This window comes from Pelodiscus sinensis, chromosome 10 (assembly GCF_049634645.1).
Source record: "Pelodiscus sinensis isolate JC-2024 chromosome 10, ASM4963464v1, whole genome shotgun sequence".
In the NCBI taxonomy this organism is placed as follows: Eukaryota; Metazoa; Chordata; order Testudines; family Trionychidae; genus Pelodiscus; species Pelodiscus sinensis.
Window position 1 is genome coordinate 36,538,597 of NC_134720.1, and position 72,089 is coordinate 36,610,685.

A 72,089-nucleotide genomic window follows, 5' to 3' on the forward strand; every position below is an offset into this window, starting at 1 on the left:
TTCCTGTTTTGGGCCATTGGTACTTGGCTGGATCATAGATAAATGCAAGAGTTCTCTGGAGGTCCATGGGAATTCAGCTCAGTTATACTATTCAAGGGACTTATTGTCAAAATTATGTCTTTTCTGGAAAAAGAAAGTTATCCATAATCAAAAATGAGATATTCCATCTGATTTTTTCCCCCTAGTATAGAAGCATGTGTAATGTACTTTAAATCTACCTAGGGAGGCTACTGGTTTTAAAGAAGAATACATTCAAAATTTAACAGTAAGTTAGTCGACCTTCATACTGAAGCGTGATTTCAGATCTGTATCTCTAGTTTAATTTAAAATGGATATATTCAAAAATAAAGTTGGCCCAGAAAAAAGGTAGTTTATATTATCATATGTATTACTTCCTTCCACCTACATAGAAGGAATGGACTTTTCCCACAAGAAGGTTAGGTCTCTGCTTCTTTTTTATTCCTTATGAGGAAATATGTAAAGCACAATTATAAATTATAAGCAGCAAATGAGACATCAACATCTTGTGGGAGAAAACTGATGCCAAGCCATAGAATTTAGAGTGGCAGAAGTTCCTTTCCAGAGATTCGTGGTCTGGAAAATGAGTTAAAAGCTTACAAACACTGCCAGTCTTACGACAAGTATCAAGCTTCAGACTAGCAGATGTGGACAGATTTATCCTATTAAGCTTTTGCCATTGTGGAACTTAACGAGGACTACCAATTAAGGACATTCTTTCAGAAAGGGAAGGTTGCATCAGTGATCAAGAAGGAAACATCACAGCCCAACACATTAGTGATACACATCAAGGCTGAGACATTAGCAAGTTAGCAAAGGGATGTACCATGCAGGCAGGGGACTGAACTCTATGACCTCTCGAGGTCCCTTTCAGTCCTAGTATTCTATGAGTCTGATTTGGCATCCTTTCAGTATCCTCAGCTCCAATGCTACTATGTGTGCTTTGCCACCCGTGGAAAACACACATGGTGGAAGACAAAAGCAGACAAAATACCACTTCTGCTTTTTAAGCGTATCTGCTGCAATGGGAAGGTGACACTGCCTTATGCTACCTTGGCTGAAGCTGGCTCATTCCTATGCAGGGCCGAATCCTTAATTCCTTTCTCTCAATGACAAATTTTGAGTGACTTGAGGGAAATTTTGCCATAGCAGTCTGAGTAAAGATTGAGTTAACAAGTCATTCTGAATTCAGGAACACTCCATCTCAATCACCTGGGCCTTTACAACTTACAGAACCTGACATTTTCCCTAGATTTGTAAGCCAAGTCTCTCAGGGCACATCTACACTGCAGTAGGGAGCCAATCTTCCAGCCCAGATCTGCAGACTAATGCTGACACTTTTTTTTTTTTTTTAAAAGGAGCAGCATAGAGGATGTTTTGACACTGCAGATTCAGAACTCAAGCCATATCATCCACACTGCTATTTTTTTAGAACATCAAAATGATCTGGAAGGAAGACATCCCCAGATGCCCTATGAAGTTTTGGCTTGTTAATTTCTTTAAAAATATTAACAATTAAATAGAATATATTTCTCAAAGCAAAACAGATTCATCCCTCATGAACAGGTATACCAACTATCTCTATATTTCATAAAAACTGACCACATCTATGTCCTAAAACAGGAAGAATACCGGTTTGTCCTCAAACTTTACATCATAGGATAATTTCAAACTTCATTACCTTTCTTGGAAAAAAGGGCAGCATTTTGTATCGAAATGAACTCCGCTGGTATGTCTGGAGAGTTCTCCAGTGCATTCCCTTTGTTAGGCATCTAATGGAACAGCTGGTGTTACATCCATCTATTAAATCAACCCTGTGTTTAGAGAAGTGGTACAGTCCCGTGGGTAAGGCAGTGCACTTTGAGTCAGCAGCTTTGCTGATGGATTAGTATGAACTTTGGCAAGATGCTTAGGTCTAGGTCCTCAAAGGCAGAGAGGCAGACAGACTTCCCGGAGCATGCCACACCACCCCCCAGGCATCACAAAAACCTGAAACTTATTGCTCTGTGCGCTGGTGGCAATATAAAGGGTCCATAACGCCCAGCTGCTACCGCAGGAGTAGCGGCGACCTGAGTCTCTTTAAATTGCTGGGTTGCAGTGCAACTGCCACTTTTTCCTGACCCCCATTGATGGGCATGCTCAAAGGTATTTCAAATCTAATTTCCACTGATTTCAAATAGACCATAAGAGCCTGAATGGCTCCTAAGAGAATAACTTTAATCATGATGCCTCTGTTATCCTTTTCACTCTTCGTATGGTCTTGTGTATTTATACTGTAATCTCTTTGGGCCAGTGTTTGCCTCTTACAATATACAAATACAATGACTAGTGCAGTGGACCCAATCTTGGTGGTTGAATCTCTAACCGGAAATGTAATACCAATAAATTATACAGACATGGTCATGTCTAGAGACGGAGACTATAAGGCCTGGTCTACATTGGAGAAGGTTGACCTAAAATACACAACTCCAGCTACATTAATTGTGTAGCTGGAGTCAATGTACCTTAAATCCCCGTCCATTTTGTAGGAGGCTGATGAGAGCACATGCTTCCACCAAGTTCCCTTACTCCTTGCAAAAGGAGAGGTACTGGATGCCGGTGGAAGCTGCCCTCAGTGTTCAATTTAGGGGGCTACACTAGACCCACTAAATCAATTGTTAGGAGAGCAACCTCTGGAGGTTCCATCTTCTCTGTAGTGTAGACATGCCCTAAGTGTCTAAGAAAATAGAACTTAAAAGCTGATAGCAAAGTTAAAGCTATTGTTACTTCACCACCAGCAATTGATAACAAGTATCCAGTTCCTTCAAAATATCACAATGTACTTGTCACAGGCACTCCCAAGCTTTATGAAAATTGGCTTATGGATAGTTGTATTTATAACTTGAATAGACTTTAGACAAAATATCTCATGCAACCTATCAAATTTAATGTTACAGTCTACTGAATGTGTATATTCTATTTTTTTGTACGTGTCATTCTTTTATGTGAAGTTAGAAATATGATGTGTGGATTGGTTTATAATTCTAAATGTGACAATGAGAGCCAATATGATCCAGTACTCAAACCAATGATTTGTAAATGGATTTAAGGACAAACATGAAAATACTGTAGTAGATCCTACAAAAACACATGACCATGACACCTGATAGAGGAATCCATCTTGAACCTCGTATTTTTCCATGGGGATAGGCGTGTGTGTGCACCAAACATAGGATTCCTGACCTGGGAGAAAGTCTATTTAAACAATGGGAAGCAATCAGCTTTTGTTTTCAGCTGGTCTTTGAAACTACTGGCACACCCAAAGAGGACACAAAAAAATGTTGAAGTATGGACCCCAGTCTGAATGATCAACTCTGTTTGGAAACTCTTTACCCAAGATAAGAAAAACAGCTGTTTATAGTAAGAATTTGCATGTAACAAGTGTCTTACTGGATTAGAAGTAGTTAAGTATTTTTGTTCATTTTAATTTAGTATCTTACCTTGATCTGATTATTTTCAATTAAGCCACTTAAATCCTACTTTTTATACTTAATAAAAACACATTTATTTTCAAGTACGCTGTAAATAATTGTTACCTGTGGAGAGAGCTACTCTGTGCATCTCTCTTCTTCATTGATAAAGTAGGCAGACCTTAGAATCACAGAATACTAGAACTGGAAGGGACCTCAAGAGGTCATCAAGTCCAGTCCCCTGCCCTCATGGCAGGACCAAGCATCATCTAGACTATCCCTGATAGAGGTCTATCCAACCTGCTCTTAAATATCTCCAGGGACAGAGATTCCACAGCCTCCTTACACAATTTATTCCAGTGTTTCCCTGCCCTGACAGTTAGGAAGTTTTTCCTAATGTCCAACCTAAACCTCCCTTGCAGCAGTTTAAGCCCATTCCTTCTTGTCCTATCGTCAGAGGCCAAGTGGAACAATTTTTCTTCCTTCTCTTTTTAACACCCTTTTAGATAGAAGTATAATGCCCCTTTTTAGTCTCTTTTCTAAACTAAATAAGCACAATTATTTCAGTCTTTCCTCGCAAGTCTTGTTTTCTAGACCTTTAATCATTTGTGTTGCTCTTCTCTGGTCCTTCTCCAATTTCTCCCCATCTTTCTTGAAATGTGGTACCTAGAACTGGACACAATACTCCAAATGAGGTCTAATAAGAACATGAGAATGGCCATCCTGGGTCACACCAGCAGTCCATTTAGCCCAGTATCCTGTCTGCCAACAGTGGCCAATACCAGATGTCCTAGAGGGAGGGAACACAACACGTAACCCTCATGTCACTCACTTCCAGACAAAGAGGCTAGGGACACCATTCCTACCCATGCTGGCTAATAGCCATTGATGAACCTAACCTCCATCAATCTACTTAGCTCTTTTTTTAACCCTGTTAAGGTCCTAGCAAGAAGATCCACAGGTTGATGGTGCACAGAGTAAAGAAAAACATCCTTTTGTTTGTTTTAAACCTGCTGCCTATTAATTTCATTTGGTGACCCGTAGTTCTTATATTGTGGAAATAAGCAAATAACTTTTTTTCATTTTTTCCACACCAGTCATAATTTTATAGACCTGTCATATCCCCCCTTAGTCTCCTCTTTTCTAAGCTGAAAAGTCCAAGTACAGTCGAGTGAAAGAATCAGTGCAGAGTAGAGCAGAATGATTTCTTGTGTCTTGCTCAAAACACCCGATAATGCGTCCCAGAATCAAGTTTGCTTTTTTTGCCAGTGTCACACTTACCTTTAGCTTGTGGTTCACTATAACCCCTAGATCCCTTTCTGCAATACTCCTACCTTTAGCTTGTGGTTCACTATAACCCCTAGATCCCTTTCTGCAATACTCCTTCCTACACACTTGTTTCCCATTGTGTATGTCTGAAACTGATTGCTCCTTCCTAAGTGGACTGCTTTGCATTTGTCCTTATTAAACTTCATCCTATTTACCTCAGACCATTTCTCTAGTTTGTCCAGATCATTTTGAATTAGGACCCTATCCTCCAAAGCACTTGCAACCCCTCCCAGCTTGGTATCATCTGCAAACTTAATAAGCATACTCTCTACGTCATCATCAAAATCATTGAAGACGACACTGAACAGAACCAATCCCAAAACAGACCCCCGAGGAACCCCACTTGTTATGTCCTTCCAGCATGGCTGAACTGGAATAACTTTAATAGCTTTATCTGCAGAGCTGGCCTTACCATAAGGCGAATTGAGGCAACTGCCTCAGGTGCCAGACTGTGGGGTGGTGCCACTAGGACCTAGAGTGTAGAAATTTGTGTCTGCTGCTGGTGCATGTATTCTCTCTGCTCTAGATGCACAGAGATGGTGGACTGCTGTGCTGGTGGAAGGAGGGCAAAAGAGACATAACAGGCAGGAGAAATGGGGAATGGGGGCGTCATTTGAGCTCACCACTTCAGGTGCCAAAATATTGTGGGCTGGCCCTGTTTATCCAGCCAGTTATGCTCCTTATGAGCTTTCACTGTGTGCAGCTTTTACACAGTGTAAGAAGGATTTGTTTGTTTCCTTTTGCAGGTTGTTTTCCTGGTTGCTGAGCCATTAGAATTGAGTCCTCTCAAAGCTGAACTAGTTACCATCACTGGAGTGGAGATGGTAACCACACACTGCCCTATTAGGGAAAAGATAAGAGCTTCTGGTCCAGCAGCACAGGTTGGTGGGGCTCCCGAGAGAGCAGGAAGATCAGTGGCATGCTCTCAGGTGACTTCTGTGATTCACCCCATCGTATTCCAGTATACTGCTTAATATTTAGAGTGTCTGGATTGTTTAGTTCTGTCCACATGGTGATTTAAATCTTAAAGAAAGCAAAGAAAACTATAGAGAAGCTGGCTCAATGTAAATCATCTACAAGTTTTGTTTCTATAGCTAATTAACTAAATGTCAACGTAATGCTTATGTAGTCAGTAATGTAATACCTAGAAGATTGCTTTGGTCCTGGGCTTTGTGTATTATTCTTCACACTTCTCTAGTCCTTCACAGGGTTCACGTTTTGATCAGACAGTAATGTTTTAATAAAACACATCTGTATCTCATGGTCCTATTTATTCAATATATTATCAGTGAGGTTAAGCGGCTCTTTCAAAGTATTTTGCTCAATGCCAACTCATGTTCTAATCCCCAGACTCCACACTCAGGCTAAGCAACACTCTGGGCTCTGCGAATTCCAATAGACGGTGTCCACAAATGACCTTTACATGAGGGTAGCTCAGTAGATCCATTGCAGCTTAGAGAACTTTTCCTTCTACTAAACAGCTGAAATGTTTTTTTGCAAATACTTTATACTACCCTGCATTCTAAAGAGCCTTCCTGGAGCTGAGTTCTATGAAAGGAGCCCACATTCCTGTACAGCCTTCCCCTACCCAAATTCAGCAATCAGTTCTTTCACCAGAAGCAGGATTTGAGCCCTATCATCAAAATCAAATGATGGGGATTACCAAGTATGAAATCCTCATCTGAGCAAAGCCAAAACAGACTTGGTATGGCGAAGATTAGAATCAGTCCCCCACAGCCCATGAAGTTGCCACAAAGGTAGTGTAGTATTCATGGCCCATCAGACTCTCCTGCATTAATTTTTGACCAGTGGCTATGCCTAGTCATGCTTCAAGCAATTTCCTTCCTAGACTGTGACAGTGCAATAAATAGAGCAATGAAGGAGGGCAGAGCATCTACACAGATTGTCCACTTCTCACATAGAAGAATCACATCACGTTTCACTACATTTGGGGTCTTGCGTATCTAAACATGGGATAAAGATGGGTGGATTTGTCGGTTAAAGGTGCCTGTGTCAGTGGTATGTAGAATTTAAATCCAACATAAATCAACCCCTTCATAGCTTTGAAAAGGTTTCCCTTGGTCTTCTCTTTTCCTTTCATTTTCAGTTGCTGTGCTTCCTGGTGGCCAACAGCAGTGAAAGGAAAGGGTGCTGGAGGGGTGGGTGAGAAGCTGTACCACACAACCACACTCCTGTAAGAAAGTTTGAGATTATTTCCATTACTTTGCTTCTGGCCAAAAAATTTTACGGGAGCTTTTGTCTGAAATATCCAGCTCTGTGCTCAACCTTTTTGATCTAAGACAGACCAGATAATCCTCACAAAATTCTAAGCCTTTTGAAGTTCACCCATAGATAATTCTCCCTGGATGCAGGTTAATACTATGAGCTAATAGTATTTTACCTTTCAGAAAATATCTGCTCAAACTTACCTGTTTGTGTGAGGAGAGGGACTCGCAAAAGAGAAAGTCTCTTTATATATTTACTCAGTACTCCAATTTTTCTAGGACAAATTCAATACTCAGCAAATAATGGTGCTTGTTACACAATTGGATTGGCCCTCCATTCACATGCCTAGAACTTGCACATGCGTATGCAACACCAATGGTTTTAGTGGTTTAGTGACCCAGTGACAGAAGAGTCTCAGAATAGGTCTGTATCTACAGAGACAACTGGTTTGTGTGTCTTACCTTTCTTAATCTCTAAAGTAGCCATCTTTTTTAGAACCAGACAAAGAAACAGCAGAGCTGCCATTCTGTGATTTCCAGTCCATGCATCTGACAATGTGGTTTTTAGCCACAAAAGCTTATGCCCAAATAAATATTAGTATAAGAGACCTGCGACAGGGTGTACCAACCTGGCATTGGGCCTGAAGGGGTCAACCAGGGCCATCTAGCTGAAAGAGCCCCTTCCCTAAGCCCTTTTAAGCATGCTCCAGCTGGAGGACCAGAATAAAGGCCAGGGGAACAGCACAGTCAGTTGCTACTCCTGGAGCCCTGCAGGAGCAGCTGCTGGAGGACCGAACCATGGAGGTCAGTCAGCAGGGAACTTCCAAAGAAACCATCAGGCTGGATGCAGCAGGAGAAGAAGCTAATATCAGGGAGGCTTGTAGGAAGTAGCCCAGGACAGGGAGATAAAACACCTGAGAGCTCAGCATGTTGTGCGTCAAATGGTAGGACACACCCACCACTGACCCAGTGGACAAGGAGGGCCCCAGGTCCCTATATCCCCACCCAAATAACCCCCCCAAGCAGGTGCGACAATGACTGCTACTGACTTTGGCTGGTAGGCCTTATTGCTCTGTGAAAGGGGCGTGATTCCTACAGACTGACTGCTAGGCTTTATTGCCCTGCAAACAAGGTGGGATTGGTACTGACTTGGGCTGCTAGACTATCACTGCCCTGAGGGAAAGGAGTGGAAAAGACTGTGGCTGTGGTGCCCCACTACTCTCTGGGAAAGGCTGTTGACTGGCTGTCAGGCCAGAATTTTTTAAAGGAGAAGGTATGTAACGAGAGGACATTGGCCCCTCGAAACTGAGACACACAGGATGGGGCACCTGGTGAGAAGCCTGAAATGCTGAAGGCCCTGTCTTCAAGGGGGATAGGCATGCCTGCTCCAGTGACAGCGTCACAAGACTCCTCGTTTTTATAGAGAAAAAAAAGTTCTTGAACTACTGCTCATTCCAGCAATGATTTCTATACATAAAATGGAAAATAGTTAAAAAGGTCAGTAGTTAGAATCAGAACATGCTATTGAAGACCTCATTTCAGGTCGACATTTAAACATGCGCTTATTCTGCTCAACATCAATGGCACATTACTCATGTCTTCGTAGCTAGGTTTATGCCTAAATCAACTGCTGGTTCAGGGTCACTGTGCATAGGAATCAGGCTCAGTAGATGGGCCAGATGATTTATTTACACCCAGAAGGCTGCCACTCTACCACATCCTGGACATTCAGTATTGAGGGGACAGCTGGTCTGTTTATCTCCAAACAATTGTTTTGGGAGCCAACATAATTGGCCCTTTCTCCACAGCACTTCATTATCTTTTAAAACAAGTCATCCTTCCAGCCCTACCATTAAGCATTTTCAGCCCTGACAACTGCATTGTCACATTCAAGGATCCTATTTAGCTCATATTTTGAATGTCGTATTTCAAGATTGGAAAAAAATGTTCATCTGATCCCTTTATTTACATTAGATGGATTAAGATGACTGGAAGGCAGGGATGACTGAAATAAGAGGATTAGGGTGACTGGAAGGCAAAGGGAGTAAACTAAATATATTCACAACTTTCTTCCTGTCAATTATCCATGTGTAATCCTTCTCTCCTAGAAACCCTCACTGGATGATGATGATGATGATGATGATGTGATGTGTGTGTTTATAGAATCCCCAAGTAATGGAATGCCAGGTACTAAAGAGAGAACAGAAAGAAATACAAGATCATTAAAATGGAAAGACACCAAACAGAAGAACCAGGGGGGGGGGGGGGGGGGGGAGAAAAAGCTTAAGTTTGTAATCTTCTGTTTAGCTAGTTAGGAATTAAAGCTCATGGGGAATTTTTTGCCAGATGTGTCTCATTGGAAAATGCCTATTGGTCTAAATTTAAGTTGTTCATGTAATTCTGTGGGATGGCAAACCCACTGCCCTGTTCCCAGAACTCTACTAGGAGCAACAAGCCAACACACTTGTCATTAATGTAACCTTTCTGATAACTGCTCCCTGCATTTCTACTCTTTCCTGTTGCTTTTGGAGTTAGGGAATTCCCCTGAAAACCTTTGATGCATCTTGCAATATAATACTTAGTATCTTTCACCACTCTGGAAACTGATAATACATAATTCTGCCATCTCAAAAACATAAGAATTTATGTTAGGCATGTTATTAAAGCTCAGTATTTAGCATAAAGAGTAAGTCTGATTATGTTTTAAAATTTATATGGAAATCTTTACATTATTAATTACATTTTTTTAAATCAGATACTGTAACTGGTAAATTAAACAAATATAGAATTATTTGTTCAAGTCGCCAGTCTGAAATAGGAAATAGGACAGAGAATGTGTGGTAACATAAGCCATCATTTTCTATGTTAAAAATAGTATTGCAATGCCATCTACTTGTTAGTTTTGAATATTGCTAGCTGAGGAAACAAGAACTATCTAATATGCCTCAGCGAGGCTGCAGCCTTTAAGAGTGTGTGTGTGCGCGCTCTCTATCAGCTATGTCAAGACTTTAAATGAGAAATGAAGGATCAAATTAACATGCATCTGGCATATTCAAAGCATCATTTCTAAAATAACCTACCTCAGTTATCCCTCTTCTTGAGGTATTGCTTCCCAAAGGCAGGATTTCTGAAAATCATATCAGAGTGTCAGTTTATTGGCACCTTCTAACACTAGTGTCATTCTACATAATTGAAAACCTTTGCCAAGAGTCTGATCCTACCCCCACTGAAGTCATTGAATGTATCGCCACTTTTATGGGGGGGGAGGGGGAAGAGAGGAAGTTCAGGCTCCAAATTCAGAAGCAGATAATGTACAAAATTACCCTATAGATTATAGGATGCAAACTTGTGTAGGTTTTTTGGTTTTTGCATCTAAGTTTTCAAGGAGGACTAATAAACAGCTGTGTAGAGCGTCAAACAAGTGCAGATGAACCCGAGACTTTGTGATAAGAATCCTTCTTATCCCCCTTATGTGATTTTTTCCCCCATTACAAAACCCCATATCATAAAATACCTGCAGAAGGAATCTGTTTATCAGGAAACAAAAGGCAGAAGGGGAAAACAAAGGCTGATTTAGAATATTTCCTGCTCCGTTTTTCAGAGACCTAAGCCGATTCATTTGTTTATTTTCTAATTTTCCCCTGCATTTTGTTGTGGCTTCCATGTGGGTCTCTATCACTGGCTTGTAACACTTCTGTTTTGTTAAATAAGTCTGTTTCCTGGAGCTGCAAAAGACTGATGTAGCCAGTGAGTTTGAAATGTAGAGCAATTCTTGTTTCCTAGCAAAATAACGCATAGTGTGACGAAAAGCATTAGAAAGGAGACCTACGATTATCACCTGTACCAGTCAGATACCATATCACCAATTTTTTAACATTTCTCTGTCCAAAGCATTAACTCTCTTTTCAAAGATTTTAAAATTAAGTTGGATGTGTTTTCTAAAGACATTACTTTCAACAAGTTTTGTTGGTTTCTTAGGAATCTTTAAAAAAAAGCAAGTCCAAGGAGGATTCACTATTCTGTAGATTACTCTTTTTTTTTATTAAAGAAGCAGAAATTTACTATCAATAATACCAAGAAAGATTATTTGTTTTCAGTCCATCCCATAGCAATAGCCAACTACATGCTCAAGGAAATGCATAGCCTGTTCTATCACTCTCTGGGTGGGACTATGACTTTGTTTCACTGTGTGAACTACCTCCCTATGCCTCAGTTTATCAGTATTAATGTCAAACATTTAAAAAGAACCCAAGAGTTAAGCCTTCATCCAGGAAAAAAGTCTGGAGATTGGCTTAATAGGATATTTTGGGTTCTTTTTATTTGCCTTCTAATTTTTGAGAGTGTAGTGTACAAAGAGGGCACATTTTCCTAATTTACTTTGCAATCAAGAGGACTAACATCTTCCTTTATTAAATAAAAATGGAAGCAGATATTCTTAGTCACAGGTCCCCAAAAGCTAGGGCTTTAAGGAAACAGATTATCACAAGACTTGTCATAAGATCATGAAAGTTGGTACCACTAATTTATTCTTCTGAAATGTCCATACAAAATACTAAAGGATTAACCAATCACCAGTTGAAAAGGCACCATATGAGCTGCAGAGCTAGCCAGTGGGACTCAGGTAAGTCTACACATCCCGGGGAAGGCATATAAACCTTGCCCCTCCAGCAATAGCCTCTCACGCTCAAAACGGTGAGCGGATAACCTCCTTTGCTAGCTCCTTAATCCTCAGACAAGGGGAAGGTGTGAGAGGGTGTCCCAGCAAAGAGTTGGCCCAATAGCACCCCTCATGTAGGTAGAAACTAGGAAAGGTGACCTGTGCTGTATATGTTCTTGCTGGTTATTTTCCAGTTGAGTAAAGTTAACAACATTGTAACCTAGTTCATCCATATCCCTTGCAGCTTCTCTTTTCCTGCATGCCTGGATAAGAACCCATCTTAATCCTCAGACCTTCAAACTACAAGGCAAGTTATCCCATTGTCAGAAGTGTGACTGGAGTATCATCTAATTCATGTCCTGAGAGGGAGAAACCCTACAAGCACTTACTAGGCTCCATTTTCAGTAAACGTCATCGATTGTACATACAAAACTGCGCCTAGAATAGATCATTCTCTATGCTTTGTGTATGCAGAATGGATGCAGCTTCAAATTCTGCAGGTCCAGCTCAGGATAAACAAGTAGCAAAACTGAAAGAACATGCATGCATCTGAGAAAGTGGGTTTTTACCCCCGGAAGCTTATGCTCAAATAAATCTGTTATGCTATATCTAAACAGTGGTGCTATTTCAGGATACCAGAAGTATTCCAAAAGAGCGATTCTGCATCTTTAAATGCACCTGTTATTTCAAAATAATGGGCATACTATTCCAGCATCCCGTAATGCTCATTCCATGAGGGTTAATTGACATTTCAGAATAGAGCTTTATTTCGAAGTTGGCGCTGCAAAGACAGCACTGGATTTCGAAATAAGCAATTTTGAAATTAGATACACAATTTGAGCTATGCAAATTGTGTATCTTATTTTGACCTATGGGAGCAATGTAGATGCACCCTTAGACTTTAAGATGCCACAGAACCCTTCAGTGATTTTGCAGGTATGGACTAACACAGTTGCCCGTAAAACAGATATTTGTAAGAGGAATTTAATTTAAAAAATAAATCTGATTAAAATGCTTGATTGGAGCAAGGTGTTATTAAACTATAAACAAGTAGCAGGATGTTATCAGATTTTGGAGATGGGAGCTGTTGTGTAAAAATGCACAGCATACTGTGGGCACTACATAGATGGAAGAACACATTGTCCATGTCCCAGAGAGCTTACAGTCTGAACAGCTAACTTAAGAATGACTGTTGGGGAAATACTAACATTAAAGTATCATCTGGACACCCTCACTTCTGAATCAGTAGAATACCAGGCAATCTTGCATGAAAACTTTAACTTAGCTAACTTCTTTGATTCAAGATTTCTTACTGCTCTGTAATGGAATGGGCATGAAGGATGTGAAGTCAGACATTCTGATGTTCCATGTTCTGTGATCAATTGCATTCATGGTCATTCATGTGAGAAATGAAGACAGTTTTCTTTCAGTAGAAACTCATTCCCTGACATATTCTGATTACTATCTACTCAACTACTACACTATATCCAAAACCAGAACTGGGGTCTTTACATAGTTTCAGTTGCTATTTTGCATTTGGTATATCTATTTATTTTGTCTGGAGCTCTGAAAGAAACAACCTGCTGTGGTATAACATAGGATAATAGGAATATATAAAACAAAGCCATGCCAGTCTGGGGTAGATTTGAAATAGGAAAATTCCAAGAAAGTTTTTCAGAACAACTTATCCTTCTCTGTAACTGTTAGAAGGATTTTGTTGGTGTGTCACACTATCATTCCAATTAGGAAGGTTTAGAAAGAGATATTTATATCCGCTCCCCAAGTTGAGAACAGTCAAGTTACCACCATTCGCACTTATGACCAAAGCTCCCATGGAGCGGCCATAAAGGCGGTCCCCGAGTTACGAACGCGACCCGCGCTTATGAACAACGTGGTCGCATGTAACTCAATGGGGTCTGAGTTATGAACAGATCAAGTTACGGCCAAGTGTTTGGTCCTTATCTCATTCATAACTCAGGGAGAGGCTGCATAGGGGTTATCTTTCCAGGATGCTTTGTTTATTACTTTGTAGCAAAAACAGGGGCCTTCTCTCTTCCCTTTTCCATGTCCTTTTCTCGGATTTTTCTTGATGTATTCACCAACTAACAAGGGCTAGATCTCCCACTGTGACCAATGTTACCTCTTATCTTTTCCATTCATGTGCAGAATAAATTAGTGTCCATCAAGGCATGTGTGAGTGTACACTACCAGTAGAAACAAAATCGAGTTTTGGGCACTCTGCTAATCAGCAGAGCAGCATTTGAATCTCTCCTCGGTGGCCGCACAAGGGCATAGCTTACAGGGAAGACTGGGATATGTTAGTATAATTCATTGAGTCTCGGAGGTCAATGTGCTTAGGTCAGTGTGGGCCTGCTGCTCATCTGTTGTAAAATATTTGTTTTATCTTAATTAACATGCAGAGTGGTCTTACAAAGAAAGACACTTTGGCCATTTACAGGGGTTGCCACCAGGACTACAGCACCAGATGCATAAACCTCCAACCCCTCTAACTGCTAACAGGCTGCTACAACCACTATAGAATACACTTAACAAGAGGTGGACAAAAGTACCTCCACAAGTAGGTTGATCCAGCCCATGGAGGCCGTGCTGCTCCCCGCGCCCAGGCCAATCAGGGCCTAGGACCCAAGGAGCATGCAGCGCTTAGAGTCAACCTTAGTGGCTGACTAAGGGTGTGTCTAAACTACATGGCTCCGTTGATGGAGCCATGTAGTTTAGGCTGATCAGCAGAGGGAAATGAAGCTATGATTTAAATAATCGCGGCTTCATTTAAATTTAAATGGCTGCCGCGCTGAGCCAACAAACAGCTGATCAGCTGTTTGACGGCTCAGCGCGCTAGTCTGGATGCTCCCACGCCGACCTGAAAGTCCTTTATCGACCTCCCTGTTATGCCTCGTAGGATGAGGTTTACCGGGGAGGTCAATAAAGGGCTTGCATGTCAACAGGAGAGCGTCCAGACTGGCCCGATCTGCCGACAAACAGCTGATCGACAGAGTGGGGCAGCCATTTAAATTTAAATGAAGCCACGATTATTTAAATCGTGGCTTCATTTCTCTTTGCCGAACAAACAAATCTACATGGCTCTGTCGACGGAGTCATGTAGTCTAGACGTACCCTAAGTGCTGCATGCCCGAGGGCATAAAGCTTGAAACTTTGTGTGCTGCCCCCACCCCTAAGCCAAGCAGGACTTGGAGATGGGGAGGGAATACATGAAGTCTCCTCCACCCTGCTCCCATCCTGCTGCGTGCTCCTGTCGTGTACTCCAGCTGGTGGTTCTCTGGGGATGGGCAGGGGCAAAGACTTCATGCACTCCCCTACCTCCAGACCAATCAGAGTCTGTGGACAGGCAAGCATGGAAATATCCTGGCCCTGCCCCTTCCACCTGAGGCCCTCCCCTTCCAGGGTAGCCTAGGACCACTTCAAAAATTTCTGAAGTGGTCCCCAGTCAAAAATTATTGCTCATACCTTCACTAAAAGGAGGCATATTTCTTGGTCTATCTTAGGAAGAGCAGTCCCCTATCTGCATATGTCAAATGTTAGTGAATATGTATGAATTAAAATATATAGTTGAGCCCTATATTGATCACTGAGTGGCTCCTTTATTGTAGCTCTGGCTTTTACTAGAATATGAAATGGAGGTTAGGAAAAAATAGCTTTTTACTGAGCATCAGCAGGCCTTACTCATAGCATGTGTGTTTTGGCATTAAATACTAGAGAGATGACAACTGGCATAACACCATGGTGTAGGACAGTGGTCACCACTGATCTTGGAGCCTCTCACAGGTGATCTTGACTGGTTTGGCTAAGAAGCTATCAAGTGCGGCACTTCAGCTGCCCCTCCCACCATTGCTGTGCATCTCCTTCCCTTTGCCTTGGAGATGCCCGCCTCCCCTATCCCCTCCAGAGGGAGAGCAGGGAAGAGAGAGAGGAGGGGAACTGATGTCAGGGTGCCCCTTTTCCACTATGTATTCTATCTCCACAGAATGGGGAGTGGGGGAACAACAAGACTTGGGATGGAGTGTGCTGCTGCTTTTGAGAGTGATGCAGGGCCAGGGTGAGCCTGCCTTAGCTCCATTGCACCACCACCCAGGAGCCACCTGAGGTAAGCTGGAGCCAGCTACAAACCCCTGCCCTAGTCATGAACCTCCTCCTGGACCCCAAACCCTTGCCCCAGGTTCAGCTCAGAACCCTTATCACACTCCAAATCCCTTAGCCCAAGACCAGAGCCTGTACCCCAACCCTCTGCCCCTGCCTGGTGAAAGGGAGGGAGAATGGACAGAGTGAGCAGGGAAGGGCCTTGGAGAAAGGGCATGAAGGAGGCAGGGCATGGGTATTTGGGTTTGAGGTAGATCTTGGATTGCACTTAAATTCAAAAAGTAATCTTGTGCTTAAAAAGATTGGATCATGAGTTTTGGAAGAAGGTGATAAGTCACCAATCCCATATAAGAAGGTAACAAGGAAAATGACAACTAAAGAGGCCATAAAAACAGTTGCTATGAACTTGTTTCTGTAATGGTGTTTTCATGGGTTAGTATAAATCAGTATATAGGACTGCCTGAAGTTCTTGCCTATCCCTCCAGAGATCCATTTAAAGTATCAGTGCTATTTCGCTACTGGAAGCGCTTCAAGAAAAATAAGATCCTTATATAAAAGGAAATATTACAAACATTGCTGAATGTTGTTGGCATTGCCTTACAGTACTCCAAGTGCCAAATTTCCAGACGGCCTTTTGAAATTGCATTACTAGGTTTTGTGGTGCATTGTGATTATAGTTCATGTCATTTGATACAATGAAACTGTTTGAAAACTTGACTGTCTCTAATCCTTATGCTTAAAACTCAACATACATACTTCATACCTGGTTGTAGAGTGACAGATTCAGGTAAGATAAATTCCACCCACTTTCTGCCAAACTATGATCCATTTTTAGAGTCCCATATGGAAAGAAGGGTTTGGGTTTTTTTTTCTTTTTTGAGATTATGAAATGCCTGCATTCCACTTGATATCAGAATGAGAATTGCCAAAGTACCTCAGCGTGCATGGTAGGAAGCTCTTACGATATTTCCAGCTGAAACACAAAAGGAAGTGCTGGTTACCTTGTGAAAAAAAAAAACCACCATGTTTAATGAGATAAACAAACTCTGCACCTGGAGAGTTAGAACAAGTATCCAAAAATGCACAGGGACACAGAGTAAGGTTCTGTGCATTTTCTTCCTGAATTTATATAGGATCAGCCACAATCTAGAACCCTTTGCAGTTGAAATTGTGCAGTTTCCTTGAGACTGAAGCAGTAGACTATAGAGTGTTCTTCTTCCACTGCAAGGAGGCCTCCTCTACACAAGTCCCTTAGGGTACGTCTACACTGCATCCCTAGTTCGGACTAGAGATGCAAATGGAGATGGCCGAAGTAGTTAATGAAGCGGGGATTTATATATCCCGTGCTTCATTAACATGATCTCGCCGGCGCGCTAGTTCGAATCACAGCTGATTCGAACCAGGAAGTGCGTGCCAGGACACGTTAGTTTGGACTAAAACCCTTAGTCCGAACTAATGTTACTCCTCATTTTTTAGTCCGAACTAACACGTCCTGGCGCGCACTTCGTGGTTCAAATCAGCTGTGATTTGAACTAGCACGCCGGCGAGATCATGTTAACGAAGCACAGGATATGTAAATCCCCGCTTCATTAACTACTTTGGCCCTCTCCATTTGCATCCCTAGTCCGAACTAGGGATGCAGTGTAGACGTACCCTTACTTGGCAGTGTGCAGGATTTAGGAAGTGATATGCAGAGGTGAACCAAAGAGCCACAGTTCCTCCTCTGAGTATATACATTTCAGTCATTACTTAAGATTACTCTCTCCAGAGTAGTTCTGCTCCCTGGAGAGAGGGGGAGACAGATGAACAAAGCTCCCCTAGTCTCCCTCCCCTTGTCCCCTTGCCTTATGGGAGTATGAAACTGCACCCTTCTATAAGTTTGGAGGCAGAATTAGGTACACCAAGCTGTGGGGACTAGATACAAGTTACATTCCTTCTATGAGCAAGCTATTGTAGGCCATTGATCAAGTTTGGGTGCTAAATGCATCACTGTCTATAGCATGGAATGATACTAATTTTATTTATGTAGAATTGTGGCTGTATCCAGAGAACATAAGAATAGTCATACTGGGTCAGACCAAAGTTCCATCTAGACCAGTATCCGGTCTTCCAACAGTGGCAATGTCAGGCACAGAGGGAATGAACAAGATGTTTAATCATCAGGTGATCACTCCCCTATCACCCATTCCCAGCTTCTGATCAACAGAGGTCAGGGACACTATCCCTACCCATCCTGGCCAATAGCCATCAATGGACCTGTCCCCCATAAGTTTATCTAGGCATTTTTTTGAACCCTGTTAAAGTCCTGGCCTTCACAACCACCTCTGGGCAAGGGGTTCCACAGGCTGGTAGTGTGGTGTGTGAAGAATTACTCTTTTATTTGTTTTAAACCAGAGCCATAGCGAAAGGGACTGGGGAAGGCAGTTTCCCTCAAGTGCCATGCTGGGGGGTGCCAGGCTGGGGTGGGAGCAGAGCATACAGCCCCACACGTCACAGTGAGCCTGGTGCTGGCAGGTCACGTGCTCCCTGTGCAATCAAGCCTCCAAGGCTCTGGGGGAGGGGTGGGCATTGGTTTGGGGGGGCTGGAGCTGCCTGGCTCTCGGGGAGGGGTGGGACATTGGATTAGAGTGGAAGTAGGGGTTGGAGCTGCCTGGCTCTGGGGGAGGATGTGGGTGTATTGTGGGTGCTTTTTTTAAAATGAGGTACTTTATAAAAAAAGGTTGAGAAACACTGCTCTAAACCATTCCTTTTGGCCTCCCTGTTTCCTTTCTCCTCCTGAGAGTTGGACAGGTAGCAGTTTTGGTAAAAAATATATTATATATATATCAGACATGTGCACACAGTGCCCACCCTACCTCATAGAATACTAGGAGTGGAAGGGACCTCGAGAGGTCATCAAGTCCAGTCTCCTGCCCTCATGGCAGGACCAAATACTGTCTAGACCATCCCTGGTAGACATTTATCTAACCTACTCTTAATAGCTCCAAAGATGGAGATTCCACAACCTCCCTGGGCAATTAATTCCGGTGTTTGACTACCCTGACAGTTAGGAACTTTTTCCTCATGTCCAACCTAAACCTCCTTTGCTGCAGTTTAAGCCCATTACTTCTTGTTCTATCCCCAGAGGCCAAGATGAACAAGTTCTCCCTCTTCCTTATGATACCCTTTTAAATATCTGAAAACGGCTATCATGTCCCCCCTCAATCTTCTCTTTTCTAAACTAAACAAACCCAATTCCTTCAGCCTTCCCTCATAGGTCATGTTCTCTAGACCTTTAATCATTCTTGCTGCTCTTCTCTGGACCCTCTCCAATTCCTCCACATCTTTCTTGAAATGCGGTGCCCAGAACTGAACACAATACTCCAATAGAGGCCTAACCAGCTGCTGCTGGATAATCAAGGCTTCAATTCTAAAGTAGTTGGCATTACTGAGGTGATCAATCCCCCCATGTTTTGTTGCAGATTTTCCAAAGAAAATGCTGGTGTTTTCTATAGGTCACCCACCTCTCCCAGTCCTAGCAGAGACTTGGGATTAACATGGCTCTCACAACTAAAAGTCTTATACGTGTTTGGATGCTGTGATTGTGAACACCCAGCGAGGCACTCTGCCAAAGGCAAGGTTGGCCTTGTGTGAAATTTGGAAGAGCCGCTCAGAGAAACCTCTCCAGGTAAGTTAATCTCTTGTATTCATAACTATGGTGTAGTTTATCACTGTGCGATAGTATGAAAAACTACTAAGTAAGTAACTAGGCAGTTAGGAAGCATTACAGATTGCTTACAATAAATTTGATAAAAGATAAAAAGATTTTGAATGTATTTATTAAAGCAACAAATTACTTGTTTGCTATAATAATGGTTTCAAATACTTGATTGAAATATAGTGATGAAATTCATATTTAGGTTGTATAACATTGATTTCTCTTGTGTTTTATAAAACTTACAGATTTTAAGCATTTGACATTTTTTATGTAAAAGACATGAACCTAATGAGAACGGGATACAAAAATTAAAGAGAAAAAATGATTTAACAGAATGTAAACCACAAAAACTATAATTTATGTTGTAGTAGTTATGATCTACTAACTGATCCCAGTATCAATAAATATTAGCAGTATTTGTTCTTTTTTTTATTATTTACGTTCTTATTTTTTGAATTGTGGGTATTGCCCACGAAAGCTCATGATACCATCTACACGTTTTGTTAGGCTAGTAGCACCTTAAAGACTATGTTTTTTTTTTTTAAAGTTTTTCCTGTTACAGACTAACTTGGCTACCCCTATGAAGCTTTAGAAATAAACAACAAACATAGTAACAAATGATTGGGGGGAGGGGCGCAAATTTTGCCTTTGCCTCTGGGCACATAACACTCTCGCTACGCCTCTGTATTAAACCAGCTATTTATTAACTTCATTTGGTGACCCCTACTACTTGTGTTAGGGGAACAAGTAAGTAACTTTTCCTTATTTACTTTCTCTACACCAGTCATGATTTTATAGGCCCCTCTTTAAGATGAAAAGTCCCAGTTTTACATTCCCTTGATTTATAGATCCAAATTATAAACTGGATTTTGCCCTGACTTCTGCTATCAGCACTAGTGTGCCCTTTTAGACCTGCTTTGCTTGGTTAATAATACTCTCAGACTACAGAATTTGACTCCACCCATTCCCATAAAAATCTTTGGGAATAGCTATGTCTTCCAAAAGGAAGATTTCCATCCCATCACTTCTTTGGGCTTGCTTCTGAAGTTCACAAAGACATATTTGTACCTAATGCCAGTTCACATGAAGCCCAAGATACCATTCTAATCCTCCCTGCACTGGCCCAGTCATTTCATCTTAAAAATTTAAACTTTGCAGACAATATTTGTTTTTTCTAACAAACAAGGGTACATTCTAGTCAGGAAGTTACACATTTTGTTGCTGTAGTTCCTGCCAGAAGCATAAAAAGCAATGAGACTCGCAACTGCCAAATGTGACAACCATAAAAACAATAAAAGTTAGAGACAAAAAGACAATCCAGTGGTGAAAGCCCTAAAAGACTTAGTTTCAAGTATTCTAACAGACTTGCTGAAGTTCACACACAGTAAGTCATGTAGCCTCTATGAGGGTATGTCTACACTACCCTCCTAGTTCGAACTAGGAGGGTAATGTAGGCATACCACACTTGCAAATGAAGCCGTGGAATGAGGAGTAACGGTATTTCAGACTAGGAAGCCTAGTCCGAACTACCTAGTCCATGCCGCGTGTAGCCACGCGGCAGGGGTTCAAACGAGCCGGGATTTAAAAATGGCGGCGCCCGGCTTATGCAAATGAAGCCCGGGAAATTCAAATCCCGGGCTTCATTTGCAAGTGCGGTATTCCTACATTACCCTCCTAGTTCGAACTAGGAGGGTAGTGCAGACATACCCTGACTTATTTCCCCTACCATAGTATTTCCTCATCTTAAAGGAAGATCAGGAGGATAAGTCCATAAAAAACACAGAGTACTCATATGATGATAAAGGAGAACATCAGTATGTAGGATAGAAATCCTACCACCACTAAAACACTATAACATGCTCTAGTTCTATATATCTGTCAAAACTATTAAGTTACTTATGTTCAATGTAGCCTTGATTCTTTCAATTTAAAAACAGAGAAGACCCTTAAATTGTAAAATAAACTAATGGGATATGGAGAGGCTTATCTCTAAGACTGCAAGTTTAATCCAGAATAGGTTGGTGGGGCCAGAAAGTTATTTCTCTGAAATGTCTGTGACTAGCCTTCGCATAATGCAACTGCTTATCCACTCTGGTTTCTGCTGAACAGCTATCCCTAGCACAAGGAAATAATGACATCGTATGAAGTGTCTTTGATGGCCCTCTCAGTAGACTCCAAGAATTGGGTAGGCAATGATTTCTCAGGCCGAATGTTTCCATTTCTTCCAGCGCATCTTGTGAGACACTGAGTATGTATGGGGGCAGGGAGAGGGAAATTTTAGTATGCTAATCCCTGTTCTGCACAGTACCTTCTTGGCAAACGAAGGAATTCAGTCCCCTCCACAGCTGTCATCTGGAAATTTGTCCTGTGCAGGTACATTACTTTTCTTTGAAGAAGATCTTTATGGCTATTGTGTTTATCTTTATAATCCAGGATTACAAAACCCAAGCATTGGCTATGCTCTCATTTATGCAGTACATGTCACTCACCCAACACGTTCCACAGAAAGAAAACTCCAAGCTCTAAGAATTTCTGATTTCATCCCTACTCTGTAAATTAAACCATTGCCTAATTCATGAACATGTACAAAATCCTTTGAATGTATTAAGTTTCCTTCCAGAGAGTACTGTCAAACTAACTAATACTGCTTAATGTAATTAAACCTACTAGCTCCAGAAAATGATAAGTCTTGTACAACAAAAGCACGAATCAAAAGATAAAAATGATTAGGAAGTTTCTAACAAATTATATCTTCTGCAGCACATGACTAAAGTCTCTTCTTAGAAGTAAGGATGTGAGGGTTGTTACCCCAAAAATATTCTCTCTGGAGATCACCCAGGGTTACACTAGTATGGGTTTATTTCCACTGGGTAAAACTAAAGAGGGGGAGAACAGCCACCAAAGATTTAAACTAAAGAAAATAGAGCTCTCTCTCACTCAGAGACATGCACGCAAGCACACATCCGTCCATTCATTCATACCCATTCATTCCTGCCCTCAGGCACTCACACAGGCATATGGGTTGCAGAAGGAACCAAGGCATGTAGATCCTGGAGGGTCTGTCTGCTCATCATGGCTGGGGAAGCTGGTCAGGAGGAGAGACATTAGGGAGGAGCTTCTCAGGAGCAAGGGGAAGAAAAAAAAAGTCTCACATGTGCTCCCTTTCCTTATATAGTGTCTAACTGCCTCCTGTGACTCATTCACCTCATCATCAGGGAGCATGCCCAGACTTCCCTTTATCTAGCAGGGAGCATGCCCAGATTGTGATGACTCATTGTCATGTGCTCCATTGTCTTCTTCAAACACAAAACACACATTCACACTCTCTCCATTCAGAAGAGAATGCAGTTTAGAGAAAGTTACAAGCAAGGTGGCTGAGAGTTACACAGATTACAAAGTTTGACAAAGATCACAATGAGTTGCAGTTTAAAACCTTAGACCTTACAGTTTGGCGTAGCTTTGGAAAATCCATGTATAGAAATCAAGTAAACTCAGGCGGAGGCTTTTTTATGCAACAGGGATTTTTTTATCCTTGTCCGGTGATAAAAAGATTTAGTGAATAGCAGGGACAGGCAAAGACAAGTCAAAAGGTTCCAGTGAAACTGGATCCGTCAGGGGCCCGTAAGGCCAAGCCTCATTCTCCCACTCCTCGAAAATAAATTCACATAGCTCCTCTTCCATAATTGCCTATAAAGTCTCTCACTTTCCCTTATCTGCATTCTTGAGTTGTAACTTGTTAATTTCACTTGATATACCTCCGAGTTTCACAGAAATTATCTTTCACCTGCATTTTCCCCTCAGAATTGCAGAGATAGCTAGAACTTTCACTTGTTAGTACAGCCATTCCAAAACCAATTCATGCATGGAGAGTTTGATCAGTGAATTATTAGTCAACTGACTTCCACCACAAATAGCTAAAAAGCATTAGAGAAGTGCTCAGACACAAGCTTCAGCAGACCTATGAAATGCCAGAAGAATGAATTTCTTGAAACATGCAAAGTTCATCCATGTTCCTGGTGAACAATCTACTACTCACAATTCCAAGTTTTCCTTATCTCATGAGGACATTGATTCAGGTTCATCAGGCTTGGGTACTGGATTCTGGGACAGAAAGTCATCCACTGATTCTTAATGCAACTATTATTGATATGGTTACTGGAAGCTATTTGATATTGAATGCATGGGCAGGATTTTGACTTGGACAAGGCAAAACTAGCTATCTAGCCATAATTGATGGATTCCGCTCACCGCTTTTTAAATAGAAAGCACTCCAATTGTTAATTCAGAACAATACCTTTAATCTTAAATGCAAAGGAAAGCAAGTATTAAAAGAGTTTTGTCAAAATATTTAGCGGAGTGTTAAACCAGAAATCTTGATCAGCTAGACTTGAACAGTTAAACTTCCCTGCTCTGTTTCACTCTTCTAGCCAGATTCTAGTCTTTCTTTAACCTGTAAAGCTAGGTTTAAAAACTTTTTCCAATTTAACAAGAAAATATGCCAACATGAACTCTTGGCAAAGGAGAGGAAGAGGGGGAAACGTGGAGTCCGTTGCTTGCTGAATGGAACTTGAACAGTTGGAACAGGACTGTGTAATTGGCAAAAGATAAGCAAACATGCTATACGTGACACACTTTTGTATTGCCTTTTGGATATTTGTGTCAATAGGTGAAGTTCAGGTTTGAATGAGAGACTGGACAAACCCAGTAATGGTAAGTGAGTATGTTTGAGCTTCTTACAAAGGTAGGAAAGGGTGGTGTGAGATCAAATGCAAGATACAAAGACTTGCACTAAAGAGGTGATGTACTTATCAATCTGTATTCAGAATTCTCTATCATGCTTGGATTTATTCTAGAACCCTTCTGAAGAGAGTAAGTGTCTCAGGTGTTAAGGTATGTTGATTTTTTTAAGAGACTGAACAAATATTCTTGAAAATGTGGTACATTTAATTGGTATCCACATCAGAACAGGGCAAGACACTACAAAAGTTACTTTAGAGAAGCTAAAAATGATAGTTTAGGTAACACTGACTGCAGGGCACAAATTTATGACAAATAGGATTAGTATACATGTTTCACTGCAAACAATTCCGCTGTGTAGGAAAGATAGAAAATATGGCAAAAGACCAGCTGGGCTTAACAAGGAGATCTTGCACGATCTCAAAATAAAAAAGGAGTCTCATAAAAAATGGAAACTAGGACAACTAACAAAGGATGAATATAGGCAAGCAACACGGGAATGCAGGGGCAAGATTAGAAAGGCAAAGGCACAAAATGAGATCAAACTAGCTACAGGCATAAAGGGAAACAAGAAGACTTTTTATAAATACATTAAAAGCAAGAGGAAGACCAAGGACAGGGTAGGCCCACTGCTTAGTGAGGAGGGAGAAGCAGTAACAGGAAACTTGGAAATGGTGGAGATGCTCAATGACTTCTCTGTTTCGGTCTTCACCGAGAAGTCTGGAGGTGTGCCTAACGTAGTGAATACAAGCAGAGAGAGGGTAAGTTTAGAAGATAGGATACACAAAGAACAAGTTAAAAGTCACTTAGGAAAGTTAGATGTCAGCAAGTCACCAGGTCCTGATGAAATGCATCCCAGGATACTCAAGGAGCTGATAGAGGAGGTATCTGAGCCTTTAGCTATGATCTTTGAAAAATCATGGCAGACAGGGGAGATTCCAGAAGACTGGAAAAGGGCAAATATTGTGCCCATCTATAAAAAGGGGAATAAGAACAACCCAGGAAACTATAGACCGGTCAGTTTAATGTCTGTCCCAGGGAAGATAATGGAGCAGGTAATTAAGGAAATCATATGCAAACACTTGGAAGGTAATAAAGTGATAGGGAATAGCCAGCATGGGTTTGTGAAGAACAAGTCATGCCAAACTAATCTGATAGCTTTCTTTGACAAGATAACGAGCCTTGTGGATAAGGGAGAAGCGGTGGATGTCATATACCTAGACTTTAGTAAGGCATTTGATACGGTCTCGCATGATATTCTTATTGATAAACTAGGCAAATATAACCTAGATAGAGCCACGATAAGGTGGGTGCATAATTGGCTGGATAACCGTAGTCAGAGAGTTGTTGTTAACGGTTCTAAATCCTGCTGGAAAGGGATAACAAGTGGAGTTCCTCAAGGGTCTGTTCTGGGACCCGTACTGTTCAATATCTTCATCAATGATGTAGATATTGGGATAGAGAGTACGCTTATTAAGTTTGCAGATGATACCAAACTGGGTGGGATTGTGACTTCTTTGGAGGATAGGGACATAATTCAAAATGACCTTAGCAAGTTAGAGAAATGGTCAGAGGTAAACAGGATGAGGTTTAATAAAGAGAAATGCAAAGTGCTCCACTTAGGAAGGAACGATCAGTTCCATACATACAAGATGGGAAGCGACTGTCTAGGAAGGAGTATGGCAGAAAGGGATCTAGGGGTCATAGTGGACCACAAGTTGAATATGAGTCAACAGTGTGATGCTGTTGCCAAAAAAGCAAATATGATTCTAGGTTGTATCAACAGGTGTGTTGTAAGCAAAACTCGTGAAGTCATTCTGCTGCTCTACTCTGCACTAGTTAGGCCTCAGCTGGAGTACTGTGTCCAGTTCTGGGCGCCACATTTCAAGAAAGATGTGGAGAAATTGGAAAGGGTACAGAGAAGAGCGACAAGAATGATTAAAGGTCTAGAGAACATGACCTATGAAGCCAGGCTTCATGAACTGGGCTTGTTTAGTTTGGAAAAAAGAAGATTAAGGGGGGACATGATAGCGGTTTTCAAATATCTAAAAGGGTGTCACAAGGAGGAAGGAGAAAATTTGTTCCTCTTGGTTTCTGAGGACAGGACAAGGAGTAATAGGCTTAAAGTGCAGCAGGGGAGGTTTAGATTGGACATTAGGAAAAAATTCCTAACTGTCAGGGTGGTCAAATATTGGAATAAATTGCCAAGGGAGGTGGTGGAATCTCCCTCTCTGGAGATATTTAAGAACAGGTTAGATAGACATCTGTCAGGGATGGTGTAGGTGGAGCTTGGTCCTGCCTTGAGGGCGGGGGGCTGGACTCGATGACCTCTTGAGGTCCCTTCCAGTCCTATTATTCTATGATTCTATGATTCTATGCTGCCCACCCAGTGATTCTTGTTGGAGAAGCTGCTGCAATGATTGTTCTAAATTGTTCTAGATTATAGAATCCAGAATGATTAACATAAACTGCTTCCAGGTCTGCTAGTCATTGGGATCTGCTAAGGAAACAAGCATATTATCACAGCATTAAAATTCCAGAGCATGATGAAAAGGTCACCAAGGATAAATGTAATCCATCCTTATGGCATCAGGCCGAGGGTGATCTTGATACCTTAGACAAGGTTCACATTTAGAGTCAGAAGTGGATAACTTGCAAATGAACATTTCAGAGTGTGTTTCTTGGTTTGGCCAAGACATGGTATGTTCCCAATAAAAATAAATGTTGTGAGCAAAAAGTTGCCAAGTCCAATTTTTAACATTCAAGTGGCTTGCACTTTATTTAGTAGTGGTCAAAAATTGTCATCTAGACATAGCTTTAGAGTAGTCTGAAGGCTGCTTTATCTTATACCAGCTGTTGAAAACCCTCTAGATTATTCCTGCAGCCAGGGACTGCCAGAGCACAGGCTCCTTGACTGTCCCCCCTACCACAGAGGTTAGTAGCAAGGCAACATAGCAGCCATCTTTGTCTACTTCTGCCCTGGGAACTAGGGCCGAGAGTCCCATTTTGCACAGCACCTATAAGCAGTGACAAGTGGTAGCATGAGATAGCCACCAGGAGGACAAACATTTGATTCCTCAGTACATACTTAGGTTATGTAGCCAATACTGCAACTCACCACTCCTTATACTACTGAGGCAGCTCTGTTAACATCAGTGCACTAGCTCAATGAACGGAAATGTAAGTATGTCTATATGAGCTGGGAAAGACACTCTTGTCTCCAAAGGTAGATAAAGCCAATGTGTCTCCATAACACTCAAGGAACTTCCTATGCAGGGGTAAACCTGCAATGGCCAATTTCGTCATCAGTGATGCCATGCAAAGCAACTTTATCATACGAGCGAATTGGTTCCCCCACTATCTACAATGAGAGTGGCAGGCACCCTGCACCATTCAACCTCAACTCCTTAAACAAATATATTTGAAATAGAACTGAGTGATATTTGGAACTGTTAGAAACAGTCTGTATGATAGGACATAAGTACAATCAAGTGGAAGGAATGTTTCTTCTTTGAGTGCAAGAAAATGAAGTCTCAACCACCATGAACTAACGGGGCATGCTCAAAATTCACTGGAGGATTACACAGTTTCAAGAAGCAGATTGAGCTCTCTGCCAGCTTTTTCCAAGTGACTCTCTAATGACTTGGAAATAAAAGTGTCCATTGATTTCCTTAGCTACAGTCACTAAAGGTCTTTAGACATGAGTCTCCCTAAAACAAACAGCGCTACTTATTTTTTGCTGTAACCATGGCTACCAAGGAAAGGCTAAAAGCAATCAAGACTAATCTAAGAATTTCCTTGGGTCAGGAAAGGTTAAGCCACCTGGCAGTTACTTCCATAGAGAACTCATAAGCAAGGTGAATAGACTGGGATGTGCTAATTAGATTGCTTCAGAGAAAGTTAGGAAGCTTCCTTTGTAAGAGTGCGTGAAAGATCGGAGTGCTAGCCAGCACTCTTATGATTGAAGAGTTAAATTCATGTTGCTACGGGGTGTTTGCAGGGAGCCAGAAGAAACAACAAGATATTGTGCTGAAATTTGAATTGTAAAGATTACCTGCCTGCCGTTTCAATTTGAGGGAGTTTTAAATCATGAGTTGGGAGAAACCAGAGGATTTCAACCCAGACAGGACTACCATGCCCTCAAGAAATTGACCGGACCACGAAGGGCAAAAGTGTATATTTAGTCGTGATCAGATTATTTTCTTTGGTTAAGCTCCTCTGTGTGAAACCCAGGTGCCTTCCCTTCCCCGATGACTCTATCTAAGCTGCAGCCCAACAAGATTAGATTTCTGGGGATACAACTACACTGCACGCTTGTTTTGAAATAAACTATTCCGGAATAGTTATTCTGACATTCTATTTTGAAATAGCACAGCTACACTGCAGGGAAGTCTCAAAATTAGTCTGAGGTAGGCTTCCATAATGTAGACATGTTATCTCAATTGAGAGCCCCAGGAGAGGAATAACTAGAATGGCCCTGGTGAGGGGCTATTTCAAAATAGCAGCAGTGGAGCATTTATACATCCCATATTTTGAAATCGCTATTTTGGAATAGGCGTTATTTCCTGTAGAATGAGATTTATAGATTTTTGGATTAAGCTGTCCATTTTGAAATTATTTCAAAATAACGGAATGGCCATGTGCATATTCACATTAGTGTTATATCAAAATAACAGTTCTCGAAATAATGGTGCAGTGTAGAGGCACACTTTGTGTTTTAATCTGTTCTTTCCTCAGTTGCTCTGTAGCACCTAGTAACCAAGTATGCTTTATAAAATATATCTTTGTTTGGTTAATAAAAGTCACCTTTAAGGTGAGGATTTCATTCTTGTGTCGTGAAAAGTATCAGGAGATCTGCCTGTGCGCCCGCCTACACTGAGATTGCAGTTTGTTTTCTATAGGGATTCCTCCCCCCACCCCCCATGTTTCTCCACCCGTGGTGGTGGACTTGGGGCTCGAAACACCCATCATTGCCCACCCGGAGCTCACTGAGGAGAAGGAAGCAAACAAGAGCAGCAGAGGCAGGATGAGAACATGGCCAGTATTGTGATGCTGACCCTGGAGCTGGTACTCCCGGGTCTGGATGTGTCTCAAGCATCCTCTTACTGTGGGGAGGGATCTTCAGGTGAGTGCTCTCAGTTTTAAACACACACACACACACACACACACACACACACACACACACACACACACACACACGGGATGGGGTACGATCATCGCTCAGCCTCCTTGGCCAGAACATTGTGCTGCAGTCAGGGCACGTTAGAGCACTTTCAGCTCCAGTGTGCACCACATGGCTTCAGGAAGCAGTCCTGGAGCATCCCCAGAATCCTACTCACAGGCTCAGTGGGGGGAGGGAGGCACACAGCACTGTCTGGCCTCCCACCACCAGCCACCTCTAGAAGCAGGCCGGGCACAAGGGTGCATGCACGATTCCATACACGCTAAGGACTGCTGCACATGGGCATGCTTGCCTACGCAAGGCACCACCTGCTCCCACAGACCGCGCTGACAGGTGCAGGTATGTGTGTAGGCCCCACTCTCATCCATGGCATCCCACTGTGGCCGGACACTTCCTTTGCCTGCTTGTATATGGGGGAATGGGAGAGAGGAGGAAGCTGCCATCATGGTCCGCTGGGCACTTCAGTCATTCATGTAGACATTGTCCCTGAGGCCATACCTTCCTCTGTAAGCAGCAAGCAACAATTCTGATCACCTCTCCTATGGAAACACTGGGATTGGGAGAGGGGAGAGAAACCTACTTCTTTCTAGATCAGTCCAACTGCCAACAGAACTTTATTGTAGAAAGAATTTTTTTTAAAAAAATCTCCTACAGGTATTTCTGCATAATCCTTTTTTCTAGCCTGCATTAGACCTTATAGCTTGTAGAAGAGACAGATTCAAGGCCACTGAGGCAATCAGCAAATATTCAACATGTTCTTTTCTCTGTTTGTGGGTCCCATTTGGCTCCTTGAAAAATAAGTGAAAATGAACAATAAAAGAGTTACACGCAAGTTACAAGGGAATTCCTTTTTCTTTGGGGAAGGGGGGGCATTTCAGAAGGAAAAAAAATGAGGCTGCTTGACTCCAGACATGATGCCTTTGGCCTCAAGATTTAAAGAAAGTGCATGCCATTAAAAAAAACCCATATTAAAGTTATTGAAGTAAGAATTAAAGCTTTTATCACCACAAAGCTTGTGAATAGAGCTATGAGAACATGTTCTTAGAGCAGGAGGAGGAAAACCAAATTCTTTTCAACAAGTGCCCTTTGTTCCAGACCTTCTCTTAAAAGTTTGCAGTGGCAAAAAGTAACGGAGTCTGTCTTTTTGCCTCAGATTTGTCGGAGTCCAGGTGCTTTTTGACCAAGGCCTCAAAGAGGTTAAGTAAAACAGAAGAAATTCACGTGGCACATCATAACTATCCCCTTAGGAAGATGGCACCAAATAATTTCGTGGCACATGCCCACAGTGCAGAGTGGAGATTCCCCACTAAGTCCCAAGCAGGCTCTTGCAATAACTACGCAGCCAGCACTACTGCTGGGCATAAAACTGATTGTCAGTCCTCTGGCAGTTCTCATTAGAAAATTTTTTTTGAACAGGAGTTGAACCAAATCTCAAACCTGTGAAAAGATGTGGACAAGTTTAATAAGCATTTGGAATGCTGTCCTGGGGTCTTTTTTATAATCTTTAGCCCAGTAATTAGGTTAGAGAAGTCACTGACAGAGAATTGGGTTGGATTCCTCATTCTGTTTGATGTGGAATAGGTCAACCACCAGACTGTAGAACCACCCTCACACATTCCTTGATCCAATATGTTTTGGATGGCTTTGCATTAGTAGTATGAACTGAGACTGGGAAAAAAAATAATTGCCACAAAACAGCCATAGTGGGACATGTTGTCAGAGCCAGACAACAGTAAGAGACCAAGACAAAACTAGAGAGGAAAAGAAAATTGTTTTCAAAGTGGAGATGGGAAACTATTTATAGGAATATCACAAAGATGAAGTTTGGTTCATTTTCTCTGGTAATGAGGTGCCCAGATGATTGCAGCATTCCAGGTGAATTGACAGCAAGGCCACAAACAGGATTTAATACCCCTTTTATATGTTCTCATTACATGTTATGTGTTACATGCAGCTCAAACTGGTATTTTGTCTTTTTTGCAGTCATAGGACACTCCCAAGCCTTTCAAAGCATTAATGTTACCACTGAAGAAATGGGTATCAGATAATTGCTTGCATTGACGAGCCTCATTTCTGCACAATTCTTCTACCTTTCACCTTCAACAGGACCTTACTCTTCCACTATTCCTGAGAATCAATGTTCCTACTTGTGAACTAGATACTCCAGTGTCAAATATCAGAGAACTCAAATCTTTAACAATAGCTGCATCTTTGGGTATGTTTTGTTTTTATTTGCACTAACTCAAGTTTCTCTGGGAGAAAAAAATAAAGTAGCATAAACTGAGAAGGAAAGTCAGGGTAAGCCTCAGATATGTTTCTTTATAGATGTTGGGAATACCAAGTTATCTTTATTGGCTGGTGTTTGGGTTTTGTATTTGCAAATGGGCTATGTTACCAATTTGCAGTCTGAGGAAAAGACTGTGCACAGCTGCAGTGTCTCCCAGACAATCTACTTAGGCAATACAAAACAGGACTATGTAGCACTTTAAAGCAGTGGTCTCCAGCCTTTTTACACCCAAGGTCACTTTTTAAGTGACAGACCAAGCCAAGATCTACTGCCCCGCCCCTTCCTTGAAGCCTCTCTATGATGTGCCTCTCTATTCTCCTCCTCTCCATCACTTGCTATCCCCAACCCATATACTGCTGCTTTTAAAAAAAAAATTCTTCTGTAGGAAGAAGTTTTTCCAACATTTGGCCTATCTAGACTGGACCAAATGTCAGAAAAAAAAAAAACCCTTCTTTCGGAAGCCACCTTATTCCTTGTGGAAAGAGGAATATAGGGATGACCAAAAGAGCCTGTTTGGTCTTCCACTAAAAAAAAAGCAGAAGAACAAATGCAACCCTGGATGCAGAAGAGTTTCTGGGATATCTCCAGAATCCTGAAAAACTCCTGCAGTCTAGCCGGACCCTCTCTGGTTGAAACAGGATGTGTAGTCTCTGGGGTGGGAATAAGGGATTTGGGTGTGGGAAGGGGTGATCAGTGCAAGCTCTGGGAGGAAATCTGGATGCAGGAGGAGGTGGAGAAGGGGACATTGGCTCGGGGAGGGGGCTCCAGGCCGGGCAGTGTTGGGGTACTAAGCAAGCCACAGGCTTGTGAGGGTGCAGGAATTTGGGTTGGGGTATGTGAGGGGCTCAGGGCAGGGGGTTCCAGTGTTTGATAGGCTTAGATCTAGGGTCTGGGGAAGGGGGAAATGCAGGAGTGGTTGTGGCCCCAATTGGGAGTTTGTTGGCCAGGCTTAATTTTTAAATAAAACACCATGTTAAACACAAAAAGTTTCTGCATTGTCTTTATTTATGAGAATGGCAAGGAACCTGCCTTGAGTCAGGGCTCACTGACCCATAGAAAAGTCATTCGGGAGCAGGGGACACAGTACTGGGGAGGGGTGCTAGTTGGTTCTGGGGCAGGGAACAGGGTGCCAGTGGGGGCAGGGGAGAGGGGGCAGGGTGCCAGAAGGACAGGTTTCTGCAGCAGGGGATAGGTTGCCAGAGAGAACTGGTTTCTGCAGGGGGGGCAGAGTGCCAGGGGGCAGGTTTCTACAGCGGGGCGGGGAGGCAAGGGAACAAGGTTGGGAGCAGGGAGTTCACTACACCAGCCACGGAGTGAAGCCTCCAACCCACGCTCCCTCCAGGCTGAGTGCAGGGCAGCTGGGCTGGAGCGAAGAGAAGCGGCTTCTCTTCGCTCTAGCCCAGCTGCCCTGCACTCAGCGCAGAGAGGCTGCGCCTAGCTCCAGCTGTGCTGGAGCAAGTTTCCTGGGCTGATCGTAGGGCAGCCAGACTGGAGCGAAGAGAATCCCGATGATTCTTACCAACAACCACAGGACATACCCCAACTAACACCACCCCTGGAACTTTCCCTTGCAACAAACCCTGTTGCCAGCTTTGTCCACATATTCATTCTGCTGATACCATTATTGGACCTAACCAATTGAGTTATAAGATCAAGAGCACATATTCCTGCTCATCCAGAAATAGAATTTATGCTATCATGTGCTGACAATGTTAGTCTACTATGTACATTGGACAAATGTCTCAGACACTTCACCAAAGAATGAATGCACACAAAACAGATATTAGACAGGATCACAAAGAAAAAATAGTTTACCATTTCAACCAGAAAGGGCATTGTCTCAATGACCTGATTACCTGCATCCTGCTTCAAAGATCTTTTAACACCAGACTTGAAAGAGAATCCTCTGAACTGTCATTCATGCTTAAAATTTGACACTTTACACCTAGGTCTTAATAAGGACGCCAATTACCTTACCCATTACAAAGATAGCTTCCCCAATTATCACCTCTAATATCATTAGTTCACAGATATTTACCTCCCCTCCTCATCCCCCTTCTGTTCTGAAATTTGATTTATCCTTTTCATATGTGTTCATATTTTTGATTGTATCCTTTGGTATATATGGTCATGCCAATTTTCTTCTACAATTTGATCTGAGGAAGTTGATCTGGACCACAAAAGCTCATCACCTAATAAACCATCTTGTTAGTCTTTAAAGTGCTACACAGTCCTGTTTTTCGTTTCAGCTACATCAGACTAACACAGCTACATATCTATTACTTAGGCAATAGAAGGACTGAAGCCGCTCCTACAGACATCCTTTCTTATGCTTACTTCCAGTGCAGTGGACATGAGAAACACTGCCAGCTCAGTTCCTACCAGTCAGGGATTTCCTGTTAACAGAGGAGCCCTTTCAGCCATAATAGAACAGTCCAAAGCACCTTTAATTTATGCAGATTAACAACCCTGTACCTGGCTCCCTCCTGGGTGGCTCCAGACATGGCTTCAAAGCATCCCAAGATCAGGGTGTGTATCCAATATGCAGACAGAGCAATTAATGTTGAAGAAAGTCAGCCCTACATTTTTTAAAATGCAGGCAAGAGAATTGTCACAATTCTCTGCTTGCTCAAGTGCCATTTTAAAATAAAAGGCAAGACTCTAGAGCCCTAATCTTTCACCTTCCTGTGCTTCCCTTCAAAAGAAACTCAGTTTGGATGCAAAAACAAAGCCTAAAGTAGGACAGCATTGCCATCATATTTTTGCGAACAGCTCTGAACCACTCAGCAATAATCTTATATAACTGCTATATTCATCAACAGATAAAGACAACATCAAGTCCGAGAATAACCCTGACAATAAAATTGCTGCACCACACTATTATTAGTAGTACAATCAGTCAAATGCTGAAAGATTTTTAAAGGAATTTGGGGATTTGTATTTTGTCAGCAGTATACTAATGATGCCAATTCAGTCTCATGTTGAGATTAAGTTTCAAGTTCAAGTAGTTGCTCTTCTTTCATCTTACTCTTGCATTCTATCTTACCATTTATTTACACTTACAGAAAGAGGATCCCTTTTCCTATCAGATACCACTCCTGTTTGTTATTGCCCCTGTGCAGAAAACTAGCACACTATCAGCCACTTAAAACCACCTCAAGCCTTATTTTGAGATCTGTAAACAACTGTGCTAAAGCAGCTTTGTTCTTTGACATCAAGCAATTACCCATTTGTGGAGGAAGGATTTGTGTTATAGACCATAATTACTATGAATTATTTTAAAGCCATTAGCAACAGCTAGAACTGAGTTTACTTGAATATTGTGTGTCTCATTCAGCAAAGGTCAAATTCTGCCCTCTAGTGCTAATGCTCAGCTCCCAGCTAATTCCATAGGATCTGCATGCAATCATGTGGATGATATTCACCACTATGCAGAGGGCACCACTTAGATCATCTGACTAGAGATTAAGTGGTAGTTAAGTGGAAAGTAAGTGACCAAAAGCCAGAACAGTGGTAAATTGTCTGAATGCAAACCTTTTCTACAAATACCTTGTTTCTTAATTTTTTGGCCAGGATAGGGGAAGGCAAGTCCTAGTGTTAAATGAGTACAGGAAAAATTGGAATGAATAACCAGGATACACAGGAATCAAAGTTATTTCATCTTTGTTTTACAGTTCTGATCCATGTACGCACAAATATAGTTGGTGCATTCTGAGAGTTAGTACGAAAAGAGTTATAAAAGATGGACATTATTTGTGTGTGTCACGTGAAAGAAAGATAGATGGGCATGTCAGGGAGAGAATGGGAAAGTTTTGTTTGTGAGAGATGAAGGTATTTATGTAATCACTTATTTTACCAGTAGGAGGGGTCAATTGCTACTATTTTAGAACTCGCCCTAGGCTGGGGTCCCTAAAACACTGGTGATATTGAAGCCTATTTCCCCAATTTACATTCTCTAAATTCCAGGGACCTGCATGCTAGAGAGAAATACTGAGCCATTGCCTCACCTCTTCCCCACCTGCCTTTGGATGAGAGTGTGCCTGTTCCTTGTAGGAGAGTTTCTGGTGAAGGTGAAAGCAACTCGGGTTTCCCAGCACAGAATGATCTTTAAGAGTTGCTAGTATAGGTGTCAAGTAGACCCTTATCGTTTGCTCTGGCTCAGTGCAAGCCAAGCTTTGTAGTCACATGGAGCCTTACTGAAATCAGGGCAGCTTACACAAGTACAGGGGGGACTAAGCTTCATGGAGTCAATTCCAAAACTAGTTTGAATCTTGAACTCTATTGCCAGGACTGTGTATGAAAGACGAGGTATCAATATTTTGAGAATCATGACAATCTACTTCTTCCCACTGTACAAGGAAAACTGATAAACCCTGTGACTGAAGAGTATGTAAGTGGAACAATTTTGCAGATGAAAGTTTTATTCTTTAACTATTTAGCAAGTATAAATACTAGGAATGTGTATTTTCATGAGGTCTTGGGTTCTCTATTATCCTATTATAGCCTCCACTTCATCATCATCATCTCTATGCTTGATTACAAATGGGATTAAAATTATACAAATAGGCTGTGTCTAGACTGGCCGGTTTTTCCGGAAAATCAGCCACTTTTCCCGAAAAACTTGCCAGCTGTCCACACTGGCCGCTTGAATTTCCGTAAAAGCACTGACTTCATACTGTAAGAAATCAGTGCTTTTTGGCGGAAATACTATGCTGCTCCCATTTGGGCAAAAGGGCCAGTGTAGACAGCTGAGATGCGCTTTACCACAAAAAAGCCCCGAATGCCATTTTTGCAATCGGGGCTTTTTTGCAGAAAAAGCACACCTAGATTGGCCACGGACGCTTTTCCGCAAAAAGTGCTTTTGCAGAAAAGCGTCAGTGCCAATCTAGATGCTCTGTTCCGAAAATGCTTTTAACAGTAAACTTTTCCATTAAAAGCATTTCTGGAAAATTATGCCAGTTTAGACAGCCATACAGTGACCAATCTACAGTAGTTCATAACATTCACATGATTACTGTTTTTTGCTTCCTTACTCCAACCTTTCACTCACAGTAAAAAAGTTTTTAAAAAATAATAATAAAAAAAAAAGAGGCCACATCAAGGATCTAAGTCAGCGGTTCCCAACCTTTTCCAGATGGGGACCCATTTTGACAATTCAGGAAGAAGTGGTGACCCAAGGTAATTCAAAAATGCAGGGGCCAGGGGAAGAGGAGAGCTGTCAGAGCCACCTGGGGAGATACTTGGCAATCCTTTTGAAATGTAATGGTGACCCATATTTGGGTCCCGACCCACAGGATGGGAAACCCTGAGCTAACTTAATCCCATGAACACAAGAACATTCTGAAGCAGTTCAAATTTGATCAGAAACAGTTTCTTCTCACTTGCCTCTAGTTCAGAGATTCCATGCATGTTCAAGAAGCTCTCCATTTTCCCTCTGGATTATATTAGACAGGATTTTGCCACTATCCTTTCTAACCCTAGTTTTATAAATAATGTGAATAGTGAAAGCCTGGCCTGACTGAAATCAATGAGAGCCAAGAGATTCTCAAAATGTGTGTGTTTTAGCAGTCAATGCTCCTTTCACTTTTGCAAGTTCCATCCAACCCAACAATACCCACTGAAGAAATCAGATCAGGCCCATCTACATTTCCTGTAAGCTGAGTGCTTGGGCAGCCACCCAGGACAGAGTCACAAGCCGCCCTAAAGATTAGCAGAGCTGGCAGCATGTGTTTCTACTGGTGGTACACATCCACACATGCCTCAGTGTACATAACGTTACATGTGCAGTCCTCTTAAAGGTGCCTGCTTATTTTCTGGGAAGACCCCATGTGCTGCAATCTAGCCCCACAGACTTCCTTCCTGGCTTCCTCCAGAGCTCATGGGATTTATAGTGAGATCTGAGTTTTGGAGATCTGAGTCTTTCCACTCCTTTTCCCCCCAGCCTCCCTCAAAAAAGACAGCCAAGCTGCTGTGGAGGAGTTTTTAATCCAGTCCAGGTGCAGTTGCAGTTAAAGACTGGGATAGGGAGCCTTTGGAACTGGGATCTAGCAGGCTGCTTCTGATTGCTCTAGAGGGGAGATCCTTTGGCTGTACTTGTGGCTAGAAGCTACTCTGCATCCAGCACACAGAAGGAGACTGTGAGTAACTGGGTATCTTTGGGAAAATGCTGCCTGGGACAGACCTCAGAGATTCAGACTAACTCTGGGTTCAAAGAGAGGCCAACCCAGACAACCAGAGCTGCTGCATAGCTTGGACCCAGGTACATGCTACCTACAGAGAATCTCCATTACAGCTGCAGTTCTTCAAGTGTGCCCACGCAAGCAAGAGTCTGGGCACCTCTTCATAATATCATTGAAGTTAGAAATGGAAGACACCTAAAAGGGGTCATAACCAAAGCCTGCCAGCCCTAGCTCTTGGTACAAGTGCAATAGAGAAGACTCTTCCCTACTGAAAATACAGAGAATCTGTCCATCCATTCAGAAGATTGGGGGCCAAATCCATTGGGCTGCACTAAGTCCTTTTGGAGTAAAGACCCATAAACCCCAGTCTTCCTTCCAATCACTGCTAATGTTTGACATTACAGTATTATTTTCGGCCTCCTCTTTAGTCTTGTGAGAAAGTAAGCCCAAATGAAAGGTTAATGCTGTGACAGGAGAAAAAGGTACCATTAGCAAGCATATGGGGTTGAAGTTAATTAGCTCAAGCTACACAAATGGCTTTAGCCTGAGAGTACTATGTGAACTAAAAACCTCAGCTGATTCTCATTTTCAGGCCAAACACAACAGCACCCTTAGTTTCTAATGCAAGAAAGCCAGTGAGCTAAATAAAATGGGTTACTCATTCTATTTTAATAATGGACTAAATACATGACTAACTCCAGCCACAATGATTGCAGACAATTTGGTCATGAAGTTACCCATGGAAATTCCATATATAAAAATCAAGTTAGGCAGGGAAATTTGTGTCCTTCATTTTATAGGGTGGCCAATCCCCCCCCCCTTCCAAAACACACATGACATTTGCATGTGGAAAGGAGGAGTCAGTCACTTCAGCCATAGTGATGCTTTTTCTTCACCATCTAGGAGATGCCTAAAACCAGAGCTGCATGTGCCCAACCTTCTCATGTTAGATTAGTTTCCTCTCCTTAAACTGAATATCCAGATCCTAGAGTGACTGATCACATTAGTACTTGGGTACATACATATTGCATGGTATTGGTGCCCAAGAGTGACAGCTGGACATCCTCTTTAAGCAAATTCATTTTGGACTTATAACAAATCGTTACTTGCTTTATTGAGAGTTAATCTTTATTTATTAAAGTGAGAGTATGAGAGAATGGCTCATTTGTTTTGTATTTGCAGAATTATGACATTGCTTGCAGTGTAATTGTAACGCTGAAACTTGAAAAATGGACTAAACATAAAGTCTTTCAAACATACTAATAAATAGGCCAGTTAGATGAAGGTGACATTACAGACCAGAACACTAAACAAACAAGACAGTAAAGAAGATTAGGACTTTCCTTATAAACATTATCCACAATGGGGATCGGAGCAATTTTACCAGTGCTATAGCAATAGTAACAGATTATCCTAGCAAGACAAGTATAATATTGCTATTTAATCCAGAAACTCCCTGGTGCACATGGAAAGAGAAGAATTAGCCAAGGAGGACTTACTTTAATTAGTCCTTCTCTTATACATGGACACTTAAATGTGTTCCTTTAACATTTATTTAAACACTTAGGCTCTAGGTCTTAGAGTCGGATTGTCAGAAATGCTCAACGCCTGCTGCTCTAGTTAATTCCAGCTGGAGTTCAACTCTTCTCCAAGCCAGGGCTTTATTCCTCTCCCAACATAGGTTAAAAAAAAGTAGACTGAATATTTCTCCTAGTTACATATGAACCTGAATAATTTGCTTCATGCAGACCACATGAATTAAACTCTGCAAGAGGCATTCATTCCCAAGGGCAGCAAACCAAGACCTTCAGTTCTCTTGGAGATCCAAGTTCTTCAGTAGCCCTAACTTCCAAAAAAACACCACTAGCTACTCTCAGTGACTATAGAACAGTAAAGATTAATGAGTCTACGATTTCCATTTTGGCTGGCTAAACCATCCCTTTCCCTCTCCACAACCTAGTTTCTCTGCTATTGAGCAACAGCAGAGCTCACTTAGCCCAGAACTGAGTTTGAATCCCTGGATTTCATACTAGAGGTCTGCTTAAAGGCCATACCCTGACTTCAGAGGCAGTCAAGTGCAACATTTTGGGCTGTTTGCAGCTTTGCTTTTGGGGCAGGGAATTTGTTATAAGTAGGGAAAGGGGCAGGGTGACTAAGAACAATAAAAGGCTGGTTATTCAGGTAACTGAAGGATCATTAGATTATCATGAAAACACTGCTGGGTAGTCTACCTAAAAGATAGGGAGGGGAAGTGTAGGAATGAGTGTTGTGCTGCAGGGATCTACATTTGAATCGCTGCTGTTAGACTTCCCCTTTTTCAAGAAAGTATGTTAACGATGACTAATCTAAAGCTGACAGCAAAGAGTTACAAAGGGATCTCACAAAACCCGCTTATTGGGCAACACAGAGGCAGATGGAATTCAGTGCTGATAAGTACAAAGTAATGCACATAGGAAAATATAATCCTATAGTTACAAAAAGTGATGGGGTCCAAAATATCTGTTACCACTCAAGAAAGATTTGGAATCTTTGTGGATAGTTTCCTGAAAACATCTGTGTAGTGGCAAACTAAAAAGCTAACAATATTGGGAATTACTAGGAAAGGAATAGATAAAACAAAATACCATATTGCCTCTATGTAAAGTCACTGTATGCCCAGATCTGCACACAGTATTCAAGATGTGGTCACCCCCATCTAAAAAAAAAGATATTATTGGATTTGGAAAGGTACAGAACGGGCAACAGACATGATCAGGAGGTAAGGAACAGCTTCCATATGAGGAAAGTAGCAAGACTGGGGGCTGTCAGCTTGGAAAAGTAGTGACTAATGGGTAGGGAGATGTTAGATGTCTAGAAAATAGACTAAGGAAACATTATTCATGCCTTTGCCAACATAAGATGCACCAATTAGTTTACAGGCAGCAGATTTTAAAAAAAATAAATAAGATAGTTACAGGGGATGGATCAGAATGATTGCCTCTTTCGTTTATTCCTTCTGAAGCACATGGCATTGGCCACTGTTGGAAGACAGAATACTGGGTTAGAAGGACCTTTGGTCTGGCCATTCTGATGTTCTTCTATAGAGCTGAAATATATCTGCCCCCTTGCTAGAACCCACTAGACCCCACCCTTGTTCCAGAGCAGAGCGCGTGCCCGGGAGTTCAACAGGTTCTCTCCTCCCACAAGAGTAAGTAACAAAGTAAGAATACACATTAATGTTTTAAGGCTAACCAGTCCCTTAAGTGATTTGCTACAAGATGGCAGAATGTTAGCATTAGAGCTGAGTAGGTGTAATTTCTAATTCACTTTTCTTTCTTTTCTATAGAAAAGAGATACAGTGCTCCTGTCAGCTAACTTGGCTGCCAAAAAAGAAGAGTTTTCCAGTGCCTTAGTAGCCCTGGGGGAGAGATTATTAGGGGGAGAGAGAGGGGAAGGAATTGGTTCCTCCCAGGCCTGCCATTTGGTGCTTGGCTTGTACTGAGCATGCTCAGTAATACTGCTGAAGCCACTGTCCTCAGTCTGTCTCCCATGCTCTCACTCCCCTCCCCCAAATCACAGCATTCACAGACTCCCCCCGCTCAATGTGAAACAGCGCCTCTTCCCCCAGGTTCTTGTATAATCCCACAATCACCTCAATACAGTAGGATTTTAAAAAGGGCACACTATACTCCCCCCCCCCCCTTTCTCCAGCCCCACCGCGCCTCCTTGAGGAAGAAAGGAGGGTGAGTCTGCTGTTTTCATTGCCAGTGACATTCACTGAGGCAGGGGCAGAGACATTTCACAAGCCTGAACACACTAGCCAGGATGCCCCACACACGTTACTTGACTAAAATACGATGAAGCATCTGCTTCCATTTGCTCACAACTGACACCATTGTCATGTGAGTGTTTATGTTCCTAATCCAACAGTGATGCGGAAGCATTTTGTTCCCAGGAAACCTTAACTGTATAGGGAATAAGCTGCACTTCCCAGGCAACCAGAAGATCTCACCCTAAGCAGCACTGTCATCTGATACCCAGACCCAGGCTCCAATAAAATATGAAGGGATTAATCTGGGCTAGGTTCCAGATTACATCAGAAATTGAGAGCATAAAGTTAAGGAGGTCTCTCTTCAGGCCCATCATTGGCATATCAGAGGAGTATTTGCTGGGATCACAGGGAAAGTAGAACTATGCAGATAGCATTAGGTCAAATTCTTTATACAGCAGCAGAAGCATGCACAGCACATGGCAATTCCTGCCCCAAAGAGCTTGACTTGTAAATACAGATGTCATAGAAAGTAAGCACATTGAGACATAGTATTAGAGGACAAGAGCACAAAGGTATGACCAAGTAGTTGCCTTTTTTAGTACTGCACATATTTCTAAGCAATGGATTAGAGACAGAGCCATTCCTAGTTGGGGATGGTGATGAAAGCAATTTCTCTGGGCTTCATGCTTAAGGGGGTACCATGGATCAGCATGATCGGCCAGAGTGGTCAGCCCCACAAGTAACATTTATCACTTCCACTCTGGACCCTACAGCTTCCTAAGGACCACTCTGGTTATAGACTAAGGTAGCTTATTAATACACGTGATCTGTGTTTGTAGGAGTGGAGCAGGGAGCTGAAGAGAACCAAGTAACACAGAGGTTCAGAGCTCAAACACCATAAAACCTATGGAGTGTGCACCCACTTTTATTCTAGATGGTTTCTGAATGCTTTCAAATATTTCTGTCAAGGATAATGCCCTGAGGTTACACAATTGGGTTGAAAGCAGGCACCTTTTAGGTCTTACCTTATGCAGCATAGCACCACTCTTGTGCTACAAGTGTAGCAAGCCTCCTGTACTTCTTTTCAAGGCCACACGTGTCCATGGGGATATAAAACAGTCCAGATGAATAGTCCCAAGGCACATGAGGGAAAAACAATTTTTCAGGAGCTACAGGAAGTCTAATACAGCTACAGGAGCAGAGTCACCCCTAGAGCTTTCAATAAAACAGGCTCACCAATCCTCCTGTTCACAGAGGACATTATCTTGAAAATAGGGTTAACCTTTCTCAGCCCACTGCCTCAGTCAGGACACTCAAGCACCACTTGTTTCAGAGTGCCAGCCAACTCCTCTGAGCATCCCCCTCTTAGCGGCTTGTCTCAAGGCCTGAAATGCCACACAGGTGTGGGAGGCTGTGGGTGATAAAGAACTCCTGTGGTCTCTAACCCCTTCTTGAATGATGAGGCCATCTGCCTCACTTGCACAGATCCCTGAAAAAACACACAGAGTTTGGATTTGATTCTATCAGATCTAATTCTAAGAAGAGCAAGGAGGAGATTCCCAAAGGCACACTAGCAATAATCTGTCAGTGATTTGGACATCCCAGTCATTCCCCACAAAGCCATCTTAGTTCAGACTGGCAGTAAACATGAGCCACATTGCCAACACTGATACAGTGTGGCCTTTCCATGTCAGTTATTACATGACCTATTTCACCTCCTCCATGCTACTTACAAATGGAGCATAGCCGGGCCTGTAGCCTCTTAATTGTCCAAACTCCTTTACATCCTATTCCCATCTGTCACAGGTTGGGAAGCCCAGCCCGCTGGAAGGTCAAGCAGGGTGCCTCTTATGACTAACCCCATAATCTAGCCCCTGTCTATAGCCTCTATCAGCAGGGCAGTAAGGCACAGCAGCCAGATCAATATTGCAATTAAGGCGCACCTCCTTGGGGGGGGGGGTCAATGGGAGTGGGCTAGAGGAACCCAGGCCCTCCCTCTCCACCAGGCCCCTGCCCAGAGCCCTGTCAGTGGTGGGCATGACCCACCCCTAGCTCAGCAAGGAACCTGCTCAAAACACACTGAGCTCCCCAGGAGCCCTCCAGCTCCCCTCCCTGGGCTACTTCCTACCTTGTCTGACAGCCAGCTTTTTCCCCACCTGCAGCCTCCAGGCTAATTGCTCTCCCTGTCATCCACTTGCTGCAGTAGCCTACAACAATGTCAGTTACTACTGCTATGCTCAGACAAGAGCACCTTCCCCTCACTTGGTCTGCCCTGATTGGGCTTTTAGTCTAGGTCTGCAGTTGGAGCATGCTCAGCAGGGCTGTGGAAGTTAGGCCCTCTCAGCCAAATAGGCCTGGTTAACCCCTCCTGGGCCAGTCTGGGGTTGGTACATCCGGTCACACCACCCCTCTAGGGTAGCTGGCATCTTTCCTTGTGTGCTGAGATCGATAACTGGGATTTCAATCACATGATCTCTCAGAATGTGTATAGGGCAGAGTAATGTTAAGTGGATGGGGGGGGGGCGCGTTAATCTTGCTTAAGGGCAAGCACTCCTTCCAGATCAGCCCTAGCCTAAGGATTCCCTATCCCCAGACTTGCCCACAGAAGAAATGAGGAATCTGGGATTGCTGGCTCTCCCTCACACTCCTAATATATCTAACAAAGCTTTGCAGAAACTTACATTTTAATAAATGCAGACTCATACACGGGAGGGGGGGCAAAGGGTGCAAATACACCTTCCCATGGTCCTCCTGTCCTGCAGTAGCAGCTTCTCTCCCGTGGGCCAGGTGAGAAGCACCTGCCCACGCTCACCAGCGTCTCAGCCTCCTGCTCCAGCTTCCCCAAGTCTAGGCATACCGTGGGCACCATGGAAACCACTCCTCACTGGGTGTATGGAGAATGCTGTGACATCAGCATGTTCGAATGTGGGTAACATGCCAGTCAAAGGGCGGGGGCTAACGTCCCACCATTTTCTGTGATAAGGGTGGGGCTATGAACTGGAAAAGGCAGCCACCGTGCGTTCAGCCTTGTTCTGAGCTGTACTGAGCCACCCTCCCGCACACACCGCAGCACCCTCCTGCTAGAAGCTCTGCACTGGAGCCAGCTCCCTGTGCTAATGCTGTGGGCGCTGCATGGTGCTAGGCATATGCACATTTAGCACAGGGCTCATTTTGAGCGTGGTTGTTGCCCTCCCTGTGCAGGGAAGGGAATTTTCATTACCTTTTATTAAAAATGGGGGTCAGGGCTTACAGGGGGTGGAGGGAGAAGCCTGAAAATGTGACCGAGATGCTGCCCCCAGGTGCACACTGAAGGGCAGTGCTAAGAAGGCCTCCAGAACTAGTGTGTTATGGGGGTGAGACTGTATTGTCTGAGCAGTTGGAGTTGGCCACATCAGACCCTGACTGAAATCTCTGAAGACAAAGACTGGAATATTTTGGAATATTGTTTTTCACTTACAATATTACAGCAAGATCCCTTATAATCCCTTATTGTTTTTCACTTACAATATTACAGCAAGAAGGTAATTTTTATAAAACCTTTATAACTATATACATTTTTAGTATAACAAAATAATTTACCAATCACTGTTCCGCTCACATTTTTCATTAAGCTCTCTCATACACATTCATTGCATAACTATTTTGAACTCCTTTATATTTAAAAAAAATAACTTGCGGTCCACATTTACAAAAAAAGCACACCCCCCCACAAAAATTCATGTGTGCGGGCCTGAAGTGTTGCCTAATTTTTCTGTATATTCTGTTGACTAGATTATACCAACATGTCTGAAATCGCATTTTGACAGTTCGGAAAAAATGTTCAGCACTAAAATGCCATGTGAGCTTTTAAAATTTTCCCCCTAACTGTTTAAATGGGCTTTCAAGGCAGGTTTTAATTCAAGAACTTTGTCCTCTCTGTTGAACTGGGTTTATTTGTGTCCTATGGTTTTCAGTGTTCTTGAAGAGCTATTAACTAGCTGTCAGCTACTTATGCAAATTAGGTGAGCAGATATTGAGGGTTTGCAGCAGTGGTGGAAAAGCATCCTACTGAACCATTCAGTTCTGCTGTGTCCTACACTCTTATGAATTAGTAAATCTTTCCAGTTTTAACTGTTTGTTCTCCTTTCTGTCTTTTGTTTACAACCAATAAATATTTTCATCCCAAGACAATGCGCTGTTGTTAAATTCACAACCATGTGTATCTGAAAACTTCCCTTTCTCCTACCAATAAGCCACATAGAATTTCTTTCAATAAATGTGTCCTTTCACATGAAAATTGTCAGTTACTGAAAGAGTCATAACCACATTTCAATTCCTTTACTGATCCCTTTGTTAAAAATGAGCTCAAGTCAGAGGGCCTATCCCTGATCTCACTTGTGTTGGTGTAAATCAGAGGTAACTGAGTAGATGTCAGTAGAATTACACTGATGTAAAACCATTGTGTGAGTGTGTGTGTGTACACAAGAATTTCAAGCCTCTTATTCTACCTGTTCAATTTGGAACAGATTTTTTTAAGTGTATTTCCATGCTTAAATATGCTAATAGGCACCCAGTGGAATTTTTAAGTGTACCTAAGCAAATTAGAGGCCTAAGTCCTAATCTGTCTATTGCTTTTGAAAATACCTCTAAGCTCCTATACACATATTTGGGCACTTAAATATTTTTGCAAATTTGGTCTTTATCAGCCCCCTAACCCCAGTAGCTGCATTTTTGTAATAAATGTTCCACCCTCACAAGAGCAGCTGCTCTCCAATTTCCATTCTACTAGGACTGAGTTCTAAAACAGTATCTAAGTCAGAACCAGAAAATAAATCCTTTCCAAGTTTGGACTGAATAGGACTCAAAAGAAGCCAACGTATCTTCAGATCTGTGGATTTAAAATCTAAACCTCACATACATACACTGAAATTTGCAGTGTTTCAGATTCAAGTTCCTTGTTTTTCCTATCTCTGCACATGACTGAATTTGAGAAATCTTTACCTATTATCTCTCCAAAGTGAAGAATTGCAGCAAATCACAGCTCTGGATAAAGTTGAACTTTTATATCACAATAACCCTGATATCTGATAGAAACTAGAGGCAAAACTTCCAGCCACCCACCAATCTGTTTCTACATACAAATGAGCATCTGTGTGCATAGATTGCTCAATTGCCCATCCAACTACACTTTGCAAACACATCTCTGCAATTTGCATATGCAAATTTATAGCTTTTCACATTCAAATAAAAACACCTGCAAGCATCTTTTAGAGCCCAGCTGAAAATGTTGCTTTGCTTTTGTTTAATCAGATCAGTCCTTTTCAATGCATGTCACATTTTTCAAAAGCTATTCCTCAATCCTTTATTGTTTTCATCTCTGCCCTCAGACAATTATTCAGTGACTCAAATCATCTGCTAAAGTGACATGAACAGACAATAGGAAGTCCAAGAAAGGAAGTGGGTTGAACTTATAAACACTCACAAGACAAAGGACATTTTTTTAACTGTTGTAGTTTGTTGCATCTTCTTTTTCCCTTGCACAATAGGACTGAGAATTTTAGATGGGGCAAGAGGAAATTATTGATTACTATTCTACTTGTTGTTTCATACACTCCATACCCATAAACATTCTCCTTTAAAAGACAGCTTGCATCATCTACCAGGTTCCTATCCAACTTCCAATGTCCTCAGACTGCACCTGCAACAATGTTTGTGAAAAACACTTGTGTATAACATTGGGATTATCTAACAGTTACACACTTGAGTGAGCATTGAACTATAGAAAAGGCAACACAAGTCATGGGCCATTTGTAACCAATTCCCACTGGAAGAGTAGATATATGTCCAAACAGAATTCTGTGTATGTGAGGGGAGGCTGCCCATTGAAAATTTGCTCTATAGTCCAAGAAAATAGAATAGCTGCTTAGCAAGAAGATGCTACTATCATTTATAGCCTGAGGCAATAGGATTCATTGAGTAGCTTCCACTTTGTCTAACCTCTAAACTCTCTTAAAAGTAAGGAATATTCTTATCAGAAACAATAAGGAATGGGATTTACCACTCTGAATTCACAAAATGTATCGGAGAGAGATATTCCAGAGCTTTACCTTTCCTAAGCAACTTTTACATAAATATTCTTTTTCTAATAAGGAAGGACTAATACACTCAAATAAGTGTTTCGTTCACTTAGATATGATGTATTCCAATTTTACCCTAGATCTGAATCTTTGAAAGGATCCTCTGTTGTGTCAGCATCTCTGATGCATGTTTGGGTGGAGGTACTATAACATTTCAAGATAATGCAGTTAGACCACTGAATTGCTGATAGCAATCTTCATGCTAAATATCTGAACTTAGAATTAGTGAATGTCAAAAAAAAAAAAAGAAAAGCAGCAGCAGGGTTGGCACTATTAGCATAGGTATGATCTCTCTGGTCCAGGACTCTTTGGTCCAGCAATATCATGGATGTTGCTGGTCCAGAGAGCCCCAATGGCTGGGAGCAGGAGCCTATCCCAGCGGACAGAGTGACCGGCAGCCAGGAGCAGAGCTGGGCTAGTGGCAGGCTCCAGGAGCACAGCTGGGGCCAGCAGCCAGGGCTGGGAGCATTCCCAGGGCAGTGCCCAGGGCTAGGGCTGGGAGCACTGGGGCCAGGATCAAGGTCAGGGCCAGCAGCAAATTTGGGAAGAAGGGGGAGGGGAAGCTTAGCGCTTAGAGCTGGGAGTCTCGCTGGGCTAAGCACCTCCCAGCACAGTGGGGGAGGAGGCTTTGGCGTCCCCGGGGGGATGGGGAGGAGGGTGCGGAGGTTGAGGTGGGGGGTGTGGACATTGAGGAGGAGGGTGTGGAGGAAGAGGTGGGGGGGCAGGAATGGGAGGAGGAACAGTAGCTGGGGGGGTAGCAGACGCAGGACTGGCACAGGGCAGCATGCTCTGCAGCAGAGCCTGCAGGGTTGAGCACATGACTCGGTCCTGAGCAAGCTGCTCCTGACGGAGCTGAAGGGCCTCCTGTGTCCAGGCCTGGATGGTGCGGTACAGGGCTCGCAAGTCCCCCAGGTGCTGGTCCCGGAACCCCTGCCTCGTGGTGGTGGCCCTGCTGAGGCTGCGGATGCAGGAGCATGTCCTAGGCAGGGTGGTGCGCCCTGCACGAGCAGCTGGTGCAGCTGTAGAGAAGGAAGAGAAGTGGTCAGTTCTCCCTGGGGACACAGTGGATGATGCCCAGCCCCCCCCCCCCCCGCAACATGAGGGCAACCGTGCCCTGCACCGTTAGAGCCGATGTGCTTGCACAGAGGCCATGGTCAGGATGTCTGGCTCTCCCCAGGACTGGGAGCTGCTCCAAGACCGCACCCATGCCCCTCTGCTGTGTATAGTGTGGCCAGGGCGGGGGAGGGGGGAGATGTCCCCTGCCTCTGTGTAGAGGGGGCGTGTGAAGGGAGAGCATCCTGCTGGGTCCCGCCCCGGGGTCAGGAGTGTGTCAGGTCTCTTCACACACACATGTGCCTATTGGGCCACGGCCCCTGAGTGTCACGCATGTGGAGCCACCTGGCCACGGATGGCCTGGCATGTGCTCGCACATGCACAGGTGGCTGTGTGATCCCTGGGAGGCATGACCCACATGCGCGGTCCCTGATCTCCCTCTCCGTCTCCCACCGGGCAGGGGACAGTGCTGGCACTTACCCAGTATGGCCTCCCTGGACGACCCCACCAACCCCAATGCCAGGCCAACTGGTGGTGGCCCCTCTGGTGCGCCCGGGTCAGGGACCTCAGCTCCCAGCTCGCTGCCTCCCAGGCTGGCATGGACGAGGGCAGGGAAGTAGGGGCAGGTGGCAGCCCCTGCTGCAGCACCGCCCTTGGTGGCCCTGGTATACACCTGCCACAGCTCCTTCACCTTCAGGCGCACCTGCTCCTGGGTGCACCTGTGGCCTTTCCTGGCCATGGTGGCCACTATGTGGCTGTAGACAGCCATGTTCCTCCGCCTAGTGCGGAGATCATGGACGTTGGGGGCCTCCCCACCAACCTCAATTAAGTCCATGATCTCCGCACTAGTCCATGAGGGCACATGCCATCTATGACCCCTGGCTGGCTCTTGGGTGCTGGGGGAGTGGGCGGGGGAGAGCTGGCTGCCACTGGCTGCCATCATGTGGCCACTGGCTGAGGGTCTGCAGATGCTGACAGGCCTGGCTCTTGCACACGCCCAGTGGCCAGAGTCTACTCCTTTAAGGGTCTGGGGCTGGGGGAGAGGAGAGGAGTTTTCCTGGTTTGGCCCAGAGTGGCCACCAGGGAAAACTGGGAAGGGCTGGAGGCCCCCGTAATTTGAAATAAATGTCTACAAAGCACTTATTTCAAATTAGCTATTTTGAATTTGGTGTTATTCCTCGTAGAATGAGGTTTACCAAATTTGAAATAAGGGCTGGACTATTTCAAATTAATTTCGAAATAGCGGTTTGTATGTGTAGACACTATTAAAGTTAATTTGAAATAACATGTGTTATTTCGAATTAACTTTGTAGTGTAGGCATACCCTCAGTGTAGACCTTAATGGTTTTGAAAGCTTAGAAAAGAACACACAATTAAGAAAAGTAAATGGGGTTTGAAAATATGGGAGATAGGAGGAGAAGAGGGAAATCCTAAAAAGATTTAAAAGCATTATGCAGAGACACTTGCAGGCTGATAGAAATGTGATGCACATGATGTAGGGATACTGATTAGATTTCATATTGTGTTTACTTATTGCTAGCTAAGCAGCAATCAAATTTGAGTCACTGTCAATTTGGACAGGATTTGAACCAATGTACCACCCCCTCCATGTCATCTTATTCAGTATCTGTGCACCAACCAGTCCTTAGTACAATCTGTGTTTGAAATGAGGCAGTTTGCATTTGGTTTCCAGATGAATCATGATTACAGAAATGTAATTTCATTAGTTCATGAGAGAAAGAAAAAGAGAAACAAAAAAGCAGATCTGTAGGTGGGAAAGGATGAGTGAGAACAAGCGACACATGATAGATGTTAGGCATGTTGCTTAATGCAATACTGGAAGGTGCTCAGATACTATAATCATGGGGGTCCTATAAGAACTTCTATACAATAGAAGCATTCACTGGACCAGTAAAAAGACAAGCTTTTGAGACCCACATCAGTTTGCTTTTCAAAGCGCTGATGTGGGCCAGTGATCCAGAATATTGCCATCCCTCATTCCCATAGCTGATTGGGGCAGTGAGCTAAGACTGTCTGACAGGTAATGAAGAGAAGTAGGTAATTCCTGAAGAGAAATAGGATTTGTTTTGCTATCCATATGTACTAGTAAATAGCCAAGTGAAAGGAGACAAGGCCACATCTTGTAAGATGTGATACACTCTGGACATGCCAGTTCGCCACTGACACACCACCTCTCTGGTGGGTGTGGTGTATTGTAGTAGCTCTTTCCACCCCAGTGCTCTTGCTGACAGACACTCAGATCCTTCAATGGCTCTGTTCTCACAGCTTGACTATCTGGCAAAGTTGTGTTTTAATTTCACAAGTAAAGATAAAAGTCCAAAATATCCCCAAACCAGAAGGTCCTTCGGTCCCCTCTTGGGCTGTTCCCCTGCCCCTGAGGCTCACTGCACAGTCAGGGCATGTCTACACAGCAGTGTTATTTTGGAATAACATCAGTTATTCCAAAATAACGTAGTAAGCGTCTACACAGCAAGCCCATTATTTTGATATAAACTCGAAATAATGGGTTTCTTACTTTGACTTCTGTAAAGCTCATTGTATTGGGAGTAAGGGAAGTCAGGGGAAGAGTGCTCTACTTCAAAATAAGTGCTGTGTAGACATGCCCAAACTCAATATAAGCTATTTCAACTTAAGCGATGCAATTGACATAGCTCAAGTTGTGTAGCTTATTTTGAGTTTAGCCCTGCTGTGTAGACATGCCCTCACACACTACTAGCGTTTGGCTTGCATGCCTCTTCTTTGAGTCCAATAGAGGAACCTAATCCTAGCCTCTGTTCTGCATTCTGTCCCAGAGCCTCTGTATTAAGCCACTAGATCTGCTTCTTCAGATGCACTGGTGCTTTTCTGGGGCTCTTCCCTGCAACCTGTACTCAACACAACTGATCCTCTGGCTTCTCCCAAGGTCCTGCTGACTCCATCGTCCTCTCCTGGAATGCCACTTCCTCAGGCCTGCCTTTCTGTGCTTTGCCCCTATTTTATCCCTGTGGCCTTCTTCCATCTGCTTCACCACAAAGAGAAGGAACTCCCTATTGCCCCTCTCCTGGGTTTCTATGTCTTGGGTCTCTCTCCTGGATGGGGCAATCCCTGTGTCTTTCACTTCTTTGTTTTATGAAAGTGACTCAGCTCCTCCCCAGCTAGGTCTAATAAAACAAACCGGATACACCTTCCAAGTGAAGCAAGGTAGCATAACTGAATTCTCAAACTGAAAACTTTTGTTCACCTATATGACATAAACAACTCAGGACATGTATTTATTAAGGTGAGTTTAATGTTCAACATCTTGTAGGACCATGTCCCAAATTTCACTGATGGATTTTCATCACTACAAAAGGCAGCGTAAATCATAGAATCATAGAATACTAGAACTGGACGGGACCTTGATAAGTCATCAAGTCCAGTCCCCTGCCCTCGTGGCAGGGCTAAGCACCAACAAGATCATCCCTGATAGATCTTGGTCTAACCTGCTCTTAAATATCACCAGTGATGGTGATTACACAACCTCTCTAGACAATTTATTCCTGTGCTTAACCACTCTGACAGTTAGGAAGCTTTTCTTAATGTCCAACATGAAATCCTCTTTCTTCAATTTAAGTCCATTGCTTCTTTTCCTATCATCAGACATTAAGGAGAATATTTTTCCCTCCTCCTTTTAACACCCTTTTAGCTATTTTAAAGCAGATCATGTCCCCCTTCAGTCTCTTCTTTCCCAAACTAAACCACCCCATTTTTTTCCCATTCTTCCCTAATAAGTCATGTTTTCTAGACCTTTAATAATTTTTGTTGCTCCTCTCTGGACCTTCTCCAATTTCTCCACATTTTTCCTAAAGATGTGGTGCCCAGAACTGGACACAACACTCCAGCTGAGGCCTAAGCAGCATAGAGTAGAGCAGAAGAATTACTTCTTATGTCTTGTTCACAACACTCCTGCTAATGCAGTCTAGAATGATATTTCCTTTTTTTGCAAAACTGTCACATTGTTGACACTATTTATTCTGTAGTCCACTATGATCCCAAGATCGTTTACTCTAGTAATCATAGAGTCAGACCTCTCAGGAACATCAGTGCCTTCAACTTCCCTTGAAACTTGTGGAAGTCAAGAATTCTCTGCACTGTAAAGGACAGAGCTCAATACAAATAAATCATGAGTGGAATTTGAGTTTCTCACTAAAACCCCATTGCAAAATCTCCTTGCATGACTTTGCTCATGTTCTTTTCTAGGTAAGATTTGAGTGTCTCTATTGGGAGCATTTTCTGTTTATTTTCCATGTCCCAACAATTTATTACAATTGATGTGATGCCATGTTCTGACATCAATATTAATAGTATCACATCAATAATAAGGTTTTTTTTTTATTTTTCTGAACATCTGTGGAAGTTTTCAGAAACTACATAATATATGACTATTATTTACTGAAGAATATAGCTCACTTCAAAAATACCAGGATACTATACAGAAAAACAGAACGATAACTCACATACATCAAAAGTTACTAGGAAACAGGACAGTAATCTTAAAAATGTAGAGCCAGACTTCGTTTCACGCAAGTAGCCCAATTGAAGCCAAAATTTTGCACACACATAAACACGAGCAAAAAATGTATAACTCAGAATCACTGACATGAACCTGAAACTGCAAAGGATTCTTTGGTAAAGATGCCCAGATTAGATATTTAGAAACAGCGCAAGGCCAGAGACATGCCACAAGAAACTTGTTCCAGACTGCAAGCACTACGTGGAGACACAAATACAAATCAAGAGCAGAATTCTGTTCTTGGTTTCCACAAGAAACAGAGAGTCTGTGTGTTGAAGATTCAATAGGAATTTAGCCTGACAGAGTCAGAACTGTTCGTGTCCCATGGAGAACACGCTGAAGTGATAGTTCTGTCACCTGACCTACATAGACTAGAGTGGAAGTTATATATAAGGGTGTTGGCACACCTTCACCATCTCCCTTCTTACCCCTTTTCTGAATGGTAGAATGCCCATGGGATCAACAGGAAGATTGTGCACCCCAAGGTCCTGGTCCTACACCATTAATGTCAAAGGAAGATTTATCACTGATGAGTGTACACTGGTTCTGTCATCATCATCTGCATGCCTCTGGTGCCTAGCACAATGACAAAGCTCCTCCATGCTTGTCTGTGTCCGAGACAGAACATCAGGAATGGCTGCCCGTCGCAGGGAGCCATAGCCTGTAATACCTCTAAGGCTGGTATAGGGGGCTCTGTCTGTGAGGTGGAGTGTTTTCCATATAAGGGCATGTAAATTAATAATCTTCCCCTGCTCACTCCACCCATTGCAGTGAAAGATCAGCCAATGGGCTGACTTGTGCTCAGGCCTGCTACTCCACCCACTGCAGCAAAAACCAACCTATGGGGTGATAAGTTCTCAGGCAATAAAACAGGCAGGCAGCCCCTCTCTCACTGGGGATTCGCATTGAGTTAACGCCTGGCCTGATCACCCAGACGCCTTGCACCCCCCGCTCTTGAGTCTTACTGAGCATACTCTGAGTTGGTCGACCCGAGTGAAGACAGTTTATGAGCATGTGACCGGTACTTGTGTTCCTGCTGTCTCCAGAACTGGTATAATCCCTCCCCCCCCCCCACCATCATCCCTATCCTAATTGATTTCTTAGTTGTCCTTATTGCTTGTCAAGTGACAGTGGTTAAAAAGTTACTAAGTTAGTTTATAAATAGTTGTGGTTTAGGGTTTTTACTGTTTCCTTGTATAAAGTTGTGTAAATAATCAGCCCTATGAACAATACCAGTGTTAATTCAACTGTTCCTAACCCCTGGGCAGTTATTGGGAATTACTGTGATTTAGAAAAGCCTCAGGGAATTGTTTTGTGTTGTCTGGCAATCTGTTTAATTTTTGTTCTGATGATTGTCTGGCGCCATCAAAATAAAATTAGTTTGTGCTTTTTGAAACCCCCAGTTGTGCTCTCATCCTTTCTGGCATCCCTTCGAACCTCGTGTATTATGGGGACTGACAGTCTGTTTCTGGCAAGTCTTTCAATGGTTGCTCAGATCAGCTTCTGTAGCTCTTCACCATGGCTACGTCTACACTGGCCCCTCTTCCGGAAGGGGCATGTAAATTTCACTAGTCGTCGTAGGGAAATCCGCGGGGGATTTAAATATCCCCCGCGGCATTTAAATAAAAATGTCCGCCGCTTTTTTCCGGCTTTTAAAAAAGCCGGAAAAGAGCGTCTAGACTGGCCCCGATCCTCCGGAAAAAGCGCCCTTTTCCGGAGGCTCTTATTCTTACTTTGAAGTGTAGACGTAGGCCATGTGGTTTTCAGGAAACCTTGCTTTTGCTTCCCTTCGAGTGTCCATCTTATTGCTGCTCTGGTGATGGAATCAGTTTCTATCCAAAGCACATGACCAATCCATCTCCAATACCTGCTGGAAATGATAGTGCTCCTATCCTCTTGGCTGCACTGTGTCAGTAGATTTTGGTTTGGGCCAAAAGCTAGGGAGGATTTTTCTGATGCAGGTTGTATGGAGTGAAGACAGTTTGGACATGTCATACTTTCTCATTCTTCTATCTCCTGCACTATAAAGTAACTTCAAAGGATAGCAACACCCTCATGATCCCATCTAGAATACAGTCAAGTTGCTCCTGAAGCTTTTGTTAATCTTCCTGATCTCATCCATCATTTCTTGGTTTCACCCAGATGATATAAATTGTAGCATCTCATCTTTGCTGTGCCATGAGCTGGCTTCTCTGTTTCATACATTGTCTGTATGTTCCAAACCCAAGTTTGTTTGTTTTTCTTGGTGTTGAGCACTTCAGTCTTCATGCCAGTGGCTTCCTTTTGGCTTTCACCTCTGACAGTTAGATGGATCATTGACTTCACACACAGTAATGATTGATTTCTCCATCATTGTTTCCATAACATATTTTGCATTTTGCAGCCCTGAGTCTAACAACCTGGAGGACCAGGCTTTTGCTTTTGTCTGGTCTCTCCCACCCAGACCAGTCTGGCATGGTTGAACCTGCCAGGAGCTAAAAGCCCCTGGTGACACAGATTTGGGAATAATTAGAGCACATAAGCTGTCCCTCCAAAGAAAGGGATGAACACTGGAGAGTGGATTTTTTACACTTTCATTTTCAGAGTCCAGGGAGCCAATGAATAGGTTAGGTTGCAAAGATAAAATATAGTAGAATTTCTGGCAATTTGCTCCACTCCCAAGCCAGGGAGAAACTACAACAGTGTTTCATTGTCCAAATTCAAAATGTTGTTGGAAAAAGTAACAAAAATCAGTCCTCTGCACTCATGGAAGGACCAAGCACCATGGGCCATCTTTGGCAGGTGGTTTCCTAACCTGCTTTTAAAAATTTCCAGTGTGGAAATTCCATAGGGATGCTAGGCAATTTAGTTCAGTGCTTAACCACTGTGTAAAGCTAGGAAGTTTTTCCTAATGTCCAACCTAAACCTCATATTGCTTCTTGTCCTATCATTAGAGGTTAAGGAGAACAATTTTTCTTCCTCCTTGTAACAACTTCATTGTTATTTGCTGTTACTATATCCCCCTGGGTTTACTCTTTTCCACACTAAGCAAGCCTAATTCTTTCAATCTTTGTTCATAAAATATGTTTTTTACATCTTTAATAATTTTTGTTGCTCTTCTCTGGTCCTTCTCCAATATGTCCACATCTTACCTGCAGTGTGGTGCCCAGAGCTGAACACAATACTCCAGATGAGGCCTAATCAATACAGAGTAAAGCTGAAGAATTACTTCTTATGTCTTGCTTACAGTACTCCTGTTAATGTATCTCAGATTTTTTTTTTTTTTTGTCCACAGTCTCACATTGCTGACTCATATTTAGCTTATGGTCCACTCTGACCTCTAGTTCCATTTCCACAGTACTCTTTCCTAGGTAGTTATTTTCCATTCTAAATGTGTGTAATTGATTGTTCCTTCCTAAACGGAGTACTTTGCATTTGTGTTTATTGAATTTCATCCTATTTACTTCAGCCCATTTTTCCAGTTTGTCCAGATCATTTTGAATTATAATCCTCTCTGCCAATGCACTTGCAACCCCTAGATTTATGGCAAGCCAGTTAGACAATCAGTAATATTGTCTAACTAACTTTAATAAAGGAAGTTTGAAAGGAACAGTACAGTCAAGATTTTCAAAGAAGCTTGAGTAAATTAGCCACTCAAGCTACACATTTTTAAACGCTTTAAGCAACTAAGATGCATAATGGAATTTTCAAAAGTGTTTTCAAAATCTGCTTCTTCTTCCCATTGAATTTCAGAAGGAGCTGGGCAACTAAATACTTTAAAAATTTCTGGCTTAGACAACTATATGGAGTATAATGAAACTCATGTGATTAGAGTAGAATGGAAAGTAGAAATAAATTGTGGACTTACTCTAGCAAAACTTTTTCTGTCATTATTAATTTTTCATCCATAAATTTGAAGAAAGCAGAACATGTCTAAGCTCCTTCTATGCATGGCTTGTTCAGGTCTTCATGAAGCTGCTCATGGGTAGCCAACATTTATCTGCCTGACATTTACAAACTTGTTATTATTTTCTTCTAAAATTTACATACTGCTTGGAATAGAAGAATGCCAGTAGTAATTCAGTTACGCCCACTGTGATAATTGTGGGTGAATGCTAACTTTCTAATAGCAACCACTTTAAACATAATGAGAAAAAGTGAAGGACTGGCATTGGTCTACACTTACATTTCAGCAACATGCATATGTTATATAGCAACTATTACTGCTATATACACATCCATATGTACATCTGAGGCTAGATTTAGAGATCTGTAAGGTAGTACTGGGTCAGTTGCACAAGTATGACATAGCTACACAGTTATAATTTGGTTATAAATTCTGAGTTCCCATTTTTCCACTCCAGCTCATCTGAAGAACTGAGTTTTGCCCAAGAAAGCATATATATAAGTCTCTAAGATGTCACTTGTTTTTATAGATACACAGTAATGTATGCAATCCTATTGTGCATATAATCTTAAATATGATTTTGTGGTGTTTGGTAGCTCTGTGAGCCTCTGTCATATTTGCTTCTGAGCAAAAGCCAAGTATTTCTCAGTTCCTGGCTACATAATATAAAAGACCACTAAAATAGTTACAGTATTAAGAAAACAAGGTGAGCTTCCATTATAGTTTGTCAGAATGACCTCAAAAAATCACAAAGTGACTTCTAGCAAATCAGAACGCTTTTGTATTGCATGTTGATTATTGACAGAATTCAAAACCATCTGGTACATAAACTCAATCTCAGCAGATGCATTTGGAAAGTGAAGCATTCATTTTTATTGTGCACTAAAATTAGATCGAAAGTGTGCTCAAAAGCATAACTAAAACAGATTGTCCCTTCTAGCTCTCATGTTGCAGACATTAATAAGGCCTTTATTTTGCTGATTCTATGCTCAGACCTTTGATCTGCTTATTATCACTGTCAAGCTATTAAATGGAAAATATCTTTCATTCAACCAAATAAAACTCCAAGCAATCATCTAAATGGTTGTCTTAAATTTGTTAGCTGGTCAAGCCTGCCTGTTCAAGAAATTATATTTCTAACTTTAAAATCCTGAGCTATGAAATTCATTTATTTACAAAATGAATACAGTTCTATTAGTTCTTGTCACTTCTAAATCATTAAAATAAAACAAAAATAAGTTGATAGAAATATTATGAGAGGCTACCTTTGATAGATCACATATTGTAATGGCTAGCGGTGAAAGTAACTTAAAAAATTCTTTGTGTACTATCCTATTGCAACCCGGGTCCCTGCCAGCTCTTTAAATAGCTTCCTGCTGGCTTTTGTCACAGCTCAGCCAGTTATTGCCGGAGCTGCACACCAGATATCACCCACTTACTTTCACCTCTGGCTGCTCCACTTCCAGCTTTGACCTCTGCAATTTCCTTTTACATTGTTCCTAAATCTCAGTACTCTGGCAGTCAGCCTATTTTTGCAGCATGTGATTGAGACTCACAATAAAGCATTATATGATGCTCTGAATGAAGGATTGTGATCAGGTGTACCAGGCCCTTCTGTCCTGTGCTGAAAACCCCACAGTCTTCCAGCTTCCTGCCTCAGGAAATGAGCAGTTAGGTCCCGCCTAGAGAAGTCTTACGGAAGCACTTACAGTCCAAAAGGGTAAGAAAAACGGAGCTGGAGGACCTTAGTAGCTCATTTTCTTGCTGAGATCAGATGGACAAAGCAGTACAAGGTAGGGTGCGTCTCCCTGGCCAAGGATGTTTGAGGGATAACTAAAATTTGGTTCTGGCTATGAATTTGCTGAAGCTGGGAGAGTTAGAGGACATGATAACAGAGGAAGATAGAGAAGTCAAGAGAGAAGAGGCCCAGAGAAGTAGCATCAAAATTTGAAATGAACAATATATGTTTTTTTATAGGGTCACTGTATTGGAACCTGAAATAATGAGTGGGCCCAAATGCTCCTACAGGCCAAAAGTAAAGCAGAGTATATATCACAAAGGGGAAGGTACTGAACTGGAAGCCCAAAAAGTGGTATTTAAAGGGTTCCAGAGTCAGGACTGAATGGTTCATTAAGGGCAAATAGACTGTTTATCAAACTGTTTAATACCATGGAAGGGTTATTTAAGATTTTGTGACATAGCCAGATGGACATGTCAGGGAAGATGCCTGCTGGGGCTGCTGGAAAAGAGAAAAGAACTGCAGTACTACATCAAGCTATAGGAGGTATTAAAGAGGTGACAGCTCCCACTACAAAGGCAATATGTAAATATAAACGCATTGCATTGTATGTCGCCAGAAAGCTTCCTTGGAAACACAGCTTTATTTTATACAGTTGGGGTGGGGAAGTTATTAATCTTGTTTAACTTCCCTCACTGTTTCATTTCTTAGGGTACATGTACACTGCATAGCTATTTCAAAATAAGCTATTCCGGAATACTTATTCTGAAATACCTTATTTCAAAATAGCACATCTACCCTGCAAGGAAGCCTCAAAATTAGTCTGAGGCAGGTTTCCCTAATATAGACATGCTATCTCGATTTAGAGCCCCAAGGGGCACTGAAGAGGAATAACTTAGAATGGCCCTGGTGAGGGGCTATTTTGAAATAGCAGCAGTGGAGCGTCTACACACACATTATTTTGAAATACCTATTTCAGAATAAAACAACAAATGGTCTGGTAGCACTTTATAGACTAACACAGACTAATTCGGCTACTCCCTTGTTCATAGGAATGTAATGTTATTAGAAATGCACTAAAACCAAAATGGAAACTGAGACTAAAGAGACAATCCAAAATGGAGTTGTGGTGCATGATGGGATTTTAAAATGGAACCCAACAGACTGAAAGGACTTTTGCTGCCAAAACCACCCTCTGCACACGACACGAGTCCGTGCACACCGCACCAGCTTGTCTGCACCCAGCACCATTCTCTGCACTCGGCACTCCAGGGCTACATCTAGACTGGCATGATTTTCCGCAAATGCTTTTAACGGAAAAGTTTTCCATTAAAAGTATTTGCAGAAAAGAGCATCTAGATTGGCACGAGCACTTTTTCGCAAAAGCACATTTTGCGGAAAAGCGTCCGTGCCAATCTAGACGCGCTTTTGCGCAAAAAAGCCCTGATCGCCATTTTTGCAATCGGGGCTTTTTTGAGCAAAACAAATCTGATCTGTCTACACTGGCCCTTTTGCGCAAAAGGACTTTTGTCCAAACAGGAGCAGCATAGTATTTCCGCAAGAAGCACTGATTTCTTACATGAGATCGTCAGTGTTCTTGTGGAAATTCAAGTGGCCGGTGTAGACAGTTAGCAAGTTTTTCCAGAAAAGCAGATACTTTTGCGGAAAAACTTGCCAGTCTAGACACAGCCCAGCTGTTTTCCAGCCCAGAGGTGTTTATAAGCTCGGACCCTGAGAGAGTTCGGGTTCCTGAGTTCCTGATTTTTCTCTGGTTCCTTCGTTCCTGTCTGTTTGTGAGTTCATCGTTCTCCTAGCTTGCTGTCTCCAGGACCGTGGAGAAGGCTGGGACCTATCCTGATAACAGACCAGCATCTAGCAGGGTGCTTCAGCCCACCAATGCGGTGAAAGCCTAGTGTAAGTGGACTCTAGCTACCTGTCCTGATGAACCGGACACACCGCCTAACTCCGATTGCTGTGGTGAATGCCCTCTACTCCGGAGCTGGGAAGACCATCTTGTGTGTGTTCTACTCACAAACTGACTGTCACACCATCGACAGAGTAACAACAAGGACTCCTCAGTGTTCCTTCTCCAAGGCTATCTGAGATAAAAGGTTGCAGGTCCTGAGCCTCGGCTGTCGGTTACCATCTCCGGGCAGACTGAGTATAATTTCCTTTACACACTGCATAACACCTCATTATTTTAAAAGGGTGTAGGGTTGGTTTTACAGTGTTGTGTTTATTCAAGTTTATTGGTTACCTGTTGTATTCAATACATTTTTACATTTTTTAAATTTGATATCAGAGTCTGTGTTTATTTCCATCTGAGAAATCCACTGGTGATAGATATAGTGGGTTCCAGGCCGGATCTCCTTCTGGGCAAAGGCATTTACCACCTAGTCATTAGCCCCAGTCTAAATTAATTTACAAGTGCGCCTTTGCTGGTAACACCCTGAAGCTCCTATTTTAGAATAGGTGTTATTCCTCATAGAATGAGGTTTACAGTTTTCAGAATAAGCCGTCTAACAGAATGGCTATGTAGACTCTCACATTGTTATTTCAAAACACTAGTTATCTCAAAATAATGGTGCAGTGTAGATGCAGTCTTAGACAGAGCAGAGGAAGTTCCTAGAAGTGTCCTATAGCAAGTAATTGGTATAAAGCAGAGGGTTATGGTTTCATGGAACATTACTCCAACTTCTGTGGGAAGAGAAAGCCTTTTGACTTCACAGCTTGAAAGACTTGTACAATTTAAATGACCTCCATCCCTGTGGAAAATGAACCAGTCTCCTTGGGGACAGGCTACCCATGATAGGTAAGAGTTAAAGGGGAAGGGGAAAAGAGATACAAAAGAGTATACATCTAGCAGAAAGATCAAGAAACTGAGAACAGAATTAATCAAGGCAACAAAGAGAATTAACAGAACTTATTTTACTTGCCCATGGCAGAAGTCTTGAGTAAAAGCAAAAGTAAATAAGGAAGGAAGATTGCTCATTTTGAGCAAAAAGAAAAATCTGCCGAATTGGTATTACTGAAACCTGATGGCAAGAGTAACATGACTAGAACATTAAGATTAAAGGTTTTAACCTATTTAAGAAAGGCTAAGTGAACAAAGGGGGAGGGCGAGTGACTAAAATGGCATTACCAGTTTCTGAGCCAGTGATAAAGCAGAAGTAAATAATTGTGAATGCTTATGGATCAATGTTCTAACCAGAGCCTAAAGGGTTAGAGTAATTCCCAGGACCCCCTCCCTGCATCCCACTATGCTATAAAAATTCTAGGGGGGTTGAAAATATTGGAGCTCCATTTTGAACAGCTCCAGATGAATTTAAAGCTTAAATTCTGAACAGCTCCAATAGAGTAAAAGCTCCGATAGAGTAAAAGCTCAGATACTAGCAGGGATCTGTTAAAGAAAACAAATAGCACTAGAGAAGTGCTTAAGGAGCTGATGATCCTATCTATTATGTGATCTTAAAAATAATTTTAAAAGCTTTGACATCAGAGGGGACTTGAATCTGAATGACATGCTGGAGGGGTCATATTGACAAAGGTAAAAACATATCTTTGAATTTCTAAAGTTTAGAGAACTCAAACTGTGACATTTGCCAAGGGATTTTTTATATCAGACTTTATCTCGACAGATATAGGGTACGTCTACACTACAGCACTAATTCGAACTAACTTAGTTCAAATTAGTTAATTCGAACTAAGCTAATTCGAACTAACGCATCTAGAACTAAAAACTAGTTCGAATTAGCGTTTTGCTAATTCGAACTAGCGCGTCCACACTGATTGGACACAGGGGGGCATTTAAGGGCGGCTGAAATTGGTTCTGGCAGGGCATCAGGTCAGTAGTTGCTTTGTGTGGCTGCTGTCTGTGGCTATCTGAGGCTCATGCTTAAAGGGACCCCCTCGGACAGCCGGTTCTCAGCTTTTCCTGCTTGCTTGCCAACCTCGCCGAGGGACAGCAAAGCGTTGATCTCTGCACCCGTGTGTGTCGGTGCTTCCCTTCGGGGACGCCGCCGCAGGTGGCAACATGGAGCCAGAGCTCGCCCTGCACCTTCTGGTGCACTTTCTGGACTTGCTGCTGCAAGCCTGCCAGCAATGGCTCGAGGCTGCCTGGCACCACCTGGTGCACATCAGCCCCCTGCCTCTCCGCCTGGCCGCCCTGGGGGCCATGGAGGAGCAGCGGCGGCGCTCCAGCACCGGCGTGCCCCGTCGCATCTGGCGTCTGGACACCAGCAGCGACTGGTGGGACCGCATCGTCCTGGAGCGCTGGGAAGACCGACAGTGGACCCAGAACTTCAGGATGAGGAGGGACACCTTCCTGGAGCTCTGCAAGTGGCTCGCCCCTGCTCTGCGCAGAAGGGACACTCGCATGAGGCCCGCCATCCCCCTCCAGAAGTGGGTGGCCATCGCTCCCTGGAAGCTCTCCAGGCCGGACAGCTACCGATCCATCAGGAACCAGTTCGGCATGGGGAGATCCACCGTTGGAGCGGTGCTCATGCAGGTATGGCACTCGTCGGCCTCTGCACCGGGGGGGGAGGGGAGCTGGAAGGAGGGGAAGGGCCCCCCCAGGGACAAAGTGGGGGAGAGAGGAGGCGAAAGAGTCCCGCACCAGAGGGGTCGGTCTGTCCTGGCCGTACTACACGTCGCCAGGGGGGTTGCTTCCGGGAGTGGGGCCCGGGGCACTGCCAGGGCACAAATGCTCCCAGCCACCCGTGCGCCCCACTGATTGGTGCTTTGCTGTGTCTCTCTCCGTAAGTGGTCAAGGCCATCAACCGGGTGCTGCTCTGCAGGGTGGTCCGCCTCGCCGACCCGGACGCCGTCATCCAGGGATTCGGCGCCCTCGGCTTCCCCAACTACAGGGGGGCCATCGACGGGACGCACATCCCCATCCGTGCCCCAGAACACCAGGCGTCCCGGTACGTCAACCGCAAGGGGTACTTCTCCATCCTCCTGCAGGCCGTGTGTGACCACCGGGGACAGTTCACAGACATTAATGTGGGCTGGTCCGGCAAAGCACACGATGCCCGGGTGTACCGCAACTCCTCCGTGTGCCAGTGGATGCAGAACGGGACCATCTTCCCCGACCGCCACATCAGGGTCGGGGACGTGGACATGCCCGTGTGCCTGGTGGGGGATGCCGCCTACCCACTGCAGCCGTGGCTGATGAAGCCCTACACGGTGCACCTCAATCCCTCCCACCAGGCCTTCAATGCCAGGCTGACCAGGGCCCGCATCATGGTGGAGGGGGCGACTGAAAGCCCGCTTTCGATGCCTTCTCACTCATCTGGACCTGGCCGAGCACAACATCCCTCCCGTGGTGGCAGCATGTTGTGTGCTCCACAATTTATGTGAGAGATAGGGGGAGGCTTTCCTGCTAGCCTGGATAGCTGAGGCTGACCGCATGGCTGGCCACTACGGTCAGCCCCGGACCGCCGCCGTCCGGGAAGCCCAGCGGGGGGCCGTCCGGATCTGGGAAGCCCTGCGGGAGAGCTTCCAGGTGGAGGAGGAGGACTGACTTCTCCCTGCATGCCCCACTGGGGCCTTCTTCCACCCTACCCCCTTCCGCTTTCCCCTCCCTACCTACTGTCAAATAAAGACACCTGTTTTTCAGACAAAAACATCTTTTTATTTTACATAACTGGGGTGGGGGGAGGGAGGGAGGAAGAAGGGTGGGAGAGGAGAGGGGGAAACCTGGGACGAGGGAGCTGGAAGGGGAAGGAAGGGAGGAAGGGAAAGGAAAGCTCAGGGGTGGGGGTCCAGCTGCCTCTCCTGTCTCGCAACACTGCGGGTCCGGGGGAGTTGGTGGGGAATGGTTGTGGAGGGTGGGGCAGGAGGGACAGGGGGTGTGGAGGAAGCAGGAGCAGGAGGGGGAGCAGGGGGAGGAGCAGGGGGAGAAGGAAGGGGAGCAGGGGGGACAGGAGGAATTGGGAAGCGGTCGAACAGGCTCTGGAGGTGGCCTCACAGGGCACGGCCTTGCTCCTCTAGTGCCTCCAAGCACCTCCGGCGCAGCCTCAGGTCCTCCTGGACCCAGTGGTCCTGGAGACAGAGCTGTTGCTCCAGGAACCGGAGGTGCCACCTCTGGTACTCCTCCTGGTTCCTGGCTCTCCTGCTTGCCCGGGCGCGGGTGGCTGCTGCAGGCAGGGTGGTGCGCCCTGCAGTCCCAGGTGCTGCGGCTGTGGTGAAACAAGAACAGTGGTCAATTACCCCAGGGGCCCAGGGGTGTGAAACCCATCTCCACTCTGCAAGGCCAGGGCCCCTGCAGGATCCCCAGCTGCTGCTCCATGGTGGGTAAGGCCCAGGCGCACGGTCCCAGGGCTCCCTCTTGCCCCAGATCCCCGTACACATAAGGGGAGAATGATGGTACTCACAGGTGGACACCTCCCCGGCCTCGGACGACACAGGCGAGCGGCTCTGTGGAGTGCCTCGGGGGTCCCGGGTCCTGGGCAGGCTGCCGGCAGCCTCCTGGGGCTCGGAGCCCTCCTCCTCCTCCTCCTCCTCCTCCTCCTCCTCCGTCTCTTGGAGCGGTCCCTCTGCCCCGGGGTCTATCACGTCCTGGGGGGCAAGGATGGCATGAGCCCCCAGGAGGCGGTCCAGAGCCTGGAAGTGGGGGCACGCCTCTGGGTCGGCCCCTGGCAGGCAGGCCCGGGAGTAGGACTGCTGCAGGTCCTTTATTTTGCAGCGCACCTGCTCCCGGCTGCACTGGTGGCCCCTAGCGGCCAGGGTGGCAGCCATGCGGCCGTAGACTGCCACATTCCTGTGGCTAGTGCGGAGATTGTGGACATTGGAGGCTTCCCCCCAAACCTCGATGAGGTCCACGATCTCCGCACTAGACCACGCGGGCGCCCGCCTCTTGCGGCCCTGGGCAGGGTCCTGGGAGCCGCCAGGCTGGTCCCGGGAAGAGGGGGAGGGTTGGGTGGCATCGGGTGGCTGGCTCATGGGTGTCAGCTGCTGGGTGTGCTGGCACGGGTGCTGAAAGCCTTGCAACTGGCATAAACTGTGTAGCCAGCCCTTGGCCCTTTAAGGGCTCCGGGGCCAGGAGGGGGGCAGTAGAGTTTGCCTGGTGTTGGCCAGAGTGGCCACCAGGGCAAGCTGGGAAGGGCTAGTCTCCCACTAGTTCGAATTAAGGGTCTACACAGCCCTTAATTCGAACTAGTAAATTCGAACTAGGCTTAATCCTCGTGGAATGAGGATTACCTTGTTCGAACTAAGTGCTCCGTTAGTTAGAATTTAATTCGAACTAACGGAGCGCTAGTGTAGCACCTATGAAAGTTAGTTCGAACTAACATTTGTTAGTTCGAACTAACTTTGTACTGTAGACATACCCAAAGGGAACTAATCACAGAACTTAAACTTAATTGTACCTTAGAATAAAGTAACCTAAACAGGGTTATATTTATTAACTGCAAGTAGAGTCCAAACCAGTAAAATGTATGTATACATATATTCTTGGCGCTTTAAAGTCAATTTCATAAAAGCTAAAAAACATTGAGCCAAATCAGTTGGGGGAAAGAATGTAAATAGACAAATGTAAGTAATTGGTATCAGTTTAAAAAGAACACTTTATTAAATGCCCAAAAGGCATAATCAAGAAAATAAGCCATGCTGTCTTAGAGAGAAACAGAAAGCACATATTATATAAATAACAAATAGAAAAAGGGAAAATTGGTGGCTTCTGATTTATATTCTTTACTAGGATGTGTAGATAACTAAAAAGTGAAATAAAAGGATAACAGAAGTGATCTATGGCTAGCAGAGTTAAGGACTACAATGAGGAGTTTTTAAAATACATAGATAAAAGGAGTCCTAACAATGGCATTGGTCCATAACTAGATGGAAATGGTAGAACTGTCAACGCATATAAGGCAGATGTGTTGAATAACTACTTAAATTCTGTATTCATGAGGAAAAACAGAAGGTAAGATGATATACTTTCTATTTCAAATATTAACTAAGAAGTGTGTTAAATAGCAGCTCCTAAGGCTAGACATTTTTAAAAAATCAGGAAGTCATCCAGGCCTGAATCCATGAGGTTTAAAGCAGCTGTCCAAGGTGCTCTCTGAATCAATATTGCTAAACAATTCTGTATACTGAGGAAGGTCCAGAAGTCTGAAAAAAAGCTAATGCTATACCAATATTTTAAAAGGGTAAGTCTGACAACTGGGGCAATTATAGGCTTGTCAGGCTGACAGACATTCTGGGCAAGATAATAGAGCTACTGAGAGGGGACTCAATTAATAAAGAATTAAAGGAGAGTATTATAATGCCAGTCAATATGTGTTTATAGAAAATAGGTCTTGTCAAATTAATTTCATATTTTTAAAATGAGATTATAAATTCAGTTGATAAAGGTAATAGTGTTGTTGTAATATACTCCTGTGAAGCATCCAGTACTGCATAACATTTGGATTAAGATATTACTAGAACAATACAAAGTCAATATAGCTCACATTAAATGGATTAAATACTAGCGGAGTGATAGGTCTAAAGTGTAATTGTATTCTGGGAATCATTACTGAACAGATGTGCAGTGGGATCTCAAATGTAACACTTCATGGCCCCCTAGACTAAGATTTTTATCAATGGCCTGGGCAAAAACCAAACATTTCTGGTAAAACATGCAGGTGATAAATATTAAGGAAGCTGTAAATGTTGAGGACAGGACACTGCACAGAATGATCTGGATGTTCTGGTAAATTCAGCTCAAGCAAATAAAGTATTCTGATGTGGCCAAAACTAAAGTCATATATCTAGGAACAAACAGTTTAGTCCGTACTTACAGGATGGCTGCTTTTTGCTCATCCCTGCCCTAACAGAAAAGAAAGAAAGCTCTTCAATTAACTGTAACTGGAGGCCAGGACAGAATATCATCACAGAAAAGCAACAGATTAAAGATGAAGAATAGTCTCTGTCCATAATAAAAAAGCTTTGAGATACCCTTTATATAAATAAATACAACCAAAATCAGGTAATTAAAGGACAAAAATAAAACTGTCCACTCCAAATTCTAATCTGTCCTGCTCTTCCAATGAAAAGAAATAGCTCACCATACATGAAGATCAAGTCTCCAAATTCTTTTTATATCATCCATGAAATAACCTGCTAAAGGTGTTTCTATTTGTTGGTGTTGTAGGTCACAGGGCACCTCTTTCAAATAGATTACAGGGATCAAAGATTTTCTATTATTCTTTTGGCTTACCCATCTTTAACAATAACCTTTGGAACCATTACATTGTACACTATAGTCATGCTGTCCCTTTAAAATAAAGAAATCCATTCCCATCATGAGAACTCAGCAACGTGTTTTAACTGAGAAACAGCCACCTTTTGAGCCTCACACTGTTGTTCTCTTCTTCCTCTTGGGTCAGTTTATCCACAAAAGCTGCCACCTTAAAGATGTCACATAGAAAGACAAAACAAATAATGATCACTGGAGTCACAAGCTGGTTAACTTGCTGAAGACTCTCATAGGGAATGGTGCAATATTTACAATTTCAGTACCAGAAACAATGTATAAGAACTGCTGGACTTTCTGGGGGTTTTTTGTTTGGATTAAGTGCATATTCTTACTCATCTTCTCAGGAGCACATTGTGGATGTATCCCTGGGATCTAGGTCTGGTGAGCTGCAGGACTCAACTCAGCAATGTATCTGTGGGAAGCAAAGACTCTGTGTAGAGAAGGGCACTGAGGGTATGTCTAGACTACATTCCTCTTTCGAAAAAGGAATGCAAATGAGGGAAATTAAAATTGCAAATGAAGCACAGATTTACAAATCTTGCATTTCATTTGCATAATCACATCCAATCACTTTTTCGAAAAAGTTTTTTTTTGGAAAAAAAAAACAGTCTAGCTGCGGTTCTTTTGGAAAAAAATAAAACCTTTTTTGAAAGAACCCTTGCTCCTGAAAAAAATGAGGTTCACAGGATCTTTGTTCTGGAGTTATTTCCAATCCCTCCATTCTCTCTCTGCTTGCACTGCACTCATTTTAAATACTCATGAAACTGCAGTAGTGGAAATTTCACTCAGAGGTGAAGAACATTTCTGAAGCAGGAAACATTAGAAGCAGCTCATCTAAATCTTGTGAGGGATTCTTGAAATGATGGTAGGTCACAGTGAACATCAAAAATTAAGTCAATATTATATATTATAACAGCTTTTCCCATTTCCTAGATGAATGAATATCAACGGTGGCCATTGGGCTCCCATGAGCATGCCCAGGACACCCAGCAGACAGCATGGGGGAGTCAAGGCTGCACACAAATTATGCTATGAATTCCAGTACCATTAAAGGTCATAGCCTCACTCAACAAGCATAAGTAACTCTAACTTTACTGAGATTCAGTCTGCCAAAAATTATCCAATTAAATACTAAGATGTCATAGGCAAAGAAATTCCAAAGCAGCAATGCTCATGGGGCTGGAGTTGCTACAGAAAAGAGTGCCTGAGATGACATGCTTGGAGTCAATGTTATATTAGCTTATCACAAAAGGTTGATGATCACATCCACCAAAAGAGCAATCAATGATATTGCTTGGTACAAGTCAATATATATTTATATCTACTGTATATAACCCAATGTCATTTCTTTTGATTAAGATGGTGAAAAATGTCACCATCAGGGAGTGTTTCTACATTCCCACAGCAAGGGACAAATATTGGTTACTTTCATTTACTAGTACTAAAAAAATGGAAGATAGCTTAGTGCATGATTCTAGAAACTTACTAAAGCGTAGGGATTTGAGCACCATGGTTTTTTTCCACATGTAAAGCCAATGGACCCAGATCATCGGCAGGTGGGACTGAACCTGGGACATCTGGGACTAAAGCCATGAGCCTCTACATTATCAGCTAAAAGCTCTACAGCCTGTTAGCTAAGGTTGTAGAAGAGGCTTCACTCTCTTTCTGTGTTACACATGTATGCATAGCTCCATTGTTATATAGATTTTAAACAGGTTTTTTTTACCTCAACTAGACACATAGATAGAGCTGAAGACTCACTCCCTACCCTCAAATACAGCACACAGCATGGAGAACTCATAAAGGAATCCAGAATAGAAGACATTTCAGGGACAGAAACATGATGGTTAACTTCAAGGTACATGAGGAATTTTTTAAGGTGTCATCTTTCCAGGCTGCCTGTCAGCTCCTCATAGGATTGAAGTGAAAAAAAAAAGGTGCTAAATCCCGTGGAGGGGAAGGCTGCTGCTCACTGAATCCATCATGATTTTCCCTTCCCTTCCTGGCCAGGCCATCTGGCATGGGATGTCGACAGGATTTTAGACATGGTTAAATGAATTTCAGTAATGAGTGATGAACTGAGGCTTCTCGGTTTCAGTCTTTTACCCCTTAACAATCGCACTCACATAATTCTTGACATTTCTTCTGCCCCCCAATCAGGAATAGTAAAAACAAGTTCTTCTTGATCACTCACTTCAAAACCAGTGTTAAGTAAATGTCCCCAGTCAAACTGGAGACAGGGAAATCAGAACAATTAGCTTTACATTTTTGTCATAGTCTGACAGTATGTAGGTGATGAAGGGTGTCAGTTGTAGCTCTTTCCTCAAGAAAACAGAGTGCTTGCTTCATCAGAGGTCAGGTTCAAAGGGTGTCAGAGTTAAAATCCAGTTGTCGGATGAAGCTTCATTCTTTTTCTTGGTAGTAGAAACCAGCTGAAATGACTTCAGATACACAAACATCTAATGCAGAACTGTTTAGGGTAGGCTTTTAAACCCATGAAATACTGTTCTATTCATTTTAAATTAACCTGTAATTTGGAGTAGAAAATAAAGGACAGATGCAGAACAAAATCCAAAAGGGATAAAAGTAAATAATCACTTACCATTATGAGGTACCTTTGTGTTTGATTGCCTCTGAGTCCACAGAGGATTATCTGGACAGTCCAGAGTAGTCTTTTAAGACAAATAATCTTTGGTCATAAACAAAAAGAACCTTAGGGCAAACCAACAAATATCCAACCCTTAAAACAAAGTTTCCCAATGTGTAACTGAGTTCTCCTTAGAATGTTATTAACTAAATGATTTAAGGCATCTTCCTAGAGTTTAATGGTACCACCAATAGTTCTTAAATCCGGTTCAGTCTCGGTGATGGAGAGATTATGTCAACTGGTACCAATTTTATGATAAGTCTACCTGTCTCCTTTTTAGTTTTGTCCTTTTATTCATTTTTTATTTCAGGGATAACAGGACAGTCTTTGGAAAATGTTTATTTTCTGTCCCATTCTTTTTACGATATACACAAAGTGTCAAGGGTAGCTCATGGCTAGGATTCATCGCCATATTTGGTCTGCCAGTTGGATCATTAATTTACAGCAATGTGAAAAGTAGTCCATGTTCTTCTGTTGTCCTGTGATTATATTTATCTAGTCCAGGGTTGGGCAAGAAAATACCCGTTTTTCACCAGGGTTGGCCCAGGATGGACTGCTGCTGCTACATTTACCTGCACCTCCACAGATATGGGTGATCAGAGCTCCCATTGTCCAGGAATGGTGATCCATGGACAATGGGAGCTGTGATCCCCATATCTGAGGAAGCATAGATAAATAAAGTGGTGTAGGGGCCTACCAGGGGCTAACCCTGGCGGACCAGATGGCCAGTGAGCCAGTATTTGCCCACCCCGATCTAGTTCATCCTGTGAAAGTTGCACTGTTGAAATAGCTAGGAAAACCACCTTCCTCCACAGCAGCTACAACACTTGCCTTATCCAATCACTATTAATTTAGGTGCCCCAAAAAGATGTCAGGCTTCTTTTAAGAAGAACTGCATATCAATGAACTTGCATTCTGATTCTACATTTAGAGAATTAATTTTTCAGTTAAATAAGAATCAGCTAGAGTCAAAACAACATTTGAGTTGAAGTGGTTCTGTACATCTAAAAGTCAAGGCCACTGTCCAAAAAATATATAGTTGTGTACAGTTCTCTGTTTTGATTGATATTAAATACTATTTAAAAGAAAATAGTAATGAATGTGACACATTATGAAGCCAGTATCTTAGCTGATTATTACAGTCCCATTCTGACATTGTTTTTTGCTGAATATAGAAGAGAATTAGTAAAGATTTGTGTGAACAACATGCATTTTGTGCTGACAGCATCCTA

The 72,089-nt window shown here is 43.0% G+C and overlaps 1 long non-coding RNA gene across 3 annotated transcripts; it reads right to left on the reverse strand.

The window, feature by feature from the left end:
• Nucleotides 1-6,018: 6,018 nt before the first annotated feature.
• Nucleotides 6,019-43,244, reverse strand: LOC142830868 (uncharacterized). 3 transcript variants are annotated; one of them, XR_012906401.1, is made up of 4 exons: nt 42,650-43,244; nt 16,555-16,764; nt 10,102-10,148; nt 8,742-9,211 (listed from the first exon to the last, which is right to left on the reverse strand). It is a non-coding gene; the product is annotated as an uncharacterized LOC142830868 (long non-coding RNA). The 3 variants fall into 3 exon arrangements; XR_012906400.1 differs by lacking the exons at nt 8,742-9,211; nt 16,555-16,764 and adding an exon at nt 6,019-6,988; XR_012906399.1 differs by lacking the exon at nt 16,555-16,764.
• Nucleotides 43,245-72,089: the final 28,845 nt, after the last annotated feature.